Here is a 72,089-nt window from a genome sequence, read left to right as displayed (position 1 = left end):
TAATCAATCACTGACATGTGCTGTCAACAAAGTACAAAAGTTTTTTAAATGTACACTTTATTTTCTACTAGTTATCTAAAGTAAATATATATCATATTATTGTTTTGATTGCTCTATAAAATAATACACGATCACGATGAATCAAACTATCTGTTCTTATTATTGTTTCAACAATTTTTTTTTTACTAAAAGCAGAAAAGTAAAAAAACGTAATTGCTTTTAAAGTAAGAATTTACTTTTCATTATATAAAATGGACTAGCAAAAACCATTGACAACATCTATTGTAAACTGTACGTATTTTAGTGTTCATATAATGTCGTTGGTAGGCTTTTATTGATTTTAGAAAATCGAAGGCCTACAAAACAAGTTGTCAAGATAAATTATTAACAACTTTATGTAAATCTAGAACTAAAATTAAATTTTTTACAACACATTTTTATAAATATTTAAAAAGTTTTTTTACTTTTTGTATAAAATAAAATGAGATGTTAAATTGTTTAAATATTTTTTTTTTCAAACTAAAGTTTATCTAGGAAAAAAAGTATTAGCTATACAAAAATCAATTGAAATATTTTCAATAAACGTTGCATACAAAAAAAATCCTAAAATCAATAATCATATTTACTTTTTTTATTAAGTAGCCACTCTATATTTGGGTATTTATAGTCGTAACAAGGCGGCATTCTAAATAAAATATTCTTTAAGTTTATTTCTTAAGACTGAAAATCTTAACAACTAAAAGCTATTCTATTATTATTAAAACATTATTAAGTAAATTTAGTTTTTGTTTAGAATTTTTTCAAACATGTTAATTTTTTCAAAATACATTAAATTTTCTATTAAAATATCTAAAACTACTAGTTAATATAATAAATATTAGTAAAATTAGTTCTTTTAAAAACACGTCGGATGCTTACGTAGTGCATATTAACATCGCAAACAGTTAGCTGTACAAAACATTTATAATTACTTAAATCTTCATGGCAAAATCCATAATTTTGTGCCCCAAGTTTGTATCGGCCTTTAGTAGCCGTGTTATTTTTATGATTGTTGAAATAGTTATTTCAATTTAATTAGCAATCTTTATACCGTCTTGCGGAGAAATAGGCTTAAAATGTCACGTAAATATATTATATAAAAACATTATGATTAAAATTAGAAATTCTACAAGAAGTCATTACGATTTCTGATGAAATAAAATTTTAGATAATTTATGTCTACATAGAAATGATTTCGTTTAACTTAAAATGTTAATAGTAGCTATGTTTTTTAAGTCTGCTAATTTAGCTTATAAATTTGAAAATTATCTATAACTAGCTTATTACCGCTTTTGCTGTTTTCAAATTCAATTCACCTAAAATGACAGTTAACATTATGTATATGTTTAAATAATTTATTTTTCAAAAGCTTTTACTCATTAAACATTTTTGATGACTAAATGCTATTTGTAAACTAACAAAGATGTTATTGCTTTTTTTTTAATAAGTAACTTAAAATTTGTTAAAAATAATATTAATTTAGTTTATATTTTAAGCATTTAAGATAAAGTTTAAACTAGTTTTTCATTTTGAGTTTTAGAACTATAGTATTAAAACTTATTTGCTATTTATTTCTTACTACAATCAATTTTAAAAAATATAAACTTAGATTTCATCCTGTCAAGAAAAAAAAGTTCTAGATTAAATATATTTAAATCTTTTACCACTTAAGTTTTTAATTTGTGGTAATTTTTTTTTTTGAAAAAAATGCACGTTATAATTGATTTTTATCATTAAATTGAATTACGACGGCTTTTCAATGTGCATATTATGGTTATGTTTGTTTTTAAGACCTTTTTAGTTATAGTCAAAAAGCACTTTTAACAATCTCATATTTTAAATTATTTTAAGACCATCATTAAACTGCTAAATTCTTCAAAAAAGTCATTTACATTTTCAAATTTTATAGATTAAGTATAACTACTAGTAAAATTATGTCGACAGTTTACGTAATGCTTATACTACTATAAACTAATAACTGTACTAAAACTATAAATTGAATCAAATTACTTAAAGTTAAAACAAGTTCATGTATTTAGTTTGTAACAGCCTATAAGAGCTGTATAATTGATAGAATTCTTTAAGCTGTTGCTGCTTTTTTGGAAATAATTACACTACACTTACAAAACAGTAACACATCGAAAACAAAAGACAAACATTTATCTCAATAATTGACGATTTAGATATTTTATAAACAATTTAAACTATAATAACGCTTCAAATTATATTAAGTAAACGAAAAGTACTTGTTTTGGTTTAGTGTTTGGTCATTTTTAACTAGTTAAGCTCAAAAATATAAAAAAAGTCAGTTTTTATATAATATTGGTCTACCTACTCTACTAAAAATATGAACCAAAGGCTTTTTTAGTTTCCTTGACATTTTTGTCCTAATTATAATGCCCTAGACAAGACCTTAGAAGGTATCCGTGGTGTGTGACCTGACACCTGGACAGTTTTCGTGCAACACGTCCTAATACCAAGTATTTTGAGCGTTTTTTTTTATCGTTCAAAAGACTGTAGTTCTCTAATTAAAATTGTCATTAAGTAGAACAGGTTCATACACAAGTTAAAAAAAATCGTTAAAGAATATTATTCTGAATAAAAAAAATGTTGGATGCTTCGTTTAAAAAAAAAAATTGATTTTTGTATCAAATTAATCATAAAAATTAGCTCTTATTTGAACAAGTTCTTTAGATTGCAGTAAATTTAGCAATATTTTTAATTTAAAACAAACAACCATATAATTAAAACAAACAAATACTTTAGTTCATAAATTTAGTTATTTAAAATATTGAGTTATTGAACATCAGGTAATAAATTAATTCCAAGTATAAAGAAGATTCTTAGAAGTATCTTACGTTCAGTTTTATACGCGCAAAACGGTTAATTAGATGCAGTGACATCTGATAGTGTTCTGCTCATAAGCAGCCATCGTGACGAGCAGACTCTTTCAACAAGTTACAATAATGCTTTAAGCTTTGAAAACCACATAGTTCAGAATTATTTTATCAAATAATTGTTTCATTTCTTAAATTAAAACTACTAAAATGCAAGCTATTATGAAAATATAATATTAATCTAAACTTTTCTTTTTATATTTTCAAATACTTTCTTTGACACAACATTATAGATTCATGGGATTTACTTTAAAGTTTTCGTTAAAAATTATACAGCATAACCTACTTGCAAGAGTTTCACCATTAAAAAAGACGAATTTCAAAGACTATAATTTTGAAATGTAAGTAAAATTTTTACATATCTCGCATACGTAAGTTTAAACTTAAAACAAACTTAAACTTCTTTTATAAACATAAAAATTATTTATTGTTATAAAAATTGCGCTTCTGGAGTTTGAAATTTGTAACAGCTTTACGACAGTTGTAATATATACTTGTTAAAATTATTAAAAAGTTTTTGAATGAATTAAAAACGTTTTAAACAAAGCAAGGATAAATTAATAGTTGTTAACTTAATAAACTTGTTACTAAATATACAGAATTTAAAAAAAAAAGTTTGAGAAAAACATAGTTTTGTTGATTAGTATTAACGATAGTTTATATAAATTTTTAATTAAATAGAATTAAGTTATTTGTTTTATTGATGTAGCTTGTTTCGTTGACACCTCTGAAAATGGAATTAAATAAATAACATATGCTTTGCTTTTCAAAAATTACTGTCATTTATTATAAAATATTGCAATTATTTTAAAGCAACTACAAACAATTTTTTTGTCATGATTTTCGCTTAACTAAGAAACTAATTCAATATTTTGTTGTATGCTAATATTTTTTTTTCTAAAATCGTTAAAATATTTTAATTTAAAAATAGGTTAAGAGTTTGAATTGTAAAGGAATAAATTTGTACCATTATAGTTACCTAGTTACTTTAATGTATAACGCTTACTATTATCAATCTACAGAACATAAACTCAGCATTTCTTAAAACCATAGGTACTTTTTACGAGTCAGTTTGTAATAGCTTTCTAGAAGCTGTGTAATTCTACAACTGTAAATTATCACTGTGTTATATTATTAAAACGAATCGATACATTATAAATAAGTTTAATTGTATTATAAAACTTTTATATATTTTTTTAAGCCAATCGTTATCAACTAGTTTAAAATCATTTAATACCTAAGAACAATTGAGCTCGAATATTATTAAATTTTTAATTTTATTCATCTTTTAGGCGCGAAGTGACGTCATATTTTATTGAATTTTGATTATTGAACTATTGATTCACATTTATTTGTATTTATATTAATTTTTCTTTTGTCCTCAGTGCAAAACTTACGTTTAATTTTTAGCGAGATATTGATAACTATTATCATTGTTGTTAGAGTTGAAACATTTTTACTTTTAAACTAAACTTAATTGTTCTTACTTTTAAACTGAAAAGACAATAAATACGCAATCGAATGGAAAATACTTAGACAGATCAACCGCAGATTCTAACTGTGCTCAATGAGTTGTACGGCTCATTATTTAACCTATAAAGACTAAACATATTAAATGCCAACAGAAGAAAAATCTTAAACAAGTGAAATAAAATGGTTACACACTGTAATCATTACCCTAGGTAAAATTTTAAGTTTATTTTTAATCGCATTTACTTAAATTATTTTGTTTAGTTTAACATTTTGTTATATTTATGTTTGTATAAAGTGTATACTTTAGTTTTTAGTTGCAACCTTTTCATAAAAAGAACAATTTTGTTTTCTTAAAATCTTTTATTGATCCTAATATTTACATTTTTCTAAGCTTAATATGAAAAATTTTGTTTCAACCTCGTAGAATATCAATTTTATTTTTCTTTATTATAATTGACTAATATAATGTATAGTTAACAGAATACTAAAAATAAAAATATGTATATTTTTTTTATTCAAATTTTATTATTAACATGTCAATGGTAAGTCATATTTTAAATTTAATTTTATTTATGAGTATTTGTAGTTTCAAACTCATCGCTTTGTATTAGTATTTGCGTCTGATGAACTTGTATGCAGGAAAACGGTGTAACGCAATGAAAATTAAACAATAAATTAGTATAAATGAATATTACACCACGATATTACTTTATTTAAGATTTATTAACGAGCAATTATTTATGGTAAGTAGATGCTCGAAATTAATAACTAATTATAAAGATACAATGTTCAGAAAATACTACTTTGTTTTGTTTTAAGTTTGTATTAAAATTTAATGCATATTGATGCTAGATTACTTGATATTTTTAGCTCGTTTTTTATGTGACATATAAATAAGTTATAAGAAAACGATTACAAATTGTTTTAAAAACTTTGTTCTCTAACATTTTGTTCCCGTGTACCTATTAAAAAATATTTTGTAAACTATCTTGCCTACAAAAAGTGTTTAGACTGATCAGTTTTAAACAATTATTAACCCACACTTACCGAAGTTTGTAACAGCTTTCTAGTATTTTAATTACTTATAAAAAGTAAGATATATCCAAAATATAATAAATATTAAGTAATTAGTGTTAAGTTTAAAATAAAGAGTATTACGACTTTAAGAAAGGATTTTTTCAATAGAACTAAGTTAGTTTTCTCTTAAACTTTAAATTTAACTATCACTTACAGTTCGAACTCGCATCTAATCAAAGATTTATTAAGCGATATAGCAACTAATGAGTAAAAATTTTTGAATTTTGATGTAGATTAATTTCAAAACATTTTCTTAAATTTGCGGTGTAAATTTGTGTTAGCTGCATTTATAAAATTCTTATTTAAGTTAAAAAAAAAGTACTGTGTATATTTTTTAGTACGGGTTAAGTTTTTACAAGACTTATATTTTTAACAATGAAGTTTACAGACAAGTTGGACTAGTTGTTACAAACGATGTTAGTACCTTTTTATTCCCTTTGTTATAAATTTTATATCTGCGAAAAGGATATAACAGTTATGTTCAACACATTATCGAAACAAAAATTTATTTCTGTTAAAATCGAAAGGCAAATCTTAAGTTTGTTGGAATTAATAGTGACGTCATTTAAAGATTTAAATTTATTGAAACACCTCAAAACACAAAGAAAAAAAGCTATTTTATTATTTAATGAAATTTTGCTTAAATAACTAATTAAAATTTGTACTCAAACTTATCTAATAAATTAAACTAAAACAAAATCATTAACCTAATTAAAGAAAAAAAAAAAAATAATTTATTTTTAACTAAAAAACACTTTTAGAAATTAATTGTAAGGTTGCTTGTTATGTGTAAACTAGTAACTTTTTGTACATATTATTTTACTTTTTATTTGCATTTTATAACTTGAAAATCTAATAAACGGTGAATAATGCAAAGTATAAGTTGATAGGTATAAAAGTAATTATACAAATAATTGCAATATGAAAACTTTGTAGTCTTTTTACGCATATCCTTCAATTTTCATTTAAATTGTTTTTAAAAAATTTGACTGTTATTTCACAACCTAATCTACAAGGTTTGTTGCGTATAGATTAGGTTGCGTTAATCTTTTCTTGATCAACTAACTAATTAAAACAAGAAAAATATAAAGTATTACAAGGAAAAATTAGTTTGTCGTAAACACGAAATTTCGTCGAAAACATATAATAAAAATGAGCCTTATTTTTTATACAAGTATTTCTAAAAGTTCTTAACATTTACTTGTTTTGCGACAACTTAAATGTTATTATTATTTTAGTTAACTAAATAAAAGTAAAACTTTACTATTTTTACTATAAAGTTCTCAAAATATTTATTTTACAAATATATACTAAATAGTTAACGGTTAATTAATGTATTGTTTAAACTTTTTATTATTTATAATAAAATATATTATTTAATTTAACAGTTGCTTGAATCTAATTTAAATAAATAGATAACTAAAATTACTATGTTAAAAGAGGATAGTGGTACAACAAGACGTGATGATACTCAAACAAAATATGTTTAAAGTGAATGAAATAAAGTCATAAATAATTAATACAGCTACTAGGAAGCTGTTTGAAATTGAGAAAAAACATTTGGTGAAAAAATTACAAATAGGTTAACATTAAAGGCTTCTGTTCTTTAAATAATTTGTGTTAATTAACATTCATACGTAAACATTATTATGGAGTGTTACATGTTTTTAGAAATAAATTTTTACAAGCTAAATATTTTAATTCTCTCTTTTAGCTTTGATTAGTCCGTTTTTTTTAGATTTTGTTGTTAAAATGAATATTGGAATATATTAATTTTTTTTTACTAATGTCGTTACAAAAGTTTAGAAGCAAAAAGTATACCAATGATTATATTTTTTTGATAAAACTATACTATTTAATAGTATAGACTAGAGTCAATAAAACGATGTCATTACAGAAATTAAAATATTTCTTAATCTTAAAGTGCTTTCAACAAAGTTTATTACGGAAGGCATTGTACATAGAAAATTAAAGGCTAATCAGGTACAGCTATGAAAAGAAAAATGTTTCCAACCTTTTTAGTGAAGTTCATAATTTATGTGGTTGTAAACGATTCTTATTTAGTTATAATAAATAATTTTGATATTATTACTAGATTATACTCAGTTGAAAAAAACTTGTTTTATGAAGTTAACAAATACTAAAAATATAACAAATTTTAAGTTTTAATTAATATTAAACTAATTATTTACATAACAGCAAGTTATTTTAATCTAAATTGAGTTTTATCTAACAATAAAATAATTAGTCACTCAACAGCAAGTTATTTTTATTTAATCTGAGTGTATGATCTTATTATAACACATATACGTTTTGCTAGTTTAAATTAACTACTTCTATCAAGTAAAAGTATATAAACTAATATTTCTAGAAGCTTTGTTGTTTCTTTATTCGATCATAATTTTTTTTTTTTTGAAAACAAACATTGTTGAATTTTATTTATTTTAATTAAAAAATATAGTTTATGATGACCATTAACTTTAGTTAAAAAAAATTAAAAAATTTTGCAAGATATTTTATGTAAAACGCTGTTAGAAAATGTTATACTAAATGAGTACTCCTAAAATTAAGCACTATGTTTAAGTAATTTTACATTATTAAAAGTTAAATCTACTATATATTCTTACCTTATAATTACTTTACTTAAACTTCGCGTACTTTTAGTTTAACTATTGAAAACTTTTGAGCAATTTGTCCATTCGTGCAAGATAGTCCCCTCCTATAATTTAGTAACCTCGTTCAATTTTCTCTTCAAAAATTTTGACCGATTCTCTATTAAATTCGTTAAAAAAGTCGAATTGTTCTCTCAATAACACCAATTTCCTATAAAACTTGTTTTTTTTCTTATATAATTTGTTAGTAAAAAAATCAATTTACAAGCAGAAGTGCAAGAATTGTAATATTTCAATAAATTACTTTAATAGATTCTATTTAGTTTGCTCCAACTACACATTAGCTGCATTATGGATTTGATTGATTAAATTTAATCATATGTTTACTTTTACTTAAGTTTATCAAGGAAAGTGAATTAATTGTTATTAAATTAAAACAATTTAAAAAGAATGAAAAGAGAACACGTTATATAAATAGTTATACATAAATTCTAAACAAAAACTAATCTTAGTAGTTTACATGTTACTGCGTCCTAGTTAAAGAAGTTTTAAATATAATTATCACACATACAACAAAATTAATTTTATTATGGATTTATAACTAGTTATTTTTTATAAGTTTATTTTATTTTAGATTTCTCAACTTGGTATTAAGGTACATTTAATAGTATTGTTTATTGTACAACAAAAAAGTTTATCAAGATAAGTGAATTAATTGTTATTTAATTAATCAGATTAAAGCAAATTATAAAGAATTAAAAGAGTACATGTTATATAAATAGAATAAATATATTAAATTCTAAAAAAAATATTAATCTTAGTGGTTGAAATGTTACTGCGTCCTAGTTGTAGAAGTTTTAAATATAATTATCACACATACAACAAAATTAAAATTATTATGGATTTTTAACTTGTTATTTTTAGTAAGTTTATTTTATTTTAGATTTCTAAACTAGATATTAAGGTACATTAAATAGTATTGTTTATTGTACAACAAAAAAGCGCTCTAAAAATTTGGTCTAACAATCTAGAGTACGTAAAAGCTTTTTAGTTATCAATGTTTTCTATCAAATTTTTTTATTGTTGTTAGATGTTAACTGATTTTACTTTTGAAATAAGCTAAAGAACTAATACACTTTAATACCTTTTTTCTATCCTATATAAACGAACTAGTTTTTAACTACTTTTTCTTCCGTGTTTCATTTAGCTGTTTTTCTGTTGAGTATAACAATTTTCGTATATAAAATTAAGTTCTTAAGTTTTAATATATATATAATTATATAAATAAGCCCAACGAAATAGTGTATAAATGTTTATTTACAAGGAAAATTGTAAACATAGTATTAAGTTTAAACGAAATGTAACACGTACACAACTCAAAATAGAGCGTAAATATCTTATTAAAAGAAAAAAAACTATAATAAGAGTTGCAACTTAAATATGGTTAGTTTTAAGTAGTGATATTACAACCGATACCGTTTAGTTCAATTGTGTTCTGATATAGATGAAATGTGTGATAAAAAGGATACAAATATATAAATTAAAAATAAAAAATGAACTATTGCTGTAATAACGTCAAAGATGAATAGTATGATTTCTTCATAGTTCACTTGCTGGGGTAAATCTGGAAAAAAGTTTTATAACAATGTTTTTCAGTATAGTACATGCATGTTTTTATCAAAAACTTAATAACTTATTTAGTATAGTGTTAGAGTATAAAATAATAAAAATTTAAAATCAATGAAATTGAATTGTAAATATTTTTATAATATTTAGTATACGATTTTTTAATACTTTAACTAACATTTACGCATAGATAGTTAGTCAGTGTACACTGAATTAAAATTTTATGATAGTTTTTAAACTTTTAATTTAACTTAGTACTATTAATTTAGAAAAAAAAACATTCTCTTTTAAAAACTCGAACAAATTAAGCAAATAAATACCTATTTGTATAGAATCAGTGGTGCTGGCACTCTTAACAGTGAGAGGAGTAACATCTATAACTAAATCAGTATACTTTGCAGGAGTTGTAACTGAACTTTCAGGACTTGTTGCAGAAATTTTGTTGCTTTCAGGACTTGTAGCAGAAGTTATGTTACTTTCAGGACTTGTAGCAGAAGTTATGTTGCTTTCAGGACTTGTAGCATACGTTGTGTTGCTTTCAGGACTTGTTGCAGAAATTTTGTTGCTTTCAGGACTTGTAGCAGAAATTTTATTGCTTTCAGGAAACGTATTAGAAGTTGTGTTACTTTCAGGACTTGTATCAGAAATTGTGTAGTTTTCAGGACTTTTTACAGAAGTAGTACTGCTTGCAGAGATAGTATCACCTTCAACTGAATTCATCATCAGTAAGTAGACTGTAACAAGAAACTTTAAGAAATTTATACTTTGATGAAGAACTAGAATATCACATATTACTTTAATTATGTGTTTTTATTTTCATACCAACTAATGCTGACTAGTTGTTGGTTTGAAGTTAAAACCATTTTTTAAAATGAAACATTATGTAGTGTTTGTATTCATATAAAATATAGAGTGTAATTAATATGTTTATTTGTTATTTTATTTTTGTTATAACAAATTTAAACTGCGTTAATATATTTTAGTTTTGTATATAAAACAAAATTTATTATTATTATTTATTATTCGCTTGTCTTATACAGTTTTCTAAAATATGGTTCATAAAAAAGTTTTTTTTAATTTTTAACTTTTAAATTTGATTAGTTTAAAACTAGTATAAACCTTTTGGTATCAATATATAGCGTTAATCCCATATATCGTATTTTACAACTAAAATAAAAACTACTTCTACTTCTGTATTTAAAGTTTGGCTTATTTAAAGTCAATAAAAAAATAAAGTTAAATTACAGTAGTTAAATGAATTTTACTAAATTGATATCAATCTACTTTGTACAAAAACAGTTTACAACACATTTTGGAGTTTTATGACAAAAACGCTTTATTTACCAAAATGTTTTAATAAAGTAACGAAAACCAAATATAGTTTTAAAAATTTTACTTTTTGATAACAGTTTTTCTAACAAACTTTTTATAAACATAGAAAAAAACATTTAGTAACATTAATTTAATTTTTTAAAGCTTTTAAACAGAACTAGTTTTTAACTTGTAGAATGTTTTCATATTCCATATGAGGCCTGGACAAGACGTTAAAAGGTAACCGTGGTGTGCGACTCGATTACCAAAAGATTCTTCGTGTACCAGGTCGTAGGAGCCAACATTTTGAACGCTTTTTTGTCGTTCAGAAAACTGTAAACTCCTTTTTTTATCTCTTTTTTAACTTTACTCATATTTTATTTTTTTTTTGATTCCGTACCAAACATATTGAATTAAGATATAAATGATTATTTAAATTTGTACACAAAAAAAATTATAACTATAATATTTTTAAAAATAATAAACTTATTTTTATGTTCTGTTCAGTTATTTTACATAAAATTTGTTCATTTTAAGTTCATTTCATTAAAATTTTGGAGTTAGCTCGTTTAGATAATAACTATGGGTGGGTGTCACTTTGCACGAGCGTCACTTTTGTACAAAAGGTCACTTTGACACGGCGTAACTTTTGCACGAGCGTCACTTAGCACGCAGGGACACTTTTGCAGGGCGAATCTTTTGCACAGAAGTTAACTTTTGCACGAGCGGACATTTTCGCACGGAGGGTCACTTTTGCACGCTGAGTCATTTTCGCACGAGCGTCACTTTTGAACGGCGACATTTTACACGTCAAAACTTTCACACGACGTTACATTTGCATAGCGACATTTAATAACTTAATAATAAACTTAATAACCACCTTACTTATATAATAAATCACCATACCTACGCCTAAAATTGTACAGTTTGTTTTCTAATAGCAACAAAGCTAACAAAATAAAGATACAAACTAAATTATATTATTTCATAAGTTAATAAGTATAAACTGATAAGTTGTATATGTTTAACGTGGCATAGCCCCGTTCAAACAATCAAGATATTACAGTATGAGCAGTTTAATTGTGAGATTTTTCTTACTTGTATATAGGTTAATGTTATGCGAACGTTTGTGGTTGTCATTTAAACGCATTTAATTTTTAAAATTTTATAAACATTTGTAACGCATGTTGAAACTGTTTACAAATATAAAATAAAAGTATTTGTTTAGTTTTAAAAAACATTATATTAGCTTTATATAAGTTAACTTATTTTTATTAATTCATATCGAAGGCTGTTATTAGTTTTTAGCAGCTTACTAGCTGCATATTTTTATCTATGAACTATTTTTAAACGTTTGTATTTTTTTTTTGCAATAAAAACAAAAAAAAATCATTTTTTATGTTTTCTAACTTAAAAAAATTGATACTTCGTTAATTAGTGACGTACATTTTTTATACATAATTTTAAATTAAGTATATATTTACGAATTGTTTCTAAAAGGTATATTCTAAATATCTATTTAAAAATTTTACTAGAAACAAAATCTACATCACTTAAGGCAGCTAAAAGTCCCAGTCGTATCAAAAGTCCTTTATTTTTTAAATTACTTATCGAAGATTAAAATCTAAACTTTAAACACCTGAATTAGTTGTAAACTACGAAATTATTTTTTAGTAGTTGTGTTATATTTTTTAATATATATCTTAACAAAAATATATTTAAGTCTAGAAGATTTACTTAACTATTAATAATGACAAAACTAGTTTTATTTGGTAATAAATTTAAATTTAACTTTTATATTATTTTAGAGTATTGAATAAATATAAAAATAATAATTAAACAAGCCTTGATATAAAAAATAATGACATATATTATCGATTAACTCAAACAAAAATACCGGTCAGCGCTATATAAAAACAAAATATTAATACATTAAAAATCTCAAATATACTACTATAGTTTGCAATAGCTAAATAGCTGCATAAATTTTTACTTTATAATTACACAAGTGTTTAAAAAAAACTTAGTATAAACTATAACTAAAAATAAATATATTATGTATCTAAACTTTAAAAAAACTACTAATTGAAGCGTTAATGGTAATGATTATTAAAGTAGTTTTAGTGTTTATAATGGTTTTGCCCGTCATTCAATTTGTTTCATATTTAATTTCTTAATAATATTTCAGTCAGTTCTTGTGCTCAAAATAATTTCGTTGCGGTACAAACCTATTTTAAAGTTACATTTTACAAACATTTGTATACAGTTTACTTTTACAAAACAAATCACATATGAGTAAGTTATAATTACAGATTAGTTTTAGTCAATAAGCAAATCAACAGCTGTAATTTTTTAAATTTGGTAATTTTTTTTTTGCTATTCTTATTAACATAAGCCTAAGAGAAATTTCTTAGCACAACTGAGATTTATATTTTGATAACTGCAACAAACTTTATACATTTGTGCTAACGTATGATTTAGTAAATAATACTTTAGTAAAGTTCATTTTTAAAATATATATAAATAACTATATAACTTTAAAAACGCAATAATAAGTGATATATATAAACTTGTAAAGCTTGTTTTAAGCTGCAATATTTTTCCATCAATGTCATTGTACTTTTGAGCGTCTGTAAAAATATTGCTTATAAAATCATTTTAAAATAATAAACCAAAAAAAAAAATTTAATTGTTTTCTTTCGTCGGTAAAATAATTAGTATCAAATTCTCAATTCTGATTGTCGAAAAATTGTAAAATCGGTTGTCTTATTTTTCTCTGCTTTTTTAGATTAAGTAAATTCGAAAATCTTTTACTTTTACTACTGACAAACTTTAGATATATTATTTCATAACTATTGTTTATAAATCAATTTAGAACTATTTTATTAGAAAATGAGAAAAAACAGTAAATATTTTTTTGTATTTTTTTTCTAAATTTTTAGGCACAAAAAGACGTCATTTAAATACACACAAGTTAAAGCTTAAGTTTTTTAAATATTCTAAAACAATTATCAACGCTTTAAGAATAATTAAGAAGTTATACTTTATAAATTAAGTAGCTAATTATGTAGTTATGTTAGCTTCTTACTAAAGTATTAGTATGTAATTAAGTTCGAAGTTTTATTAAGTTAACAACAGTAAGTTTCTGATGGTAAACGAAGTAATTTTTTTTGTGTTAATTTAGTTTTATTGTTTATAAAATATCAAATATTTTTTTTAAGTATTAAAACTATTTTTTCAATGCATAAAAAGTTATAACAGTTATATGTTTTTACTTAAAAGTTAATACCTTGTAATTTACTATTTATAATTATGATAAAATAAAATAAACGGCTACCACAGCTACTGGAAAGCTTTTACAAAATAGAGAAACAGGCGAAGAACATGATATAATGGTTTATTAACTTTATTTCTTTCTATGGTACTTTAGTTTGTTGCTTTTTATTTCAATTTAATTTCAACACAAATAATAAGGTTAGAAAAGGAATAAAATAGAGATTTTGCAACCTATATTCCCCTTCAAATATAAACTTTATGAAAATCAAACATATAGATTATATTAGACATTTTTTTTAATAATATTTTAAGATTTTGAACAACTGCGTGTAAAAATTAAAAAAAATTAACATATACATTTTATATATTTTTCTTTTGATTAGGAGGAATGATTGCTTCAGTGATTCTCCCAAAGCGTTGCCCCTGTTTGATTCTATACAAAACATTAACTCTTTAAAACGTTTTTTTTATGATAAAAATGTGTTTAGAATGTGTTAATATTAGTAAAAATTTAATTAAAGTTTATCACAGAGATGCATGAGTTTAAAACGAGCATTGTCTTATAGTTGTAATGATAGTGCAAAATTCCTTACATTGTCATTGTTTTGGAGAATATTTAGAGTTAGATACGCTTCAATGCACGAGCCAATGAGAATCATCTAATGTAATGTTGAAACTAAATACTGATGCAACGGGGCGTCAAGGGTGATAGGCAGTTTCATGTAAGCAGTGAGTTTGTTTTGGTAAGCAGCTTGAAACAACTACAGATATCTTGAACTTTTTATGATATAAGTATTGTTTTGTTTTAAAAGTGAGTATTTCAACTGGTATTTAAGTGTTTAAGAGCTAGGTTTATAGTTTTTTAAACTTTTTACAGTATCTTGTTTTCTAAAAGTTTTATTTAATTTAAGTTTATTGTTTTAAGTCTTTTGAAATAGATTTAAATAACTTTCAGATTTTAAAGTGTTTTTATAGTAATTTATATTTTTAATACTTTGTTCGTATTGTTTTGTGGTTCTTTATATAATAGATTTCTCACTTCAAAATGTTTTGTCTGATTTGTATAAAGTAATCTTAATTAGTATTTAGTATTTATTAGATAGTAATTTAATAAGATAGGATTTAATTATGATTTAGAATTTAGTTTAAAGTGTATTATATTTGTTTCTTAAAAATTTATCATAATTTGTGTACATTAAGAGATTCCTTCTACTTTTTATATTATCTTTTTTATTATGAATCATCATGAACATTACTTTTGGACGTAAAAATTTTTTTTAAACTTATTTTTATAGTATACGTAAAAATTTTGAGTTTGAATTACTGTAATTTTAATTTTTTAGCAGCCTTAACGTGAGATCTGAAAAAGTCAATAAAAGTACAAAATGTTTACAAAATATGTGAATACCATTTTAAAGAAAGTGGTATACAGCGCTCACGATCTGAAAATAGATAACAGTACGGTTATTTTTGTCTGTGTTTTGAAGTTCAAGTGGAATAATCAATTTAAACAAGTCAATGGTTTAATTAAAGTTTAAAACTAAAATAGTTGTATATATAGATTAGTTTGAAACCTATAAGATATAATATTTGATAGATATTTAATCTATATTGCTTATTTCTTACTTTATATTCTAAAAGCTACTTAGTACAACTTATATTCAAAAAGTATAATTTTATGAGGTAAAATGTTCAAAGTAAACTTATATATCTAATAAAAAAAAACTTTATTTATTTTTTAGCTGTTCAACAAAATATAACAAATTAAAATTGAAAATATTGATATATATAGCTGTGATAACTTATAAAAAGTGCGAGCAGTACTTCATCTTATTTTGTAGCAGCTTGCAAGTAGCTGCATTTATGTATATTTTTTAGCTATTCTACTTAAATGTGGTCTTTATTTGGTAAAATATTTTAGAAGAGAACAACCAGCTGCCATTTTTAAATATATTAATAGTAAAAGATAAAACAAGCTTCTTAACGAATGTCTATAGAAAAAACAAACTTTCACTGGGCAATACTTACACTACCAATCGTTTTGTGGTAAGAAACGAAAAGTAAACCTAATCAAAACACTGTACCATAGAGCATACAGAATCTGTTCGAAATAATTACTTCATTCAGAGGTTGAGAGAATAAAAGAAATTTTAATAAAAAATGGTTACCCACCAGATTTAATTAAGAAGGTGATAAAATCACACAACAATAACATAAATCAACCTAGGCTATTTGGACCGGAGAAGTTCCCAGCAATTATAAAACTACCTTATATTGGAGAAAAATCACGAGTATTTGAGAGCAAAGTAAAAGACTTAACAAAAACATCTTACAATCAAGTGCTTCCAAGAGTTATATTTCTTTCAAAATCTTTATTAAAAGTGCAGTTGAAGGACCCGATACTAGACCAAGACAAAAGTTGTATAGTGTACAAGTTTAATTGCTTTTGCGAAAAGAGCTATATCGGTCAGACCTCTAGGCACTTAAAAACCAGGATAAAAGAACATCTACTTGCTTGTGTATTGAAATTCATTGAACAAGAACCTAAAATTAAGACAATAGCAACAAAAACGCAGCAAAAAGATCTTCAGTTGCAAACATCTAATAAATAATAGAGATTGTGCTAGAAATTTGACATACCCAGCTTTAGAATAATTCATCATTGCAATAGTATGTTTGATCTCGTGAAGTTGGATGCTATCTCTATATTTTTGGAGAAACCAGAACTGTGTAAACAGAAGGAATTTGATTACAAAGTGTCTTTATTAAGTTAAATTATTTATTTTTTATCCGTTAGTAGTATTTGAGTTTAATTATTTATTACTTTATACTAATTATTTATAGTGCTTATTACTTTGTTAGTTTTAACTTTTTGTGTTTTTGTTTAAAAACTTTTAATAACTTTAAATTTGTTCTACTATTAAGTTCTGACGAAAAGTAGTGTAATACGTATAAACTATCACAGAAAAAAACTTGAGAGAGTGTTTTATTTATTTCTTTTGCATTAAATATGAATTAACTAATTACTTAATATTTATTATATTTTGATTATTTTTTACTTTTTATAAGTAAATAAAATACTAACAATAAATATTTTCAGCTACTAGAAAGCTGTTACAAACTTCGGTAAGTTTGGTTCAATAATTGTTTCAAAACTAATCAGTTTAGATACTTTTTGTAGGCAAGATAGTTTACGAAATATTTTTTAATAGGTAAACGGGAACAAATGTTAGAGAAGAACGTTTTTAAAACAGTTTGTAATCGTTTTCTTAAAACTTATTTATATGTCACAGAAAAAATGAGCTCAAAATATCAAATAATCTAGCAACAATATGCATTAAATTTTAATACAAACTTAAAACAAAACAAGTAGTATTTTCTGAACATTGTTTCTATATAGTTAAATATTAATTTCGATCATCAACTTACTATAAAACAATTGCTTGTTAATACAACCTAAATACAATAGTATTGTAGTGTAATAATCATTTAAAATATATTTTTTATTGCGTTACGCCGTTTTCCTACATACAAGTTCATCAGACGCAAACACAAATCAAAGCGATGAGTTAGAAACTACAAATACACATAAAAATAAAATCAAATTTAAAACATGACTTACCATTGACATGTTAATGTTAAATTTTGAATTGAAATAAAAAATAGATATTTTTATTTTTAATATTCTTTTAACTATACATTATATTTGTCAACTATAATAAAGAAAAATAAAATTGGTATTCTATGAGGTTGAAAAAATATTTTTTATATTAAGCTTAGAAATCTGTCTAAGATCTGTTGATCTCTCTAAGTATTTTCCATTTGATTGCGTATTTTTTGTCTTTTCAGTTTAAAAGTAAGAACATTTAAGTTTAGTTTAAAAGTTAAAATATTTCAACTCTAACAACAATGATAATAGCTATCAATATCTCGCTAAAAATTAAACGTAAGTTTTGCACATAGGTCAAATAAAAATTAATCTAAATTCAAATAAGTGTGACGTCACTTCTCGCCTAAAAGATCAATAAATTTCAAAACAATAAAATTTTATAATATTCCAGCTCAAATGCTCTTAGATATTAAATGATTTTGAGCAAGTTGATAACGATTGGCTTAAAAAATATATAATAGTTATATAATACGATTAAACTAATTTATACTGTATCGATTCGTTTTAATAATAAAACACAGTTATAGTTTACAGAGAATGACATAGCTTCTAGAAAGCTATTACAAACTGATTCATAAAAAATGCCTATGGTTTTTAGAAATGCTAAGTTTATGTACTGTAGATTGATAATAGTATTTGTTGTACTTTAAAATAACTAGTTAAGTATAATGGTACAAATTTTTCTTCTAGAATTTAAGCTTTGAACCTTTTATTTTTAACACTTATAGAATAAAGAGTATTATCAAACAATAAAATCTTGAATTAGTTTCATAGTTAAGCGATAATTGTTACAAAAAAAATCGTTTGTAGTTGCTTTCTAAAATTAGCAATATTTTATGATAAATTACAGTACTTTTTAAATAGCCAAGCATATGTTATTTAATTATATTAAAACACTGATGTTAATAAACAACTATACAACCTTAATACTATATTTTATTAAAAAGTTAACAAACTCTATGTATAAATTTTTTTATGTATAAAACTTAATTGAAACTTACATGTTTTTTTTTTAAATGTTTAAAATATCGTTTCAGACTTATTTTAATTATAATGCGTTAATTACTTAAAAGATTATTTAATAAATATAAACAATGAACTTCACCGCACGATCAGTACTTCGTACTTAAGCGACCGTTTGTGGGTAAAGTCCAAAAAATTGACGCAGGCAAATCATCACAGCCCAACGTCTTAGACATTGTCAGCTTAATGTGAGATTTTACTCTCCACGCTCGTTTTATCAGTTTTAGCCAGTATTTATTTCGGCCATCGTCAACAAGTTGAGATGTTTTATGCCATCGAATATAAACAATGAACTTCACCGCACGATCTACAACAACAGCATCCGAGACAATCCTACGACCGGTTTCGTCCTAATTATTAAACAGCTTACTAGTAGCTGTGATATGAATAGATTACGTCTAAGTAATTAGTAAAAAATATTTTCAAAACTAAAAAACTAATGTATGAAGAATTTTTTTTTATTATTTTAGACTAAAATGCACTTAGTTTTATTTACAATTATAATAACTATAATTTCGGTTTCTAAAAATTACTTAAGCAAAGTTTAAAATGTTTATACTCTAGCTAACCGCTTGCTTGTTTTTTTTTTTGATATTATATTTTTGTAACTTTTGATAAGAAACTCTGAAAGTATGAAATTTCTAATGGGAGGTACCAATAGAAATTTGAAATTTAAGAAATTGCTTATTTAAGTTTGGTTTTTATTAATTATTATATACTAAGGATTATATTAAAAAATGCTCTTTATTCAATTAGTTGACTTATTATAAGTCGGCTAGCTTATCACGATTAAACTTACTAACAGTTTGTATAAAACAAAGGTACATCAGTGTTTTGTTTCTTACATATTATTGATTTTTTAACAATTAAGAGTACTAAAATTGTTATAAAATCTGTTAAATTTGTATAAAAGAAAATAAACACTGCGATGTAATTTTATAGCAGCTTTTTAGTAGCTGTAATTTAAGTTGAATATATTTTTTTATACTCTTTCAACGTACATCTAACATGATTAATTTAATTGAAATGAAAGTGCAAGGTATCAGTCTAAAAATATAAATACCAATACAAATAAAGAAAAAACTCCATTTGTAATTGTTGTTAATGTGGTTCGTAAATTCCTACTATTGATTCACCTTTATCACACGTGTACTAATTATTACAAAAACATTTGTTTGCTTAACATTATTAGTTTCTGTATATGTATTATATCATTTCTTAATACTTAAAGATTAAGTTATTTTGACTTGCATAATAGCATTTTTATTTAAAGCAACAAACCATTTGGTTTTTGTTAGAAGCTTGATAACATTTTTGTATTTATGAGTTAAATTAGGTAGCTTCTATCAAGAAATACATATTTTTAAGCTTATCTTGAAATTCGCAAATAATTTTAATCATGACTTAGCAGTATCACAGGATTTTTTCATGCAGTTTTAAGTTCAAGAAAGTTTTTATTAAAAAATTGTTTTTAAAAATATTTGATTGTATTAATAAATAGTAGATTTTATTTTTATCTTTGTTTATATGTGACTTATTTGATGCTAAAAATTTATATTCTATTCTACTAAAAAAGTTCAATTTATATTTAAACATTTATATACAATTAAGAAATGATGTGGTGTCTATATTAAAGTTTGTTTATTTTTTTACATCACTATACTTTCATTAGTTAACACAGTCATATTTCTTTCAGAGCTTTATTTTAATCTTTTATTGTTAATTTCTGATATACTGAGGTATAGCTAAATGTTTACCAATTAGTCAAGGAACATAAAATTACAGAGTCTAAAGATATAGAGGATATTAGAAATATACAATAAACCTAATTAGTGCAATATTAAGAAAAAAATTGAAAAATTTTTCTTTTTTGAATTTTTTAGAGTTCTTAAATGCGTAACTAAACGAGAGTGCGTAACGTCACGAGTACGTAAAGATGCGAGAGGTTACTGTACTTAATAACGCTCAATATATAATATAGACAATGTCTAAAACAAGCCTTAAACATTACAAAAAATACGTATACTTTCGATTTACTACCTTATGTATTATAAAAAGTTAGTATATAGTCTGATCAATCTTAACAATAATCCTTCTAACTAAATTTGCATTTTGTTACAGCTTTGCCTAAGCTGTAGTAATATTGAGTCCTACTTAGCGTTTTTTGCGAATAAACTAGTTTAAATTGTTAAGAGTGAAACTAAAAGAGGTAGGTAAGTGTACTTGTGCAAGCGACATTTATCGACTCGATATTCTACTACTAATCTACCAAGTAGTCATGACCGGTACTGTTTGTATTAACAAATTGTTTAAATGTATAAGGTTTGCATTTGTTTATTTTTAAAAAGGTATAGCTTTGTAAATAAAAATATATATTATTATCACAGGAATTATTTAAATAAAGATTATATTTTTTGTTTAGCTTTTTCTTATATTGATTTCTAGCAACAAAGTGCTTTGTTAAAAGTTTTTTTGCGGCTTAAGTGAAGCTGTGTTTTTATATAAAAATAATTTTTTACTGTATAAATTGAGTATAAAAACAATTTTAAGGGAAGTAAAAACTTATATATATATTTTAAATTTTAAAGAAATCGCAGTATATATAAAATTCGTAAAAATAAGTTCTTAAAGTTAAATTATTTACACTAGTTCAAGCAATACCTTATCACAAGTATGGTTGGTAATACAAAAACCATTATTTCTAGAAAAACTATTTATACTTCTTTTTTAGCATATTAGTCTAAGTATTGACTTAAGCTTTTAGTGATCAAGTTTATTTTTGTTTTTTTGATTAATAAATATAAATCTAATTTCTTGTTCGTTTGAAAAACTTATGGTAGTTAAAACTAAAACTTGTTCTCTTATAACTAAAACATTGTTAAGTTCTCTACATAACTAATTATTGGCATTCATTGACGTCATAATTATAAACAAAAACATTACATCAAATGCATATAAATAAATAAAATTTTGATAACATTTTGTAGCTTAAACAATAAAATATTTAAATTTTTTGTTTGAAAACGTTGTAAACACTGTAATAAACATTCATGACGAGATGCATTTAAACAAAATGCAAAAAACTGTCTACGCTGAGTAAAAGTTTAAATGTTTTTAAGCATCTTCTTTTATACAACCAAAACTAAAATTTAGTTTAACTAATTTTTATAACTTTAAATTTATATATTAATAGTTTAAATAGTTTAACTTTTTTTTGCATATACAACAGCAGTTTGTGTTAGAATATAACTGAAATTAGAAGTTTTTATGCTTTATGTACTTTAACTATAAACAAATTTTATAAAGTTGTAAAAACACCTACCATTTTAAGCTTAAAAACTACAAGTTATTTAAATATGTATGAACCAAGTTTTTGTACGCCCATTTTCTGCAGTTGGTTAAACTTGTTTTTTTTTTCTAGCATAACAACTACTATACAAAAAAATATAAAATTTGACTAAATTGTTTGTAATCGGAAAAATTGTTGACTTAAATATAAAAACCTACTTTAGATTCAAAAAGTGTTGACTTTTTTCTTAATTTTGTTAAAAAAAGTTAACCTTTTTTAACTTGTCGTTAAAATGGTAATATAAGTTAATTAATAATTTAAGTTGAGCATTTTTATCCGTTTTCTAAAATTAGTATCCAGACATTTCCCTAAATCAGGCTTTTAAGGCTCTATATTTAATAGATATACAATAAAGATTTCATATTCTTGCATACCCAATTTAGAAAAAGGATTGTCCAATCACAACCAGAAATTACTTCAAAACTCAAATGAAACAACTGAAGAAAACTGCAAATTATGCAATAGTAGTTAAAAAACAATTTTCCAGTTAAAGGTGAATGTCTCTCTAAAGGAATCATTTATAAAGCAACAGTTTTGCATAACAAAAAAGAGCATATTTACATTGGTTCAACTGGAAGACAATTCAAAAGTAGATTTTACGAACGTACGCAATCCTTTGAAAATGTAATAAAGAAAGAAAGCACATGATTAATTAGTTTCATTCACAAAATCAAAAATTGCAAGCCTGATTGGAGAAAAATGATTAGATGGGAAATTGTTCATCGCAGTAACCAAAATAAGCCTAGTAAAATTTGCACCTTATGTAATTTGGAGAGACTCGAAATCGCATTTGCAGACAACAACAAACTTTTACACTAGAGATCAGAATTGGTGGGAAAATGTAGACATTTTGTAAAATTTTCTTTAAAGTCTTAATTTACTAAAATTAAGTTTAATTTTACCTTTGTTTTCATTAAGTAGTTGTGTTTTGTCGTGTGATTTTTGTTATAATTGTATTTACGTTAATTATAATTTATCTTGCTGAGTATTACTAAAATTTAATTAATTAACCAATTACCTAATCAACTAATTACTTGTCTAAAACTATATAAAATGTTTGTCCGTTGCAACTTGTTAGTTTGTTTACTTTTTTACTTGTGATCATCGCACTAGCGCAGGGGTGGGCAGGCAGTTGGTGGTCGCGGGCCAAATTTCAAGTTTCCAAAGTCTTCGCGGGCAACAGTTTTAGTTTTAGAGACATTTGAAAATCTTATGGTTTTAGTTTTAGTTACACTAGAGTAAAGTTTTACTTTTATTCACCTTATTATCTAAAATGACTTTTAGCTATACATAGAATCCCTATTCAAATTAATATTCATTAGATTACGATTTACATTGACTAAATACTATAATAAGTATAAACTGTTATTGTTAATGAAATATATACTTTCATAAGGACTTAATAAATTAATCTTAATACTTTTTTAATTTTACTTACAACCTAACTCTCTATAAAAAACTAACTTGAAAGACAATTTTTGGGTTACTTTTATACATTTGTTATATCATCAACACTTTTATCATATTTCTAAGAATATTTACTTCGAAAAAAGTTTTTTCGAGCTAAATAATTTACACTCATTAAGAAATTTAGTAATTAGTTAACATAATAAAATTAGTACCTGTTTCTATTCCAGAAACCTAAAACAAATGATTTAACATAATTAATTCTCAAATACTTTAATAAAGTATTTTATTAGTAATTAGAATTTTACATGGTTGCCACTAAAAAGCAAAAATGTCTGATATGTATCAAACCAGATTAAATTTATTAAAATTTGAAAAAGCTAATAAATAGTTTTTAATCAAGCTTAAATACCTAGTTAAAATATCATCATTATCAAAAGGTACACAAAGTGCAAGAAAACAAGAAAAAAATGCAATTAGTAAACTACACAGCAGTCATAAAAACTATTCTGAGAATCGGAAGATTTCTTTAAAGTGTTTGAAACAAAAGCTTCACACACACCTGAGTTTTCAAGCTTTTAAAATAGCCTGTTTGTGTAGCAATCCAGTTAATATAAAGTTCACTACATAAAGAAATAACAAAGGTTATTAACAGTAAACAAATTACATGCCAAAATATATAAGTCAGCTGGAATAGACAATTGAGTTTCGTAAACAAGTTTAACAAAAGTATAAAATTTTATTGAGTCATTAGCAAAGTAGAAATTTATATTCTATTAACCATGATAGCTATTCTTTATTTGCAATAAGAATATTGCATTTAAAAATATTAATTGTAAAATATAAGACGAGCTACAAGAATATAAAAAGGGTTAGTTAGGAGTTATTGCGAGAAACAATAAAAAAAAATCACCAAATTCATTTCCGACAAAGCACATTATTATCTTCAGTAACTACAGAATAATCAGAAAAAATTTTTAAGGCAAGTAATAAAGTAGCAAAATTTATTACCTAAAATGAGTTACCGTTTACAATTGAAAACTTTTATAGAGAATTAATGTTGACGGTAATAAAAAACTTTTCTTTATGCCTTCAATGACAACATAAAGTCGTGTTTAGGAAATGCATTAAGGTTATAAAGTCGCATATATCAAATTAGGACTTTAATCAAACTGTTAACATGAGAGCACTGATAGAAAAACTATTGCTCATCTGAGAATTTTTATTAGAGATGTTTTTACTAACTTTGACATTTTAGTATAATTTCTTGGTTTAGTTCCAACGCAAAGCACAACAATCGGTGAAATTTTTCAAGTAAAGGTGCAATGTACCAATACGGAGTTTTTGGAAGTACAACTCCTTCTTTTATTTTTAGTATAAAGTTTAATTAAAGTTTAAAAAAATGTCTTAAAACATTTATCAATATTAAGAAATACTGTTAAGCTACTATAATATATCTTTTAATAAAAAAACATTTATTTGGTAATTTATTTTAAGTCAAATCGAGATTTAATTTCTTTAAATATAAAAACTGTTTGAAATTCCAGGTTTTTTCAAAAATTCTCAAATTCAAGTTTTTTTCTAGAATTTTTAACTTAAGTTCACAAATTCAAAGCTTTTTCGGGATTCAACTTTTTTGGCAACAATGATTGTTCATTTTTTAATGTACACACTAATATAAATAATATTTTGAATTATATCAGCTGCAAGACTTAAAATTTAACATATATTAAAACTCAAACTAACACTGTTGATTGAGCAAAATATACATCATAAGTTTAATTTGCCACTCTTTCAAGCAAAAAAGCCAGCCTTAGTCAACAAAAACGTTCCTGATATTTTTGTATACAAAAAGCAATTCTAGCCAAAAACTTTAAAAATGGCTTTGTTGGCCTGAGTTTTGAAGTCTTCAAATAGTTATAGTCTGAGTGTCTGGCAATGTTTAGTTGTTTATTTGCTAGAATTTGAACTGTTTTGATTAACAATGTACAAAAATTATAAATTTATCATACCTATATCTAGTTTATATTAAATAGGTAGCTCGAAAAAACAGCAATTGTGTGTATTGATATGCAAGGCATAAAAATTAACTTAGCTTGAAAAAATCAATGTTTGAAAAATGGAATGTATACCTATCAAAAACTATATTAACTTATGTCATATATATTGTTTTAAATGTGTCTGTACAAATTTAGATATGACATGCATAAATAACAATGTTAGAAAAGTATGCATAAACTAAACTTAAACTAACTAAAGTATTAAATAAAAAGTGGTTTAAATATGAGCATTTTTTAAGTTATATGCATAGAAAACTTATAAAAAATTGAAATGTGCCAAAACAAAAATCAAATGAATCTTATTTCTTATTACTATGTTATTTTAAGTGTATTCACACTAAAATATAACATTTACAAATAAAAAAATTATAAAAGAAACTGAGGTATAAAAAATATTGAAAAATAATATCTAGATATAAAGAAATGACACTTTAGTTAATTACTGTGCATTACTTTTGTACAAAATGGAAAGTATTTGCATTTAGTTTACTTAATAAATAGGTATTATATAACCAGCTTATTAAATCCAAGAACTCTTTACACTCTTTTTTCAGATAATTACTTGCTATTGTAAAAAAGAAGTAATTATGAAACTGAGAAACATATCCTGTTAGAACGCTAATCTGTCTTTTTCACATTATTAAACTAAAGCAGTAATTACTTGAAATTATTTTAAAATGTTATCGAGAGACTTAAAATCAAACTAATCAAATTTAGTCGAATTACCGAAAAAATTTTAACTAGAAATATAATTTTGCTCAGCGGGCCACATTTATATGCTCGCGGGCCACAAAATTTTCTTTCGCGGGCCGCATTCCATTCAAAAAAATAACATGCTTGCGGGCCGCAGATTTACCCTTTGCGGGCCGCAATTGGCCCGCGGGCCGCAGTTTGCCGACCCCTGCACTAGCGTAAAACAATTGTTAAGTAATAAGCTTTTAAACAATTTAACTTTTGTCATAATTGTATTACTATAACTGTCTTATTTTAGTGATACAAGTTTTTATATTTTATATGACTATTGCTTTGTTGTTGTAAAAAAAAATCTTCAAAATTAGATAAATTAACCAACACACATATAAATAATAGTAAGATTATTTTAAAAAGGATTAATGTTTTTCTTTGAGGTACATATGAAGTTTATAAAAATAATGATTTATTACAGTTAGTAGTTTTCGCAGGAGACGATTTTAGAAAAAGTTATTTCTCTATCAAACACAAAAGTCAAATTATATATAATAACACTCAGGTTAAAAAAATTCATTTAAAATAGCATACCAGTAGCAAAAACTGTTTTTAACATTTAAAAAGTACTTTTTTATAATTTATTTGGCAAACTAAACTTCGCTAAAATACCTCTTCAATCTTTGTAACAAACTAAACATAATTAAGTAATTTTAAACAATTAAACCTATAAAATTTCTAAACTACTTCAAGTTAGGAAGTCTCGTTATTAAAGTGTAAGTAAAGTAATTTGTGTTTTTTTAATACAAAATGTTTAAGTTTACTTTGGAAATTAAAAACGGTTTATTGTTTTCTAGACTTTTTAGATGTATTTTTTTGTACCTTATACTGAGTTAAATACAGAAACGTCTGGGCTTTAAAGTAGATTCTTTCTGATCTTATCAAAATCAAATAAATGTTACAGCTGCCTAAGAAAAAGTTGTTTAAGGAAAATTAGTCTGACGTCACTTTCAAACGATAGCTTTGTGGTATAACGGAATAAATGTTTGTAAAATGCAGAATACAGCAATTCTCCTTAGCACTGACTGGCATGTATCAAAATTAACAATATTTGGGTCTCAGTCTAACAAGAAATTGTGGTTCTAATAGATATGCTCAAAAATTAATAAGAAAAGATACTGAAGACTTCAAAAATCTGGGAAATTTTGTTAAAACTTTAATTTTCAAAAGTCATTATTTTACATTTGTAAAACTATTTTCATAATTTCAATAACTATTTTTAAAAACATAACTAAAACAAAAACGATAGAAAACAACTAATATATTTGAAATTAGCAAAAACACGATAGTCGTTTTCAGAGTTAGTTTTATAAATATTGTTTAAATTAATTTTGTCTTCATTTCATAGTAGAATTTAAAAAAACTTTTTTTTTTTAAGTGTATCACAGATATATTTAAATGTTAACAAATAGTTTTGTAACAAAGTTACTATTGAAGCCTTATTTTGTTCTTTTATTTAGTAAAATTTTTAAACTAAACGATAACTTTAAAACTAGAAAAATAAACCTCATCATTTGTAAGGATTGAAAACGTCTATAATATAAAATATAACACGTATATTTTACCGGAAACTAACTTGGTTATTTAAAATAAAAACTTTTTTTTTAAATTGTTTTGAGTTTTGGTTAATCATGGATTTAAACTTTACGAAACACTAGTCTATTTTTACTTTCTACTTATCTGACTGATTTTAATAATGATATATGCTATTTTAAGTTGCGATAAAAGTTTTTTTTTATAATTTAATCGGAAACTTGTAACCTTATTATGTTATGAAGATTAAGTAGATAATTATCAATATTATTTTTGAGATTGTATTATTATCATGACGGTGCTTTTATAAACTTTTTTTATAATATGTTATAATTGAAAGAACTTTATAGTTAAAAATATAACATATATAAAATATTTTAAAGTTGGTAACAAACCTATTTTATAGTAGTTTTAATAAAAACTTAATACTAAAAAGGCCTTATTTGTCCTAAACTATAGAAAATTTACTTAAGAAATATACTATTTTGTAAACCAAAAGCAAATTTTAACATTTTTCTTTATAGACACTTTCACACTTGTTTTAAAATTTATTTCAAAACAAGTTAGTTAACTAAATAACGATTAAAAAAAGTTAAAACTGCTATCAACAACTGTTAATAAATGCATTTCTTTACATTTTACTAATGTTCTAAGGTTTTTTACTATAAAATTTCTAATACACGTTTAAAATTTATATGCTCTCCGTTTGTATTTGGAAACTTGTGAGTTCTTTTGACGTAAGTGATCTCTTTTAAAATTTTTATCTCGGTCACTGTGAATTTCATGTTTCATTTTTTTATTTTGATAACGCATAATATTATCTGTTTTCTTTCTTTTTAGACCTTGCCGTTTCTTTTTTTTACTTATTTCTTCTACAGTAATAGTTACATCTCCTAAAGTGTGGTGCTTTTCATTCATCGCTTTTATCACTGACTCTCTGTCCTTGTACCTTATAAGAACTTCGGATTTAGGTATGAAAAAATCTATATCAACAGTTTTTCCTAATTTTCCAAAGTACGTTGTTATTTTATCTTTACTGATTTTTACCCTTGAGGGTAGCTGCGCCTTAATCTTACAAATACTCGGCATGTTTGCCTTCTTTACATTAATTTTACGACCATTTAGATAATGATTGTTTTCTTGAAGACAATTTTCATACGAGTTAAAATTTTCATAAACCACAAATCCACAATTTTTCATGTTTACTTCGTCATTTACTACGTTTAAGCTACTAATAACACCGAACTTTTTAAAATACTTTGACAATTGTAGTACATCTACAGCATGTGCAAGATTATCAACATAAATTTTACGATTTTCTTCATCATCTGTTAAATTTTTTTTTTTAATAAATAGTTAATAGTTTTTATTACTTTTATAAATCTTAAAATCTAATTTGTTTTTGCTTCATTAAAATCACTTCGCACGTCATAATTATTGCTCATTTTGACATTCGTTTTAGAAAATTACTTTTATGTCGTTTTCAATGAAACGAGCACAACTTGTGATTGTTCCTTTTAAACAACTATTAAAACTAAAAATATAAACTTACTTTCATTTTCTGACAAAGTTAAATAAGGTTCTTTTTAATTTTATCAATCAAAATATTAACAATTACTTATTTATAATGTATGGTACTTATTAGAGTACCCTATGTTTTTTAATGCATGATAAAATCATGCAAAAGATTAAACAGAACAACATCTTACCTTTTCTATTTTCAATTTTAAACTTTTTAATAGCTTGTTGTTCTAAAACGTCGTTTATTGGTTTGATTGAAATTAGTTTTTGGTCTGTTTTGTACAAACAACTACATCCTCCTACATCACACTTTATCGGCCTATCTCCATATACATTGTAATAGAAAAACAAATCGTTTTTACCTGTAATTTTATATTTAAATTAATAACTTTATTTAGGATTCTGAAATTTTCAAAGTTTATTTTTAAAGTTAACTATTAGACAAGTTATATTATTTCGTAAACAAGCTATTTTAATTAAGTTTTAGATTTTAGAAAGAAGTAAAATAGCTGTTCAAGAAAATTCAAGACAATTATAAACTTAAGAACATAAAGATAATGAAGGACTATTCTAAAACTTCTATAATAATCTTGCATATTTCTCAATAAAAAAAAGAAAGTTTGAAACAAAAATATTACTTGCAAACTACTGTTTTTATTTTAATGTTTTTTTATTTTATACTTCTGCTGTTAAATAACGAACAGTGTTTATAGCTTTATTTTTAATGTAAAAGAAAATAAAACAACACTAAGTGAAGTTAAACTCGATAATCAATTGTTAAAACCGAGTCCTAAATACAAGTTTATTAGACATTATCTTATAACATTAGTATAAAGTTTTATTGCAAAGATAATTTCCGTTTGCAAAAATATTAAAAACTTCAGTTCATTACATCTAAGTAATGAAATTTAGTTGACTAATTATAACAAATACCTTTAATGGTATGGTATCTAGTGTAAACAATTCAAAGAGATAAAAAAGTTTAACTGCATTTTAAAATTCTTACTTAATTCTTCTCGATCAATTACATATTCGCACAACGGGTGCCATCCGAAAATCTTGTTAACAACTTCTTCTGATTTCATATCTAATTTATACTTTTGTTTGATTAATTTTACCAGTTCTGAGGTCTGCAAACTGTCAAATTTCGCGTTGTGAAATTCGCTACGCTTAATAGTCGGCATGCCTTTCTGCTTGAAAACTTCGGCGATTTGTTCCAATGTGCGACCCTGAAATGTTTATTACTTTAATTAAAACACAATTGAAGTTTTTCAAAGCTGTATCTCTTTTCTTAATAAAATTCACTACTTTAGACGCAAGTAATCTTTATTTAAAATCAAACAGTTTACTACACGACTTTCGAATATTAACAGTAGCTTCAAGACAACCAGTAACGGTCGTCCTAGACTTAACAGGCAGGCATACGAACCAAGTACCATTGTTTAGATCTGAACTAGCGGGCTAAAGTATAAGCACTATTTCAAGACGAAACGAAAAACTCATTTCATTTTATTCTTATAAATGTATATATTAAAAAACTATCATGTAAAAAAATAACATATATATCTTCCAAATCCGTTCTCCCTTTTAATAATTCACGGTCTACTGCAAACTTTAAGTCTAAAACTGTCGGAAATACATCTTTGATGAGTTGGTTTATGTCATCAAAATTCATTGTAGTCAACCACTGAAGACTTTTCAAAAGTTTCACCAAGTGTAAAATGTCGTATATTCTAAAAAAAGTTTATTTGTGAGTCATTTAAATTTGTTTTTAAATATATATTTGATGAAGAATTTTATAGTTAACTATAAAAGTCAGACTTTACAACAAACGTGGATTTTACATTTCGTAAATTAATTTTATTTTATTGAAATTCACTTTCAGTACAGTTGATTTAAATAAACCTCTCAGTAAAGTTAAATCAAAATTTAATTAAAAGAATTATAGTTTTTTTTGACATGGCATAGTTTATATGAAAACTTATTATCAGTTAAAACAATGCATTATCAAATAATAAAGTTTCACGAAAATGTAGGTATATATGAAATATAGAAATTTAGACGTTATTTTTTGTTTTTAAGCTTTATTTCAAATTTTATTCGATTGTAACAATGAAACAATAGTTGAATTTTCGAAAACAAAAAATTAAAAATTTAAGTTTAACTTGTATAGGTTAATAACGTTCATAAAAAGACTTATTTCTTAAACAAACTTGTTAAATAAAGTATTGACATAATTTAAAAAAAACATTGTATAAAATTTAATGAACACTTTATTAGAACTAACCCGTGAAAGAACTCAAAACGTATGTCAGTTTTGTGTCTTTCCAGTGACGAATCGTTCCACATTCTAACAAAATCCGTATAACTAGTTTGACGTAAGCGTTTGTTTGGTGATTCTTCCAAATAAAACAGAAAGCATTGAGAATCTTGACCAATATACTAAAAATAATTAATCGGTTTAGTAACAGTATACTAAATAGTTATTTATTTACAATTTTTTTAACTACAGTTACAACTTGATTTTTAAAAACTAAATTAGAAGTGACATCTAAAGTATTATTAAATAAATTTATGTAACTCTTGTATTTATAAAGTAACAAAAAAGTATTAAAAAGACGTAAAATAAAATAAATTTGTGTAGATATTTTTTCTACTAATATCAAACCTTCTGTGATGAGATCTGTTTCTTACTTTTGCTCAAAGTAATTCCAACCTGTTTGATCTTTCTTATTTCAAGGTTATTACAAATAATTGATGCATTATCCTCAATAGTATTGGATGACTTTTCTTTGACCAACACTTCTTTAGTCTTTTGTGTTGATGATTTTTTAAACTCGCAGTCCTGTAAAATAACCGTCAGTTTAATCAATAAACTAATTATAGAAATCTATTACAGCAAAACTAGTAAATTTATATTGATTTTAAAAATTGCAAAATATAAACAGCTACGTTTGTTAATATTTGCCAAAATAACAAACAACTTATTTTAGATTAGTTATTGTAAAATTTAAATTACACACAATATTTTTAAACTAAGAATTAATGGCAATGTGAACTCACAATAGAAGCGCTATTGTACCCCTTATTTTGAATTAGATCTGACAATTTGTTGAACTTTTCTTGGTCAGAAAGGTGGTCATTTGTATTAATGTTAATAGCATCCATAGCGTATTTTTACATTTAGTTACTTTACTTATTGTACTGCAATAAAATAAAAATTAAAACTTGTGATTTTAGTAAAAAAATATTTTTTTTTGTAATTGTAAATGATTTATTTTGAACACCAATAAAACTGAAAAAAAAACTAGTTTACAGTTAATACTATTAGCTTTATAATAAAACACTTTTTATATGAGATAATTTTTTTATGTGATTTTAGTAGATTAAGAGATAAAACTGCTAAAGGAGAACAAGGTATAACCTACAGTGGTGCTTGGCTTACTTAAGGTAGGTGTATAGTTATATTGTACTTTAAACTTACATTATACACTATAACAAATGAATAATAACTATAATCTAACTAATACTGATTTTAAATAATACTTACTCTAAATAAAGTTAGGCATGATTTTAACGGGTATATTTTATATTAAAATACATATCAACCAAAAAAAAAAAATCATAATCTTAAAACTTCAATAAATGTAATGAAAACTTTTGCACATGTTTAACCTAGCAGAAATAAACTTTAAGATTGTATAAAACAAAATAAAAGTTAACTTCTTACAATTTTAATAAAAAGATACTTATATAAAGTATCATAACTAAAAAAAAACTTTATATAACACGAGAAAACAATATAGATGTCTATTCTAAAATATCATGTTTACTGCAGCAGAATGTGGCTAGAATGATTTTCTGTTATAACTGATTAGAATTTATATATGGCTTCAGTGTGTTTCACAGAAACTTCTTGCAAAATTAGTTATATTTACTAAGGACTTTATTTTCTTTAACCTGTAAAAACAGTTTTTATTTTTTTACAATACATGAACGAAGTCAGAAAATAACTATCATTGTAAAAATATGATTTATCTAAATTTTCACCTGATAAAAATTAAACAGAATGGTATTTATAGATCTTAAACAAAACATTTAAACCATATTTAAGCTAATTAGGGTTACAAAACTAAATTACCATGCTTTATAAAGCATGGTTGAAAGTTTTATGAACTGTTAACAATAAAACCTGAACATAAAAAAATTAAAACAAAAATATTTTTTTAACCTAAAACAAGATTTAGATTCGAGAATACATATGCATAAGAAAAGAGTTTAATTTTTCAATTACATTTTTTTTGGGAAATGCCTCACTTCTACTTAAAACAGTAATTTTAATGACCTATCATAAAACAACAATATTATCAAAATTTATTTAAGTACGAGTATTAACAAAGTATAATACTTGATAAGATATAAGTATGTACATTTAATTTTTTTTTTTGGGATCTTTTAGATAAATATAAGTCAAAAAAAAACACAAAATGTTTAAACTAAATAGAACTCTATTTGTAAAGAGACAGAATAATAAATTAGGAATGTCTAAGATATCAATCTTAAATAAATTATAAAACAAAACAACTACATCAATAACATATTAAACAATCAAAAAATTTAAATCTATTTCTAATGTAGAATGATGATAAATAAACTCATTCCACATATCCTGGTTATGAATTGTCTTTTTAACAATTTAAAAACGCTCAATAGGTTCGGTCTAAGGTAACATAACTAGGCATGACAATAAATGAACATATAGTAGAAAACAAAAGTTGCAAAACCTAATAAATATAAGAACCATGTACAATAAAAAAAACATGTTTTAGAAACTATTTGCATATTATTAAAACCTTCGAGCACTGATTAAATAAATTTTACTTTGAGAATGTTTAAACTAGAAAATAAAAAATAACTGCTTAAACTTAAAACTATAAATAATGCTTATGAGAAGAAAATAATCTTAAACAAAAAACCCCAAAAATTATAATGAAATATAAATACCTATTCTGTAACTACATGTTTACTGCAGCAAGCTGTGGCTAGAATGATCTCCTTTCTAGCTGATGAGTATTTACATATGGCGCGAGCTATCTCTTAAACGCTTGGATGAACAAAAATTTAACTCAAGTGTTTAAATTTAATGAAATATTTTGAGTCAAAATTCTCATTCATCCAAGCGTTTAAAAGAAAGAACACAAGGTCACGTGTTCAGTTTGATAAGCTGCCTTCCATCTATTATTTAGTACCTCTATCACAAAAAAAAAAAGTAAATATTCTGAAGATAACTCGAAATAGTTACCTTAGAAAATAATGAAAAAAATGACAGTATAGAAAATGCTACAACTTATACTTAACTACTTTTATTGTAACCAAACAAATCAGATTGTGAACCAAAGTTTTTGAGTATTAAATGACAAATACTATTTAATCCTTAACCAAAAGTAAATAGATGAGTTGCAATGATTACTTATGACCATAATAATCATTATTTAATTAATAATATTTAAGTTCATCCTGGTACTTTTCAAAATGGCTTTGATGTTTTAAAAATAATGGTAGCCCGGTCATTAATTTACTACCTTGGTCGGCGAGCAATTTGTGACCAAAGTTGTTGTTGAACCGAGGTAGGAAAAAATCTGTTTTTAAAAATGTTGTATGATAATTATAGTTTAAATAATGTTGTGTTTAACTCTTATTTTGATATATGTTTGAGATCTTAAGAACCATTAGTCTCATAACAGAAAATAATACTACTAGTGTTATTACTTTATGAATATTTTACTACTGTTTTTCTGTGAATAGAAACAGGTATTTTTTAAAGACTTACTTAAGTTTTTGAATACTTTTGTAAAATTGAATTTATTTAAACTTAAAAACATTTTTGGCATAGAAAACTTAAAAAAGTTACCATTAAAAATCTGTAATATATAATAGGTTTCTTACAAGTTTCATTGGATTATTAAACACATCGAAAACCATACCATTCTTTTTCGCTGATATTAATTAATATTTATAACGAGACATGTTTTCAGTATTTTTAGTTTAGAAAAATTTTTTGTTGTAAATAATGAAAGATGTACACTTTATACAATATATAAAATAAATAAACGTTAATAAAGGAAAAAATTTTTTAATGAGTTAAGTTGTCATTGAAAAAAATTAAAATATGTTTTTCAATATTATATTGTTTTAAAAGTTTAATATTTAATATGTTTTAAATTGTTTAAACACAGCAAATTTAGTTTTAATCAAAAAGTATTCAAAATATGAATTTTTTTTTTATTAAGAAACTTAGTTGACGTTTATAAAAAATGGTTTTTGTAGAAAATAAATTGCTTTTTTTCAACAACTTTTTATTTTTAATAGTTAAGTAAAGCACAATACTTTTAAAACAAATTGTTCAAATGGTTTCTAAGATTTTCAAACTGCGAAGACAAGTTATAAATAAAAAATTAAAGCTACAACGCTGTATTAAGGTTTAAAAACAAAAACATAGCAAAAAAATTTTAACAAAAATTAAAAATACTTCAATACTTTTTGTGATAAACTTAGAAATAGTACTAAAGTAAACGTACTGCTCTATCCACTGACTTTTCAAAAATAATCAAAAACTCTGGTACCTAACTTATATAGAATTATTTTGACCCAAAAGTGACCTAAAAAAGTAATATTAATTAATGTTAATACATCTTATTTAATAAGAATATTTTTGACCGAAAAATGACCTAAAAAAGTAGTTTTAATATAAATACACAATTTTGTGAAGATAATTTGATTAAAGTAATATCTGTAAAGATAAAAACTATTTGAAACATATTTATTTTGACTGAAGTTTAGCCTAGTATCATCAAAGAAAAACAATTTCTAAGTATAACTTTATAATGAGCGAAATACTTAACATTTATACTAATTTCAACCTGATCCGTAAAACTGATCATCACTAAATTTCAAGCAGTTTTTAAAAGTTATGTTTAAAAAAACACATAAGGTTTATCTAAATGTATTTATGTATAGAATATTTCGAAAACTCGTTAAAATATTCAACCTAATATTTTTGAGGTATGAGGAGGTAGTATACAGCTGGAACAATTGAAAAATATTGAGAATAGTATTTCTAACTGATCAATTGCAAATGTGACAGTAGTTGTCGAGTTAAGGGGACTGATATTCCATGACAGTTATCATCAGAAATGTCATGTGGCTGAAATATACGTCATAAACCCAAAAAGTTGTGCAGCAAATACTGCCAAAATACCAACGCTGAAAAGAAAACAGCGAAAGGTCTTTAATAACGTTTCTAAAAATACTCGATGTACCCTAAAGCTCATTTTGAACTTTTATTTTTAGCATTAGTAAAACAAAGAGTTTTAGACTCAGGCTTGGAGTATATGATTGGTAATTATAAAGTTTAAATTACACACATTAATTTTATACTAAGAATTAATTGCATTGTGAACATACAATAGAAGCGCTATTGTACCCCTTATTTTTAATTAGATCTGACATTTTGTTAAACTTTTCTTGTTCAGAAAGCTTGTCATTTGTATTATTGTAAACAGCTTCCATATTTTTACATTCAGAATTAAAATGTACTTTACTTATTGTACTGCTATAAAAAAAAAAAAAAAAAACTTGTGATTTTGTTAAAAAAATATACTTTTATGTAATTGTAAATGATTTAGTTAAAAACTAGTTTACCGTTAAAACTATAAGCTTGATAATAAAACACTTTTTATATCAGATTATTTTTTTATGTTTTTTTAGTACATTAAGAGATAAAACTGCTAAGGAAAACGAGGTATTACCTACAGTGGTGTTTGGCTTACTTAAGGTAGTTGTTTAGTTATAGTGTACTTTAAACTTCATTATAAACTATAACAAATGAATAGTAACTATAATCTAACTCAGGGTTTCCCAAAGTGGGCGATATCGCCCCCCTTGGGGCGATTTTGGTATGTCGGGGGGCGATTAATAGTAAAGGGGCGAAAGGGTGGGCGAAAACTAGTGAGGGGGCGAAAAGAGGGCGATTTTTAAATTTTTTGCAGATATTTAGTTTTTACTCTTTAGCTTGCCTTTTTACTTATTTTAGCCTGCTATCAAATATTTGACCCTGAGGTAAAACTTAAACAAAATAAGTTCATTTCGTTTACGTGAAATTTAGAGAAAAATCAAAAAGTTTAGGACTCCTCTTTTCAAGTATATCACATATTTTTATTCATATCTTTTCTAATTTAACAATTACCTAGGTCATAGACGAATAGAAATCCTCTCACCATTTCATAACCTGACATATATGCCATTTGTGATCATAACTGCTTTGTAAAAATCTATGTTATTGATTATAAACAATCACCCTGTGATATTTCCAATTGTTTCTTGAACAGTCAAAAAGTTGTAATAATTTAAGATAAATTTTGTAAGTTTTGTTTATGAGCTTGCACTACTAAATTTAAAAAAAGTAACTTTTGATTATCATGTATTCACATATTACTTATTTATGTTTGATATTTCTTAAATAAGTGAGATGGTTATAAAAAGGAAACTGTCTAGAAAGGTTTTTGGCTGCTTTTAATTCAGTTATTAATTATTTTCTTAAAATGATAAGGCATTGGCAGACAATCTTAATAAAAAAAAAATTAAAGAAAAAAAAATGCTTATATGTCAGACTTATATGGTAAGTTCTACCATATGAACAAAAATTTACAAGGTAAAAACTTGAACCTTGTAAAAGTCATAAGTAAGATAACCAGTTTTAGAAACCAACTTGAACTGTATGGAAAAAATTTCAAAAATAATCAGTTTGCAAGTTTGGAAAACTGAAAACTTAAAATAAGTGAAGGTGATGTAGAAGTGCTATCATCTCATCTGAAACAGTTTTGAGGTGACATTGATTAACGATTTAATTAAATTTTTTGATTAAATGTCACGAAGCGAATTATGGATCCCTTCGAAGCAGATCTTTTTGAAGTAAACGTTTACTTATAGGAAAGCTTCTCAGACTTACAAACTGACCTTGAACTTGAAGTAAATTTTTCGAAAAACGATAGAAAAGCTTTTTGACTCAACAAAAACTAAGGCAAAAGTTTCCATCATTTGGGAGGGAGTCATATTGTTGTTTATAGCTTTTTCTTCTAGATTGTTGAGAAACCTTACAGTTCAGTTATCAACATCTTTAGCAAAAGATCTTATTTAGATATTTGTAATTTGTGATTTTTTGGGATAGTTTTTATTTAACCTGATTTGTATTGTATTTAAGTATGCTTTTTTTAATAAAAAATCTATTACGTTATTTATTCTACAACAGGTTTGCTTAATGCCTAATGAATATAAATAATGGTAGACTTCCTCTTGAGTTCGCACTTTTTACCAAAAAAAAATTACTTTTTTAAATTTGAGTTAATTAAAGTCTATTACTAATTTATTATTAATAAAACAACAATATTTTATAGTTTATACAGTTCTATTGTATTAAATGAATAAATATTTTATGTTTTAATTGTTTTTATGTTTATTCATAATACTATTGCATTATAATATATTGAAATCTTCCACTTGTATAAAAAATTATCATGTTTTCTTGAATTCGCACTTTTTGGTTTTGTTTAAAGTGTGAACTCAAGCGGAAGTCTACTGTATAAATTAAGTGGTTTATGATTTTAAAGTTAGTACTAGTTTTGTTTTGACCTGGTTAAATTTGTAGTTTATATTTCTTGTTTTACATCACACAAAAAATTTAATAAAATAGTGATTTTAAAATTTATTTGAAAGATATTTATTTGACAGATTTTTGTTATTACTTGTTGAATCTGCATAAATAAAAAAAAATTTGATAACCATTTAAGTTTTTATTTCAAAAAAATTTATTTTGGCTTTAAAAGAGTATAGATTTAAGGTCTCTATTTGAAATGACTTCAATTTTTAACTTAAAAGATTTTAAATTAGTTTTACTTTCTAAGCTGAGTTATTATTCTAAAAAATGTATATTTTAAGGAAATTTAAACAATTAGTAGAACTATTTGTTTGTTTTATCTTAGTTCATGTGTTGTTTATTTTAACAGTTTAATCCTAGCTTTAAATTTTTCACTATTTTCCTTTGTTAAATTATTAGAGGCTGATAGCTAGATTAAAAATTCATTTCTGAACTGAATTAAATAAGCGATCAAAAAGACTGCTACAGTTACAAAACAAATTTTTACCTAATAAAAAGTTTTTTTAATTGATTATTTTCTATTCACAGAAATAACTGTAAAACCTTTAGTTCGTTTTTTAGTTAGTTTTCTTTAGTTATAAAATAAAATTGTTAGAGTTAAGGTTTAATTTTTTAAAGGTTATTTCAAATAAAGCACTATTTAATGGTATTCTACTATAAAACATATACAGGGTTGCCACTTTACCTGGAAACCTGGAAAAATCTTGAAAAACCTGGAATTTGACAATTTATGCAAAAAAAAACCTGGAAAAACCTGGAATTTGAGAAATTTTGAAAAAAACCTGGAAAAACCTTGAATTTTTTATAATTTTAACATTTTCAGTACTAAAATTTCAATCTGACACAAAAAATCTATCATATTAATAAATTTTTTTTGTCATCATCAAATATTTTTTTTATTAAAAAACACATTTAAAGTAACTTTAAAGCATCTTTAAAATGTTTCAGTACTTTTTAACACAGTTTCTTTTATAGAAATTTTTATAAACTTAAGAATAGACCCAAAAATATTTACTTTTAAAAACCTGGAAGAAATTTGGAAAATCTGGAAAAGATTTAGAAAAAAGTTCTATTATTTCAAGCTTATTAAATTTTTAAATAGTTATCAACTACAGTTAAGAGATGCCAAAAAACAAAGAGTTCTGTATACTGAATAAGCTTTATTTATTATCATTTTGAATTTTCTTCCTTAAGTAGTTTGTGGCGATTCACTGATGGAAATCTGGCAATAATGCTATTAATTTGCTACTCTCTAAGAAACAAAGCATGACAATTACTGACCATACTATATTAGAGAACTACTAAAAAACATTCAAATATGTAAAAAGACAAAAAAAAAATTTTTTGTTCACGTTTATTAAATCTATGGTGATAATAAAAGGTAACTGTTGCATACATCATATTCAAAAAAGTTATTTTTCTACCGGTTTTAAAATAACAGTTATCTTTTTTAATAATGTCTGTCAAAATACAATTAAACAAAACATAAAAAAAAGCAAATAAAAGATATTTCTCAAGTGAAATTTAGAATTTTTTTGTGGACTATACCAATTTATAGTGATTTTACAAAACATTTTAATTGCCAAAGTAAATAGGCTATTATCAGTATACACAGCTTTACTATATTAAAATAAGACAAAATATTGACTCTCTAGAGTTATTTTGAGAAAGTTTATTTTAAAACCGGTTGTAAAAAAATTCTTTTTAACCTACTGTATACAACATCTTTATACCAAAGATTTAACAAACGTTAACAAAAGTTATTTTTTTTTTTGTCGTATATCATTTGTTAATGTATTTAGTAGTTTTTATATTTAAACTCAACTTGTAAAGTTTTCTTTTTTTCAACTCAAACATATGAAACTGTTTTTACTGTCCTAAAGTAAAAAAAAGTAAAATAAAAGAAATTTTATTAAAAACATTAAATTTTAAGCAAGCTTTAAGAAGATAATAAAAAAAACTTATAATAAGTTTGTTCTTAGTAAAAACAACAAATATCTTAAAATTCTTTTGCATCTGACATTTATGTCTGACTTAGTAAACTGTTATTAGTGGTTTTGTAAATTCACAAAATTAATCATTTAACTAAAAAGAGTATTTTAATTTATAAAAATAGCAATATTTTTATTAAAAGTAGGAATAATTTAAGAAGGCAACTATCTATATGATAGATTTTTGTGTTCCATCAAGTTTTATTGCTTCAAATGAGAACTTAATTTAAATTCTAGATTTTTGGTAAAAATATTTTTTAAATTTTCATGTTACAGATTTTTTTAGCCTAAATTGTCAAGTTCAAGATATTTGTCAACCCTAAACAAAGTTAAAACATAACATATCTCACTAGGTTGAAAAATATGCATAAAATTTTATCCAAAACTGGTTTTGGTTTTTGACAAAATATAGTACTAGTCTTATAAAGTAACTAAAGTATATGTATATAAATTTAAAAGAAAGTTTAAACTATACTTCTTAGGTTAATAAACATTAGTGAGTGACCAACTTGCAAGGTTAAGCATATAAAATTATTTAATGGTATCACAATTGCAAAAACTTTTTAGTCTAAAATTATTTTACATATTATAAGGTAAAATTCTGATTAAAAGTTTTGATTTTTCATTAAGTCAAATTGAAATTAAGTCAAATTGAAATTTTTTTTAATCTTTTTTTACATGTAAAACTATTCTCACTGTCTTAAAATTACACAAAGTAGAAATTAATATAATTTTTTTTTATAAACATTAAAGTTTTCAGCAAACTAAAACAAAATCTTAAAAAATTAAATAAAAAGTTTATGAGTTGTAAGATCAAGTATTTTTAAAAGTTATTTTGCTTCTGACTAATTCTCTAGCTTGTCAACTGTTAATAGTAGTTTTGAAACTAAATAATAAAAAATATTTAACCAAAATGGCTTTTGTTAATCTGAAAAAACCCAAAATGTCTTTCAATAGCAGGGATATGTGAACTTGGTTTAATTTCCAGATTTTTGGTGAAAATATTTTAAACGTTTCAACATACTGATTTTTCATCCTTAATTGTCAAGTTCAAGATATTTGTCAACCCTAAAAGAACTTAAAATAAAACATGTATCACATAATTAAACAATCAGCATAAAATTTTATCAAAACTTATTTTGATCCTTGACAAATAACTAGCAAAATTTTTATAAAGTAACTATAGTATATGTATATAAGTTAAAAAGAACTAGTTAAATGATAACTATGCAAAACTGTTATACAAAAAAATGTTTGACCTTTATGTAACTGAATAAAAGTGCTTATTGACTGTCTAAAACATAATTTTGAGATTTACAAGAGATTTTGGTTTTAATTATAGCTTTTAGTTTAGGCTTTTAATTAAATTATGAAATTACTATATCTTAACCAAATTCTAATTCTAATTCGAGGTGTTTCTAGGTTTTGTAGCCTAAACTATCAAATTCTAGGCTTTTTCCAAGCAATTCAGATTTTGTGACAATCCTTTCAAAAAACACAAGTTTTTAAGAAAACCATATTTTAAAGCAAAATAATCTAGCTTTAATTTTATGAAAAAATACCAAACTTGCTTAAATATTCAAAACAAAATTGCCTATCTGAACTTTTTAAATATCAACATTTTAAAGTTCAAACTAGCCTAAGGATGTGACAACTAATAATTAAATTATTTCTAGCCTAATTACCCAATTTTTGTCAATAATTATCAAAATTAGAATAAACAAAATAATAATAAATTAAAAATAAAACAATTATTTATGATATTTTCTTATAAAAAATAACTAATTTAAAACAATAACAAATACAATAAATGTGAAGTTTTTTACACTTTAAAACATATGCTTGAAAGTATTTACAAGGATACTGTTATTGTAATTTAAATAAAATTAAAATTCACAAGTGCACTTTAATTTTAACATGAAGTATAAGAACTTAACTTTTATTTATAACTATCATTGAAACTAAGTATTAGTTTACTATTTATTTTTAACTATGATACCATAATAATCTATATAAAACAGTTTTAAAATTTATAAATTTTTAGTAGTTGGACTTTTCTTCTCTGGCATATTATTTTATTAAGATAAATATTATATTGTTGCCATTTTTTTAGTGAAAAAAATTACACTGAACGACCTTAAGATGTCCTAAGTAATTATTTTTTTTTCAATATCTTGAAATAATATTTAAATAATAACTGTTAAAATTATAAACATTTTAAGTTTAAAGCTTCAAATATATTTTTTTAATTTAGAATCGGTTACAATAATCTAAATCTAACTGAAACAACTAACTTTTGTTCAATTATTGAAAAAAAACAAGTTAGTAATTTTTAAACATTTTTTAATTGTTCTGTTTTAAATTTAAAATAACCAAGCTGGCCCGAGTAATCTCTGATTTTTTTCTAGTTTCAAACTGTCATGAGTTATCCTTAGTCATTATTTGGTTTTTTAAATTTCAAACTCTCATGAGTTATTCTGAGTGATGGCAGCCTTAATGTCATTAGATACTATACATTTCTAACATTGTATTTTTTTTTCCATTTAAAACTAGTTTAACTGTTTAAAGAAAAAAAAAATAACTTCTATGAAATACTATCAAAATCAATAAAAAAGGTTATTAACTACTATTTTAGAGACCCTTTAGGTTTTTTTTTGTTTAGTTAATTTTTGCTGCTAAAAACTGAGATTTTACTTAGTATCAGTCTATTTCATTTACCTTGGAAAATAATACTCATACTAAAGCCTTAAATATTTTGAGAAGAGTACCAAAATGGTCAAATGATGAGATTTTCTATTAAACTAAATGGGAAATAAAGCACCAGGGAAGGTTTTAATAAAATGTTTATCTATATCGTTTAAATTAAACACTAAAACACATTATAAAAATATAGTACATAATGGATACAGACGAAAAAGTTATGATCTGTTTATACCTTACAAACATTCAAAAATATTTACTTACCATATTTAACAGTGTGTATTTTTAATCAAATGTGTTATTTTTTGTAAATATTAAAAAAAGCTTTGTTTTATAATCAATTCGTAATAATTAGATGTCAAACTTTTGTTTTTTTATAGTTTATATCTTTACATAATTTTTTTCATAACTAAAAAATTGCACTTAACAGTATTTTAGCATCCTATTATATTTGTGATTGTTTAAAAAAAAAAATATTTATCTTTTTAACATTTTTCTTAATTTAACTAGCAACAACTTTTTAATTCTAATGTTTTAAAAGTCTTTTTTTTTGTGTTTAAGTAAAGTAATATTACCTGTTTATAAGGACAATAATAATGTGGAGATAGAGCAAAACTAAAATGAATGTTATATGAAAAAATATATAATTAGTTGATAAGAGAAGTTCTCAAGAATAAAATTTCTACTTTTTTTAACTAATTGAAATCAAATGTGAATTTTTTTTGATTCTATGGTTAATAAGTTTTCTAGGTTTTGTAGCCTAAACTATGAATTTCCAGGATTTTCACAAGGATTCCAGGTTTTGTGACAATCCTGTAAAAAAACCAAAGTTTTTAAAGAAAACCAGGTTTCAAAACTACATAATCTATATGAAACTTATAAAAAAACACAAAACTAGCTTGAATGTTAATAAAAAAAATTGCCTATCTGAACTTTTCAAATTTTAACATTTAAAATTTCAAACTAGCCTAAGATTGTAACAACTTAGATTGTACAGTTACAAAACAAATTTTTACCTAATAAAAAGTTTTTTTAATTGATTATTTTCTATTCACAGAAATAACTGTAAAACCTTTAGTTCGTTTTTTAGTTAGTTTTCTTTAGTTAGAAAATATAATTGTAAGAGTTAAGGTTTAATTTTTTAAAGGTTATTTCAAATAAAACACTATTTAATGGTATTCTACTATAAAACATATACAGGGTTAACACTTTACCTGGAAACCTAGAAAAACCTGGAATTTGACAATTTAGGCAAAAATAACCTGGAATTTGAGAAATTTTAAAAAAACCTGGAAAAACCTGGAATTTTTAATAATTTTAATATTTTCAGTACTAAAATTTCAATCTAGCACAAAAAATCTATCATATAAATAAGATTTTTTTGTCATCATCAAATTTTTTTTTATTAAAAAACACATTTAAAGTAACTTTAAAGCATCTTATAAATATTTTTGTACTATTAAACGCAGTATCTTTTCTAGAAATTAACATAAACTAAAAAATAGACAAACTTTTTCGTAATAAAAACAAAAAAATATCTTTAAAATTCTTTTGCATCTCAGATTTATGTCTGACTTAGTAAACTGTTATTAGTGGTTTTTTAATTTTCATAAACTAATCATTTGACCAAATTGAGTATTTTAATTCATAAAAATAACAATATTTTTTTTTAAAAGCAGGAATAATTTAAGTAGCCAACTATGTATTAGATAGATTATTGTGTTTCATCAAAATTTATTGCTTCAAATGTGAACTTGGTTTAATTTCCAGATTTTTGTTAAAAACATTTTTAAACGTTTCAACATACTGATTTTTTCTTCCTTAGTTGTCAAGTTCAAGGTATTTGTCAACCCTAAGCGGACTCACATAATTAAATAATCAGCATAAAATTTTATCAAAACTGATTTTGGTCTTTGACAAAAAGCTAGCAAAATTTTTATAAAGTAACTAAAGTATATGTATATAAGTTGAATAGAACTTTTAAATTATACTTTTTAGATTTATAAATTTTAATAAGTGACAAACATGCACATGTTTAGCATATAAAATTAGTTAATGATGTCAAAAATGCAAAAACTTTTAGTTAAAAACTATTTTACTCTTTATAAGCTTAAATTTTAATGACAAGTTCTAATTTTTAGAGTCAAAGTGAGAAACTTTATTTTAATCTTTTTACACATATAAAACTTTTCTTACTGTCTTTAAATTACACAAAGTAGAAATTATATAAATTTTGTTATAAACATTAAAATTTCAAACAAACTAAAACAAAATCTTTAAAAATTAAAATTATAAATTTATGATTTATAAAAATCAATTAACTTAAAAGTTATTTTGCTTCTGACCTACTCTCTAGCTAGCTCAACTGTTAATAGTAGTTTTAAAACTAAATGATAGAAAATATTTAACAATAATGGCTTTTGTTATCTAAAAAACCTATAATGTTTTTCAAAAGCAGGGATGATTTAAGTAGGCAACTATGCATTAGATAGATTATTGTGTTTCATCAAAATTTATTGCTTCAAATGTGAACTTGGTTTAATTTCCAGATTTTTGTTGAAAATATTTTTAAACGTTTTAAGATACTGATTTTTTCATCCTTAGTTGTCAAGTTCAAGATATTTGTCAATCCTAAACGGACTTAAAATAAAACTTGTATCACATAATTAAATAATCAGCATAAAATTTTATCAAAACTGATTTTGGTCTGTGACAAAAAACTAGCAAAATTTTTATACAGTAACTAAAGTATATGTGTATAAGTTGAATAGAACTTTCAAATTATACTTTTTAGATATATAAATATTAATAAGTGACAAACATGCACATGTTAAGCATATAAAATTATTTAATGATGTCAAAAATGCAAAAACTTTTAGTTAAAAACTATTTTACTCTTTATAAGCTTAAATTTTAATAACAAGTTCTGATTTTTAGAGTCAAATTGAAAAACTTTATTTTAATCTTCTTACACATATAAAACTTTTCTTACTGTGTTAAAATTACACAAAGTAGAAATTATATAAATTTTGTTATAAACTTTAAAGTTTAAAGCAAACTTATACAAAATTTTTCAATATTTCAATTATAGATTTATGAGTTATAAAAATCAAGTATTTTTAAAAGTTATTTTGCTTCTGACCTACTCTCTAGCTGGCTCAAATGTTAATAGTGGTTTTGAAACTAAATATTAAAAAATATTCAAACAAAATGACTTTTGTTAATCTAAAAAACCCAAAATGTTTTTCAAAAGCAGGGATAACTTAAGTAGGCAACTATATATTAGATAGATTGTTGTGTTTCATCAAATTTTATTGCTTCAAATGTGAACTTGGTTTAATTTCAAGATTTTTGGTGAAAATATTTTTAAACGTTTTAAGATACTGATTTTTTCATCCTTAATTGTCAACTTCAAGATATTTGTCAACCCTAAACGGACTTAAAAAAAAACATGTATCACATAATTCATAAATAAGCATAACATTTTATCAAAAAAGATTTCGGTCATTGACAAAAAACTGGCAAAATTTTTATAAAGTATTTAAACTTTATGTATATAAGTTAAATAGAAATTTCAAATTATACTTATTAGATTAATAAAGATTAGTAAGTGACAAACTTGCACAAGTTAATCATATAAATTATCTAATGATGTCAAAAATGCAAAACTTTTTAGTTAAAAAACTATTTTATTCCTTATCAGGTTAAATTTTGATGACATGTTTTTAATTTTATAGTCTAATTGAAAAATGTTATTTCAATCTTCTTATACATATATAACTATTCTTACTGCCTTAAAATAACACAAAGTAGAAATGATATAAATTTTGTTATAAACTTTAAAGTTTAAAGCAAACTTTAACAAAATCTTTAAAAAATTGAATTATAAATTTATGAGTTATAAAAATTTAGTATTATTAGAAGTTATTTTGCTTTTGACCTACTCTCTAGCTGGCTCAAATGTTAATAGTGGTTTTAAAACTAAATATTAGAAAAAATTTAACCAAAATGGCTTTTGTTAATTTAAAAAAAAACCAAAAATGTTTTTGAAAATCAGGGATAACTTAAGTAGGCAAACTATGTATTAGATAGGTTATTGTGTTCCATCAAATTTGATTTCTTTAAATGTGAACTTGGTTTAATTTCCAGATTTTTGGTGAAAACATTTTTAAACGTTTTAAGATACTGATTTTTTAATCCTTAATTGTCAAGTTCAAGATATTCGTCAACCCTAAACGGATTTAAAATAAAACATGTATTACAAAATTAATAAATCAGCATAAAATTTTATCAAAACAGATTTCGGTCATTGACAAAAAACTGGCAAAATTTTTATAAAGTATTTAAACTTTATGTATATAAGTTAAATAGCAATTTTAAAATATACTTATCAGATTAATAAAAATTAGTAAGTGACAAACTTGCACAAGTTAAGCATATAAAATTATTAAAGATGTCAAAATGCAAAAACTTTTTAGTTAAAAATTATTTTACTCTTTATCAGGTTAAATTTTAATGACAAGTTTATATTTTATACTTAAATTGAAAAATTTTATTTCAATCTTCTTTTACATATAAAACTATTCTTACTGTCTTAAAATTACACAAAGTAGAAATTATATAATTTTTGTTATAAACATTAAAGTTTTAAGCAAAATAAACAAAATCTTTCAAAATTAAATTATAAATTCATGAGTTATAAAAATCAAGTATTTTTAGAAGTTATTTTGCTTCTGACCTACTCTGTAGCTGGCTCAACTGTTAATAGTGGTTTTGAAACTATATATTAGAAAAAATTTAACCAAAATGGCTTTTGTTAATCTAAAATACCCAAAATGTCTTTCAAAAGCAGGGATAACTTAAGTAGGCAACTATGTATTAGATAGGTTATTGTGTTCGATCAAATTTTATTGCTTCAAATGTGAACTTGGTTTAATTTCCAAATTTTTGGTGAAAATATTTTTAAACGTTTTAAGATACTGATTTTTCATCCTTAATTGACAAGTTCAAGATATTTGTCAACCCTAAACGGACTTAAAATAAAACATGTATTACATAATTAATAAATTAGCATAAAATTTTATCAAAACAGATTTCGGTCATTGACAAAAAACTGGCAAAATTTTTATAAAGTATTTAAACTTAATGTATATAAGTTAAGTGCAATTTTAAAATATACTTATCAGATTAATAAAGATTAGTAAGTGACAAACTTGCACAAGTTAAGCATATAAAATTATTAAAGATGTCAAAATGCAAAAACTTTTTATTTAAAAATTATTTTATTCTTTATCAGTTTAATTTTTAATGACATGTTATGAATTTTATAGTCAAATTGAATAATTTTATTTTAATCTTCTTTTACATATAAAACTATTTTTACTGTCTTAAAATTACACAAAGTAGAAATTTTATAAATTTTGTTATTAAGTTTAAAGTTTAAAGCGAACTAAACAAAATCTTTAAAAATTTGAATTATAAATTTATGAGTTATAAAAATCAAGTATTTTTAGAAGTTGTTTTGCTTCTGACCTATTCTCTAGCTGGTTCAAATGTTAATAGTGGTTTTGAAACTAAATATTATAAAATATTTAAACAATGGGCTTTTATTAATTTAAAAAAACCCAAAATGTTTTTCAAAAGCAGGGATAACTTAAGTAGGCAACTATGTATTAGATAGGTTATTGTGTTCCATCAAATTTGATTGTTTCAAATGTGAACTAGGTTTAATTTCCAGATTTTTGGTAAAAATATTTTTAAACGTTTTAAGATACTGATTTTTTCATCTTTTAATGTCAAATTCAAGATATTTGTCAACCCTAAACGGACTTAAAATAAAACATGTATTACATAATTAAAAAAATAGCATAAAATTTTATCAAAGAAGATTTCGGTCATTGACAAAAAACTGGCAAAATTTTTATGAAGTATTTAAACTTTATGTATATAAGTTAAATAGCAATTTTTAAATATACTTATTAGATTAATAAAGTTTAGTAAGTGACAAACTTGCACAAGTTAAGCATATAAAATTATTTAATGAAGTCAAAAATGCAAAAACTTTTTAGTTAAAAGTTATTTTACTCTTTATCAGGTTAAATTTTAATGACAAGTTTATATTTTATACTTAAATTGAAAAATTTTATTTCAATCTTCTTTTACATATAAAACTATTCTTATTGTCTTAAAATTACATAAAGTAGAAATTATATAAATTTTGTTATAAACATTAAAGTTTTAAGCAAAATAAACAAAATCTTTTAAAATTAAATTATAAATTCATGAGTTATAAAAATCAAGTATTTTTAGAAGTTATTTTGCTTCTGACCTACTATGTAGCTGGCTCAACTGTTAATAGTGGTTTTAAAACTAAATATTAGAAAAAATTTAACCAAAATGGCTTTTGTTAATCTAAAATACCCAAAATGTCTTTCAAAAGCAGGGATAACTCAAGTAGGCAACTACGTATTAGATAGGTTATTGTGTTCGATCAAATTTTATTGCTTCAAATGTGATTTTGGTTTAAATTTTAGATTTTTTGTGAAAATATTTTTAAACGTTTTACGATACTGATTTTTCATCCTTAATTGACAATATTTGTCAACCCTAAACGGACTTAAAATAAAACTTGTATTACATAATTAATAAATCAGCATAAAATTTTATCAAAACAGATTTCGGTCATTGACAAAAAACTGGCAAAATTTTTATAAAGTATTTAAACTTTATGCATATAAGTTAATAGCAATTTTAAAAAATACTTATTAGATTAATAAAGATAAGTAAGTGACAAACTTGCACAAGTTAAGCATATAAAATTATTTAATGAAGTCAAAAATGCAAAAACTTTTTAGTTAAAAATTATTTTACTCTTTATCAGGTTAAATTTTATGACATGTTATGAATTTATAGTCAAATTAATAAATTTTGTTTCAATCTTCTAATACATATATAACTATTCTTACTGTCTTAAAATTACACAAAGTAGAAATTATATAAATATTTTTATAAACTTTAAAATTTAAAGCAAACTTAAACAAAATTTTTTAAAAATTTGAATTATAAATTTATGAGTTATAAAAATAAAGTATTTTTAGAAGTTATTTTGCTTTTGACCTACTCTCTAGCTGGTTCAAATGTTAATAGTGGTTTTGAAACTAAATATAAGAAAATATTTAAACAAAATGGCTTTTATTAATTTAAAAAAACCCAATATTGAATTAAAAAGCAGGGATAACTTAAGTAGGCAACTATGTATTAGATAGATTATTGTGTTTTATCAAATTTTATTGCTTCAAATGTGAACTTGGTTTAATTTCCAGACTTTTGGTGAAAATATTTTTAAACGTTTTAAGATACTGATTTTTTCATCCTTAATTGTCAAGATCAAGATATTTGTCAATTCTAAACGGACTTAAAATAAAACATGTATCACATAATAAATAATTCAGCATAAAATTTTATCAAAACAGATTTCGGTAATTGACAAAAAACTGGCATAATTTTTATAAAGTATTTAAACTTTATGTATATAAGTTAAATATAAATTTCAAATTATGCTTACTAGATTATTAAAGATTAGTAAGTGAGAAACTTGCAAAAGTTAAGCATATAAAATTATTTAATGATGTCATAAATGCAAAAACTTTTTAGTTAAAAATTATTTTACTTTTAATCAGGTTAAATTTTAATGACATGTTTTAAATTTTATAGTCAAATTGAAAAATTTTATTTCAATCTTCTTATACATATAAAAATTTTCTTACTGCCTTAAAATAACACAAAGTAGAAATTATATAAGTTTTGCTATAAACATTAAAGTTTTAAGCAAACTTAAACAAAATCTTTAAAAATTTGAATTATAAATTTATGAGTTATAAAAATTAAGTATTTTTAGAAGTTATTATGCTTCTGACCTACTCTCTAGCAGGTTTAATTGTTATTAGTCGTTCTGAATCTAAATATTAGAAGACATTTAAACAAAATGGCTTTTGTTAATCTAAAAAAACCCAAAATGTTTTTCAAAAGCAGGGATAACTTAAGTAGGCAACTCTGTTTTAGATAGATTATTATGTTCGATCAAATTTTATTGCTTCAAATGTGAATTTGTTTTAATTTCCAGATTTTTGGTGAAAATATTCTAAACGTTTTAAGATACTGATATTTTCATCCTTAATTGTCAAGTTTAAGATATTTGTCAACCCTAAACGGACTTAAAATAAAACATATATCAAATAATTAAATAATCAACATAAAATTTTATCAAAACTAATTTTGGTCTTTGACAAAAAACTAGCAAAATTTTTAAAACGTAACTAAACTATTTGTATTTTAGTTAATTAGAACTTTCAAATTATACTTTTTAGATTAATAAAGATTAGTAAGCGACAAACTTGCACAAGTTAAGCATATAAAATTATTTAATAATATAGAAAGTGCAAAAACTTTTTAGTTAAAAATTATTTTACTCTTTATTAGATTAAATGTTAATGACAAGTTTTGATTTTTGTAGTCTAATTGATAAATTTTATTTTAATCTCTTTATACATATAAAACTGTTATATGTCTTTAATTACACAAAGTAGAAATTATATGAATTTTGTTATAAACATTAAAGTTTAAAGCAAATTAAACAAAATCTTTAAAAATTTGATTTAAAAATTTAAGAGTTATAAAAATCAAGTATTTTTAAAAGTTATTATGCTTCTGACCTACTATCTAGATGGCTCAACTGTTAGTAGTGGTTTTGAAACTAAATATTAGAAAACATTTAAACAAATTGGCCTTTGTTAATCTAAAAAAACCCAAAATGTTTTTCAAAAGCAGAGATAACTTAAGTAGGCAACTGTGTATTAGATATATTATTATGTTCGATACAATTTTATTGCTTCAAATTTGAACTTGGTTTAATTTCCAGATTTTTGGTGAAAATATTCTAAACGTTTCAAGATACTGATTTTTTCATCCTTACTTGTAAATTTCAAGATACTTGTCAACCCTAAACGTACTTAAAATAAAACATGTATAACATAATTAAATGATCAGCATAAAATTTTATCAAAACTGATTTTGGTCTTTGACAAAAAACTAGCAAAATTTCATAAAGTAATTAAAATATATGTATATAAGTTAAATAGAACTTTCGAATTATACTTATTAGATTTATAAATATTAGTTTGTGACAAACATGCACATGTTTAGCATATAAAATTATTTAATGATTTCAAAAATGCAAAAATTTTTAGTTAAGTTTATTTTACTCTTTATTAGATTAAATTTTAATGACATGTTTTGAATTTTATAGTCAAATTGAAAAATTTTCTTTTAATCTTCTTATACATATAAAACTTTTTTTACTGTCTTAAAATCACACAAAGTAGAAACTATATAAATTTTGTTATAAACATTACAATTTAAAGTAGACTTAAAAAATATCTTTAAAAATTTAAACTATAAATTTATGAGTTATAAAAATCAAGTATTTTTAGAAGTTATTTTGCTTTTGACCTACTCTCTAGCTTGCTAAACTGTTAATAGTGGTTTTGAAACTAAATATTAGAAAACATTTAAACAAAATGTCTTTCGTTAATCTAAAAAACCCAAGTTGTTTTTCAAAAGCAGGGATAACTTAAGTAGGCAACTGTGTATTAGATAGATTATTGTGTTCCATCAAATTTTATTGCTTCAAATGTGAACTTGGTTTAATTTCCAGATTTCTGGTGACAATATTTTTAAACGTTTCAGATACTGATTTTTTCATCCTTAATTGGCAAGTTCAAGATATTTGTCAACTCAAACGGACATAAAATAAAACAAGTATAACATAATTAAATAATGAGCATAAAATTTTATCAAAACTGATTTTGGTCTTTGACAAAAAGCTAGCAAAATTTTTATAAAGTAACTAAAGTATATGTATATAAGTTGAATAGAACTTTTAAATTATACTTTTTAGATTTATAAATTTTAATAAGTGACAAACATGCACATGTTTAGCATATAAAATTAGTTAATGATGTCAAAAATGCAAAAACTTTTAGTTAAAAACTATTTTACTCTTTATAAGCTTAAATTTTAATGACAAGTTTTAATATTTATAGTCAAATTGAAAAGTTATCTTTTAATTTTCTTAACATATAAAACTATTCTTACTGTCTTAAAATTACACAAAGAAGAAATTATATAAATTTTGTTATAAACATTAAAGTTTCAAGCTAGCTTCAACGAAATCTTTAAATATTTAAATTATAAATTTATGAGTTATAAAAATCAAGTATTTTTAAAAGTTATTTTGTTTCTGACTTACACTCTAGCTTGCTAAACTGTTAATAGTGGTTTTGAAACTAAATAATAAAAATATTTAACCAAAATGGCTTTTGTTAATCTAAAAAAACCCAAAATGTTTTTCAAAAGCAGGGATAACTTAAGTAGGCAACTATGTATTAGATCAGGGGTCGGCAAACTGCGGCCCGCGGGCCAATTGCGGCCCGCGAAGGGTAAATCTGCGGCCCGCGAGCACGTTATTTTTTTGAATGAATGCGGCCCTCGAAAGAAAATTTTGTGGCCCGCTTGCATGCAAAAGTGGCCCACTGAATAAAAACATATTTCAAGTATATTTTTTTTTGGTAATTCGATTTAATTTGTTTAGTTTGGTTTAAAGTCTCTGTATAACATTTAAAAATAATTAGAAGAAGTTGCTACTTTAATTTAAAAATGTAAAAAAGACAGATTAGCATTCTAACAGGATATTTTCATGAGTTTCATAATAACTTCTATTTTACAACAGCAAGTAACTACCTGAAAAAAGAGTGCTTGAATTTAATAAGTTAGTTATATTATACCTATTTATCAAATAAACTAAATGCTAATTGTTTTCCATTTTGTACAAAAGTAATGCACAGAAATTAACTAAACTGTCACTTCTTTATAGCTTAGATATTCTTTTTAATATTTTTTATACCTAATTTTCTTTTATATATTTTTTATTTGTAAATATTATGTTTTAGTGTAAAAACATTTAAAATAACATAGTAATAAGAAAAAAAGGTTTATTTAAGTTTTGTTTTGGCACATTTTAATTTTTTATAAGTTTTCTTTGCACTTGAACTAATTTATATGCACATATGCTCATATTTCAAACCACTTTTTATAAAATACTTTAGTTAGTTTAAGTTTAGTTTATGCATAATTTTCTAAGTTTGTTTTTTTTACATGTAATATCTAAATTTGTACAAACACAGCTAAAACAATATTTATGACATAAACTTATATAGTTTTTGTTAGGTATACACTTTCATTTTTCAAACATTGATTTTGTCAAACTAAGTTAACTTTTATGCTTTGCATATCAATACACACATTTGCTGTTTTTTGGAGCTACCTATTTAATATAAACTAGACTTAGGGATAGTTTATAAACATTGACACACACTCAGACTATCACTATTTGAAGACTTCAAATCTCAGGCCAACTAAGTCATTTTATAAGTTTTTGGCTAGAATTGTTTTTTGTATACAAAAGTATCAGGAATGTTTTTGTTTATTCAGGCTGGCTTTTTTGCTTAAAAGAGTGGCAAATTAAACTTATGATGTAAGATTTGCTCAACCCAAAGTATTAGTTTCAGTTATAATATATGTTATAATATATCAAGTTCAAGCTTTGAACTTAAAAATTTTGGAAAAAAAATTGAATTTGAGAATTTTTTAAACAGCCTGGAGTTTCAAACAATTTTTACATGTAAAGTACTGAAATTTCGATTTGGCACAAAAAATTTAGCAAACAAACATTTCTTTATTAAAAAATATACTAAAGTAGCTTAACAGTGTTTTTTAATATTGATATACTTTATAAGACACTTTTTAAACTTTAATTAAACTTGATATTAAAAATAAAAGAAGGAATTGTACTTCTAAAAACTTTTGGTGCATTGCACCTTTATTTGTAAAATTTCACTGATTGTTGTGCTTCGTGTTTGAACTAAACCAAGAAATTATACTAAAGTGTCAAAGTTAAAAAAACATCTCTATGAAAAATTCTCAGATGAGCAATAGTTTTTCTATCAGTGATCTCATCTTAACATATTGATTAAAGTCATAATTTGATTTATGCGACTTTATAACCTTAATGCATTTCCTAAATAGGACTTTTTGTTGTGATTGAAGAAATAAACAAAATTTTTTCATTACTGCTAACAAAAATTCTTTAAAAAATTTTTCAATTATAAACGGTATCTCATTATTAATAATAAATTTCGCTACTTTATAACTTGCCTTAACAACTTTTTTCTGATAATTCTGTAGTTACTGAAGATAATCATGTGCTTTGTTGGAACTGACTTTGGTGATTTGTTTTTTTATCGTTTCTCGCAATAACTCCTAACTAACGTTTTTTTTTTTTTGTTGTTGCTCGTCTTTTATTTTACAACTAATATTTTTAATTTCTTATTGCAGATAAAGAATTGCTGTAATGCTTAACAAAAAAGAGGTTTTTCTCTTCGCTAATGACTCAATTAAGTTTTATACTTTTGTTAAAAATGTTTAAGAAAGTTAATTGTCCATTCCATCTGACTTATATTTTTTTGGCATGTAATTTGTTTACTGTTAATAAGTTTCGTTATTTCTTTATGCTGTGAACTTTGTTTTAACTGGGTTGCTACACAAACAGGCTATTTTAAAAGCTTGAAAACTCAGATATGTGTGAAACTTTTATTTCAAACACTTTAAATAAATCTTAGAATTCCCAGAATAGTTTTTATGACTGTAGTGTAGTTTACTAATTGTAGTTTTTTCTTGTTTTTTTTTACACTTTGTGTACTTTTTAATGATGATTATATTTTTACTAGGTACTTAAGCTTGATTTACAACGATTTACTAGCTTTTTAAACTTTTAATGAACTTAGGCTGGTTTAATACGACTCAGACATTTTTGCTTTTTAAGTGACAACCATGTAAAAGACTAGTTACTAAAAAGATATTTCATTTAAGTATTCGAGAATTAATTATGTTAAAGAATTTGTTCTAGCTTTCTATAATACAAACAGGTATTAATTATATTAAATTAACTAATTACTAAATTTTTTAATGAATGTAAACTTTTTAACACGCAAAAACTTTTTTTTTTGAAGTTAATATTCTTAGAAATATGAAAAAAGGGGTTGATAATATAACAAATATATAAAAGTAACTAATAAATTGTCTTTCAAGTTTGGTTTTTATAGAGAGTAAAATTGTATGTAAAATTACAAAAGTATTAAATTTAACTTAGTAAGTGCTTATGAAAGTACATAGTTTATTAACTTTTAAGTATATTAGTCAATGTAAATTTTATTCTATTTTATTTAATTTAAATAGTCATTCTATGTAAAGCTAAATGTTATTTAAAATGATAAGGTGAATAAAAGTAAAACTTTTCTTTAGTGTGACTAAAACTAAAACCAAGAGATTATTCAAATGTAACTAAAACTAAAACTGCGGCCCGCGAAGACTTTGTAAACTTGAAATTTGGCCCGCGACCACCAACTGCCTGCCGACCCCTGCATTAGATAGATTATTGTGTTTCATCAAAATTTATTGCTTCAAATGTGAACTTGGTTTAATTTCCAGATTTTTGTTGAAAATATTTTTAAACGTTTCAAGATACTGATTTTTTCATCCTTAGTTGTCAAGTTCAAGATATTTGTCAATCCTAAACGGACTTAAAATAAAACTTGTATCACATAATTAAATAATCAGCATAAAATTTTATCAAAACTGATTTTGGTCTGTGACAAAAAACTAGCAAAATTTTTATAAAGTAACTAAAGTTTATGTATATAAGTTGAATAGAACTTTCAAATTATACTTTTTAGATTTATAAATATTAGTAAGTGACAAACATGCACATGTTTAGCATATAAAATTATTTAATGATGTCAAAAATGCAAAAACTTTTAGTTAAAAACTATTTTACTCTTTATAAGCTTAAATTTTAATGACAAGTTCTGATTTTTAGAGTCAAATTGAAAAACTTTATTTTAATCTTCTTACACATATAAAACTTTTCTTACTGTCTTAAAATTACACAAAGTAGAAATTATATAAATATTGTTATAAACATTAAAATTTCAAGCAAACTTAAACAAAATCTTTAAAAATTTAAATTATAAATTTATGAGTTATAAAAATCAATTATTTTTAAAAGTTATTTTGCTTCTGACTTTTTCTATAGTTAACTCAACTGTTAATAGTGGTTCGAAACTTACTTATAGAAAATTTTTAACCAAAATGGCTTTTGTTTATCTAAAAATCCTAAAATGTTTTTCAAAAGCAGGGATAACTTAAGTTGGCATCTATGTATTAGATAGATCATTGTGTTCCATCAAATTTGATTGCTTCAAATGTGAACTTGGTTTAATTTCCAGATTTTTGTTAAAAATATTTTTAAACCTTTCAAGATACTGATTTTTTCATCCTTAGTTGTCAAGTTCAAGATATTTGTCAACCCTAAACGGACTCACATAATTAAATAATCAGCATAAAATTTTATCAAAACTGATTTTGGTCTTTGACAAAAAGCTAGCAAAATTTTTATAAAGTAACTAAAGTATATGTATATAAGTTGAATAGAACTTTTAAATTATACTTTTTAGATTTATAAATTTTAATAAGTGACAAACATGCACATGTTTAGCATATAAAATTAGTTAATGATGTCAAAAATGCAAAAACTTTTAGTTAAAAACTATTTTACTCTTTATAAGCTTAAATTTTAATGACAAGTTCTGATTTTTAGAGTCAAATTGAGAAACTTTATTTTAATCTTCTTACACATATAAAACTTTTCTTACTGTCTTAAAATTACACAAAGTAGAAATTATATAAACTTTGTTATAAACATTAAAACTTTAAGGAAACTAAAACAAAATCTTTAAAAATTAAAAGTATAAATTTATGAGTTATAAAAATCAATTATTTTTAAAAGTTATTTTGCTTCTGACCTACTCTCTAGCTAGCTCAACTGTTAAAAGTAGTTTTGAAACTAAGTGATAGAAAATATTTAACCATAATTGCTTTTGTTATCTAAAAAACCTAAAATGTTTTTCAAAAGCAGGGATAATTTAAGTAGGCAACTATGCATTAGATCAGGGGTCGGCAAACTGCGGCCCGCGGGCCAATTGCGGCCCGCGAAGGGTAAATCTGCGGCCTGCGAGCACGTTATTTTTTTGAATGGAATGCGGCCCGCGAAAGAAAATTTTGTGGCCCGCGAGCATGTAAAAGTGGCCCGCTGAGCAAAAATATATTTCAAGTAGAAATTTTTTCGGTAATTTGATTTAATTTGTTTAGTTTGGTTTTAAGTCTCTGTATAATATTTAAAAATAATTAGAAGAAGTTACTACTATAATTTAAAAATGTGAAAAAGACAGATTAGCATTCTAACAGGATACTTTTCTGAGTTTCATAATAACTTCTTATTTACAACAGCAAGTAATTATCTGAAAAAAGAGTGCTTGAATTTAATAAGTTAGTTATATTGTAGCTATTTATCAAATAAACTAAATGCAAATGTTTTTTATTTTGTACAAAAGTAATGCACAGTAATTAACTAAAGTGTCATTTCTTTATAGCTTAGATATTCTTTCCAATATTTTAATACCTTAGTTTCTTTTATATATTTTTTATTTGTAAATGTTATGTTTTAGTGTAAAAACATTTAAAATAACATAGTAATAAGAAAAAAAGGTTTATTTAAGTTTTGTTTTGACACATTTTAATTTTTTAGAAGTTTTCTTTACACTTGAACTAACTTACATGAACACCAACTTAAAAAAATGCTCATATTTTAAACCACTTTTTATAAAATACTTTAGTTAGTTTAAGTTTAGTTTATGCATAATTTTCTAAGTTTGTTTTTTCTACATGTAATATCTAAATTTGTACAGACACAATTAAAACAATATATATGACATAAACTAATATAGTTTTTGTTAAGTATACATTTTTATTTTTCAAACATTGATTTTGTCAAACTAAGTTAACTTTTATGCTTTGCATATCAAAACACACATTTGCTGTTTTTTGGAGCTACCTATTTAATATAAACTAGACTTAGGGATAGTTTATAAACATTGACACACACTCAGACTATCACTATTTGAAGACTTCAAATCTCAGGCCAACTAAGTCATTTTATAAGTTTTTGGCTAGAATTGTTTTTTGTATAGAAAAATATCAGGAATGTTTTTGTTAATTCAGGCTGGCTTTTTTGCTTAAAAGAGTGGCAAATTAAACTTATGATGTAAGTTTTGCTCAACCAAAAGTGTTAGTTTCAGTTATAATATATGTTATAATATATCAAGTTCAAGCTTTGAACTTAAAAATTTATGCTTAAAAATTTTGGAATAAAACTTGAATTTGAGAATTTTTGAAAAAGCCTGGAGTTTCAAACAATTTTTACATGTAAAGTAGTGAAATTTCGATTTGACACAAAAAATTTAGCAAATATGTAAACATTTCTTTATCAAAAAATATACTAAAGTAGCTTAACAGTGTTTTTTAATATTTATATACTTTATAAGACACTTTTTAAACTTTAATTAAACTTTATACTAAAAATAAAAGAAGGAATTGTACTTCTAAAACTTTTGGTGCATTGCACCTTTACTTGTAAAATTTCACCGATTGTTGTGCTTCGTGTTTGAACTAAACCAAGAAATTATACTAAAGTGTCAAAGTTATAAAGCATCTCTAATAAAAATTCTCAGATGAGCAATAGTTTTTCTATCAGTGCTCTCATCTTAACATATTGATTAAAGTCATAATTTGATTTATGCGACTTTATAACCTTATTGCATTTCCTAAATTTGACTTTTTGTCGTCATTTAAGAAATAAACAAAAGTTTTTCATTACTGCCAACAAAAATTCTTTAAATAAGTTTTCAATTATAAACGGTATCTCATTATTAATAATAAATTTTGCTACTCTATAACTTGCCCTAACAACTTTTTTCTGATAATTCTGTAGTTGCTGAAGATAATCATGTGTTTTTTTGGAACTGACTTTGGTGATTTGTTTTTTTATCGTTTCTCGCAATAACTCCTAACTAACGTTGTTTTTTTTTTGTTGTTGCTCGTCTTTTATTTTACAACTAATATTTTTAAATTCTTGTTGCAGATAAAGAATTGCTGTAATGCTTAATAAAAAAGAGGTTTTTCACTTCGCTAATGACTCAATTAAGTTTTATACTTTAATTAAATATGTTTAAAAAAGTACATTGTCCATTCCAGCTGACTTACATTTTTTTGGCATGTAATTTGTTTACTTTTAATAAGTTTCGTTATTTCTTTATGTTGTAAACTTTATTTTAACTGGGTTGCTACACAAACAGGCTATTTTAAAAGCTTAAAACTCAGATGTGTGTGAAACTTTTATTTAAAACACTTTAAATAAATCTTAGAATTCCAAGAATAGTTTTTATGACTGTAATGTAGTTTACTAATTGTAGTTTTTTCTATTTTTGTTTATACTTTGTGTACTTTTTAATGATGATGATACTTTTACTAGGTACTTGAGTTTGATTTACAACGATTTACTATCTTTTTAAACTTTTAATAGACTTAGGCTGGTTTGATACAATTCAAAAATTTTTGCTTTTTAAGTGACAACTATGTAAAAGACTAGTTACTAATAAGGTATTTTATTTAAGTATTTGAGAATTAATTATGTTAAAGAATTTGTTCTAGCTTTCTATTATACAAACAGGTATTAATTTTATTAAATTAACTAATTACTAAATTTTTTAATAATGTAAACTATTTAACACGCAAAAACTTTTTTTTGAAGTTAATATTCTTAGAAATATGAAAAAAGGGGTTGATAATATAACAAATATATAAAAGTAACTAATAAATTGTCTTTTAAGTTTGGTTTTTATAGAGAGTTAAATTGTATGTAAAATTACAAAAGTATTAAATTTAACTTAGTAAGTGCTTATGAAAGTACATAGTTTATTAACACTTAAGTATATTAGTCATTGTAAATTTTATTCTAATTTTATTTAACTTAATTTAAATAGTCTTTCTATGTATAGCTAAAAGTTATTTAAAATGATAAGGTGAATAAAAGTAAAACTTTTCTCTAGTGTGACTAAAAATAAAACCAAAAGATTATTCAAATGTCACTAAAACTAAAACTGTGGCCCGCGAAGACTTTGTCAACTTGAAATTTGGCCCGCGACCACCAACTGCCTGCCGACTCCTGGTATAAAGTTTCAAAAAAAAATTTTAATAATAGCTTAATTAAATAAATTAGTCAAGTTTTTTTCTAAAGCCAGTTGTAAACTTTTAGATAAGAATTAAAATAAAAACTAATAAAAAATGTTATAATAGAGTACATTGTCAAAAAAAATTTAACTTAAAGCAAACTAGTTGCGATAATAACCTTTAATGAAAAACTAATGAACGATTTGGTTCGCAAGTTTTTAAAACCACTATATTAAAAGCCATATTGATCGGACTATTGAGGGTGAAATCACGAAGCGTCACACGAGTTAAGGATTTAGATTTATTTAAAGTAATAAAACTTGTAGAATAATTTTACTGATTTTTATAATAAGTAGATTTTATCTTTATCTTTATTTAAATGTGACCTACTTGATACTTAACATTTATATTCTATACCACTTAGCAAATTCAATTTATAATTAAGCATTTGTTTACAGTTAAGAAATGTTGTGGTGTCTAATGTCTATATTAAAATTTGTGTTGCTTTGTTCATATATAGGACATAAGTACTGTATTTTTTATTTGTGTTTAAAACTCTCATCAGTTCATATACTTTCATCATTTAACACAGTCTTATTTCTTTAAGAATTTTAATTTAATCTCTTATTGTTAACATAATTTTTGTTATACTGAGGTATAACTAAATTTTTATCAACTAGTCAAGGAACATAAGTTTAAAAAGTCTTAAGATATAGAGAGGTGAGATAGCATTAAAAAAAAAATTAAAACAAAAATATACAGTAAACCTAATTTGTGGACTATTAAAAAAAAACTAAAGTTTTTAATTTTTTAATTTTTTTGAATTCTAAAATGCGTAACTAAACGAGAGTTCGTAACTTTCACGAGTGCGTAAAGATACGAGAGGTTACTGTAAATCATTTTTGAATTAAAAGTTTGTTTGTTTGACTTTAAGCAATTTATAAAAAAAATATCAGATTTTATGACAATTCAAATGACCTTTTGTAAAAAAAATTAAAATATGGTGTCAAGTACTTTTCAAATTTTATTTTATTTTTTTTAGAATTTATAAAAAAAATCCTTCGTACTAATCAAAAAGTTAAGCTTGTTGGTAAATAAGATAAAATTAAATTGGGTCAAACTAACTAATCATGTTTCTTAAAAAAATGATGTTTTAAGCTGACTAATAGTGTTTCTTTAATTCTTTTTTTTGTGATAGCACTTTTAATGTTCCGTATTCTGACGTAAACATTAAAATACAACAATCTAAACTAAGAAATATCGCTATGTATAGTTACGATGATTCTAAATTACTGTAATATCTTTCCACACTATTTTGTAGCAGCTTTCAAGTAGCTGCATTAGTTGTTTAGTTATCATTAGTTACTGATATGCCTTTAGTCTCTACTTAAAATTATTTTTTTTTTTAAATCATTACACGTGTACATTCACGTGTACATAAAAAAATATCAAACTAAAGTTAGATAGATCGGTATGTATATTTACGATAACTCATAACAAGCTAGGTCATAATTAACTTAATTCTGTATCAGCTTGTTATTTTAACAGTTTTCTAGCAGCTGCATAAGTTGCTTAATAGTTTTATAATTGATTACATTTCTTTGTCTTTACGTAAATAAACTACAACTGTTAAAAGGTCATTATTATAACTGTAAACAGGTATAATTGAAAGAAACAAAATATAGATATAACGTTTTGAGAAAGGTCTGTACTACATGTCATCAGTTTCATTCCTACTCATCTATAAATGAAAAAATTAAATAAAAACAAAGTTAATGAAACACTAGTACAAAAAAAGGTTTTAAAAACAAAGCATTATTTATATGGGTTTATAAGCTTATAGATGCTGAGTGGGTTTTTTTTTGAACTATTAAGCTATAAGTATTTTATATAAAAGAAATTTAAAGTTACATGCAATTAATCTAATATTTTTTTTTATCAACATTCAAAAATTAAATACTACTTTGCTAAGTTTTACTTGATAATATTTTCACAAATTAACTATGCTTGTTGATTAAATTAAATTAGCTGCAACATTTATTAGGCATTACTAATTATGCAGTTTCTTAGTATTCCAACTTTTTTTCTTTTAAAAATCTTAAAATATCTAATAAACCTTGAATTGAAGAAACTTTCTGTTTAAGTAAATAAAAATTGTCTCCTAAAATTATAGACTAGTCTTTAAAATAAATAATTCTTTACGCTTAGATTTTAAATACGATACGAAAATTCTAAACAACATTCTAATGTCATTATAACGACCATATATCCTATAGATGTATAAGTTAATAACTATGTAAAATATGTTTTATTTGAAAACAAATTTATTGTAAAAAATGAAATATTTGTTCTACTCTTTTGAAAATGAACAAATAACACGCTTTTGTTTCACTAGTACTTTCATTTATTAAAACATTATCAAGCGATAAACGGCTGTAATTGTTTACACAATTAATAGTAAATAGTTTATAGAGTATATGAAACTAAAATAAAAGTCAAAATTTAAATTTTTAGGCTACATAAGTTAATAAAATATTTTATAATAAAAAAACAATTAACTGTCATACAAATTTTCAAAACTAAGATTTTACCTACTAACAACTCATAAATGTTCGTAAACAAGCTTAAACACAAACCACGCAAATGCTCTTTTCCTAAAAATCCTAAAATACTAAGCCCTAAAATATTAAATCGTCGTAACTTTTTTTATAAGTTGATATTTGAATTTGAACTCATTATCCGTAAACTTTCATTTATATAGTCTTAATTTTGATAGAGTAGTTGCAGACTTTGTTTAAATTAAAACTTTTTTGATTTTTTTCCGCAGTTAACCGCAGTTAACTGATCCCTAGATAGCTCAGCATCTAAAAGGGTAATTAAGATATTCAGTATTATTTAGATATATATATTTGTTTGTAATATTGTCAGTCAAGCAGCAAAAATTTTTAATATACATCACTTATATTAACAGCGAGTTCTTTTAGTTATATGTAACAAATTTTATACTCTAATAATTATTTATAATTTTTTCAATTTTTGTTACGAATAAAAAATGCTATTTTATTTTTTTTTATAGCAGTATTTTGATTAAAATATCAGTTATGTTAATTAGTATTGTAACTATGAGAGGTGTATTTTTCTAATTATCTACTTATGTACTTTTAATTTTTTAATTGTTCAAGTTTTAACAGTTTGGTGTTATAAAAATGGTTATAAAAACTAGTGAAAAAAACCTAAAGGCACTTATCATACTTTATTGCTACTTTAAAATAGTGAAATTAATTTTTTTTTTGTTTACAATTAGGTCTTTGAAAAATTTTTTTGTAACATTTAGAAAATAAAAGATTTATTAACTTACCAGCTTGTAGAACTTGAAAATATTTAGTTTAATTGAAATGAAATTAAAATATAAAACAACATAAAACACTAGTAGTAGCGTTATTAAGTTTTGATAAAAGTAAAATGCACATTTACAATCATAATTTTTAGTTTATTGACTAACTTGAAATAGAAGTAAAGATCTAAAAGATAGAATTTTCAATCATTTATAAAGTAAAAACCATTAAACTTTATATCGTTTAAAGCAAAGTTGAAAAAAAAACTTATGCAAAATAAAAGTAGAAAATCGTCAGAGATAAAATTGCAATTTTTTTTGCTGTCGTTTAAAAAATATTTGTAGTTTACATAGTTGTTTACCACTTGTGCTAGCACTTGTCGTAGTATTCATAATACGCTCGCTTAACATTAATTAGAAGCAGTAATACATTAATACTTTTTAATATTAGTATTTGTCGATTTAATTGTTCGTTTGTATATACTCCAGGGAATTCAGGTTTGAACTTTTTTAGTCTTAGATCTTAGACTTAGATGTCCAGCTTAGATGTCACTGATATAAACAATCAGATTCTATTAGTATTGAAAACTTGTTGTTGTTTTCATTTTTCTTATACGTTTCTTATCATACATTCTGAGACGTGAAATTGGCTTTTGTATAAACTTGAATTTGACTGCAGTCCTACGAGTCGTCGCTTAAAAATTTCTTTGTATAAAGATATCTATAATAAATTAATAGTATAAAAGTATCAAACATTATTAAATACTAATGTAACTTAAACTTGTTTTTAATTATAAATGTAACAACGACTTTTTGTTGGTCTGATGTAAAACTGATGTTTAAAAAGTTATTATATTCGGTTTGAAAAGTACAACTTAAATTAAAATCATAACAAAAGTGTTATTTTAAAACACCCTGCAAAATTTCTCTGCATCCTTAAAAAGATCTTTTTCTAAGTCTTGATAAAGAATCTATAAAACTATAAACAAAAATAAAAAAATCTGTAATGTTTAAAAAGAGGCTTTTCAACATTGTCTTGTATTCAGAGAGCATAAAAATGGTGGTGTTCCTTATTCAGGTTAAGCGATAGCTATAACTTGATTATCGATAAAAGTCACAATGAATCTTAATGAAAGACAGCAGTTAATTTTCTTGCATTTTTTGTTATCTCTCGTTTTAGATCGTATTCAAGTTTATGAAAGTATTTACGCTACACCGAATCAGTTTATGAAAGTATAAAAATATTATTTGTAATTGAATTTAAAAACTTTTATATTGAAGGAATAAATATTCATATTGATGATTTAAAATATCTGTTTCCTTTGATTTATACAAAAAGAAATTACTGACGGTACATGAAACAGCAAGCCAACAAATCCATGTGTTAGTGTAAAACTATAAAAAAAAGATAAGTTTTTAGAAGTATAAGTACTGTAAGTTTTTTATTTAAAAGAATTTAGTTAGTATGTATGTGAAGTATAACGTAATTAACCACTAAATAGTGATTTAGCACAATAAATTTTCATTTAAATACAGCTCAGTATAAATAGTTTTTCTATCGTTTTAAATATATAATTTAAATTGAGTATTGACAATTTACACTTAGCTGTCAGAATACTTACAAAAATTATTATTGTGTTCATAATGCTAAGTATTATAGTTTTATGTTTTGCAGGTCTATAGAGTTTCAACTTTGAAAATTTTACCACGGCTTTGTAATTAAGTAACGAACTTCAGTACAGATTAAGATATTGTAACGAGTTCTTTTATTTAATATGTTAAAACTATACTTACATGTTAAAATTAAATAATAAATCTGCATATATGATTGAATTTTTTAGTATAATCTTTCATTTTTCCATGCTTCTTTGGCATTATTCTCTGTATCTACTACTAGTTGTAGTAAAAAGTCTAACTTAAATAGACGAAAAAAAAATCTTTTAATACTTCAAACACATACTTTTTCAAACTTTTAGTTTAAACTTTATACCAAGACTTCTTAACTATGCATTTTTTACAGACTATGTAGCTTTAATTGGTAAATTTTCTAAAATCAAGATTACTATAGTTTGCTTTCGTATTTTTTTAATTCACACAAACTATAGTATTTGTAAGTATTATATATACAGATAAATCAATAAGTAAATGTTATGATATTACGTTGCTAGTTTGTAGCAGCTTTTTAGTAGCTGTATAATAACATCCATTTTCAAAAATATATTAATGAATCGTAAAGGTATTAATAAAAATCTTAAAAAAGCTTAACTTAAATAACAATAACCTTCATTTGTAAAATACACTAGCTAAACGTATAGGTTAAGTATTTATTAAAAAAGAGTGCAAAGTAAACTAACTTTATCTACTCATACAAATTGTATAGAAATGTTATGTTAATTTACAGTTTTTAATGTAAAAAGATGATCGAATAAACATTACAAAACATGAAAACAAATAAATACAACAAACAGTAGTACTTAAAAAAAACTACACAAACTAATAAATTTTTACATTTTAAATGATTTTTACATACTCCGGAGTTTGTTATTTGTGACAGCCTTTTAGTAGCTGTGTTATCTGCTATCATTATTTTATTTATTCAATTATGTAATGAATATCTATTAGTAACTAAATACTTACAAAGCTCTAAAATATAAGTAAAGCACTAATTTTTTTGTAAACAGTAGACAGTTTAAGTGTTGAGAATTCCTTGTTGAATAATCTTGTGATTATATCTACTTTTATTACAAAATTCAAATTTTATAAATAAGGTAACATAATCATTTTAAGGAAAAATACACACTTTAAAAATATTCTTCATTTTTAGGATTTAACATTTTCAATGACTGCTTTGCACTGTTTAAGAAAAGTAGTTAATTTTTGGATATCTTAAAGTAATTTTACTCAAATGTTAATAACTGTTAACCACCTTTTGTTTATAAAAATTTAAGAAATTTATATTATAGATATATCTATTCTAGTTTTTAAATTTAATTCAATTAAACTTTTAATACAAATAAATCTAATATTTTATCAAACACTTATTAGATATAAGCAATTTTTATTTCAAATTTATTGTAAATGAAATCATATTTATAACTAAAAAAAGTTAAATCATAGGTGGTAAATGATTTTAAGGTAACTTATCATATTATTTTTAAATTAACAGTTTTCTACTTAGCTCTTTTAATATTTGTATATTTACGTGTACGTTACTGAAGTTGGACATACCGGAATTTATAGTTCTAATGACTGATAACAAAAGGTTGTTTTTTTATTTTTAGTTTGTAGCAGCTTTTTAGTAGCTGCATTGTCGTATAACTGTTATTGAATTACTGATATGTCTATTGTTATTACTTAAACTATACTATAACTTTTTATAAACGACCTATAGTAAGATAAAATCAAAATATTGTTATTATAAAAATTAAAAGTTTTGATGCAGATTTATACTACCTATGTAATTTAGGCTTTGTAGATAATGAATATGTTTACATTACTAATATAAAGACTTATACCAAGTTCAGTAATTTATCATCACCCCATTATGAAAATAACATGCATCGTCACTTCTCTAAACCATATTATTGTATCAAGGGATAAAGTTACTAGTATTATAAGTTGCAACAAACTGTCGTAACAATTTTTTTTTTGTAAACTATCTTCTATTTAACCTTATGAATCAAACGTCTCAGCATATAGTTAATAATTTTCCTTAAATAAAAAAGAACATGCTTAAAATAAGTGAATAATCATAAAACATGAATAACACAGTTTAATTAATCAATAAATTTGATAATATTTAAAAAAAAACTAAACTTTGTATCTATTCTTTAATATCATAGATTTTTATATACAATCTGTTCTAAATTTTATTTACCATAAACAGCAGCATTATTTTTTTTAATATTGTCTTAATAAAATATTGAGAACATGATTATTAAAAATCTATCTTTAACTATCGTCAAAAACTATCGTATAACCATCGTCAAAAAAAAAAAATATTTATTTAATTTTTTCAGTAAAAAAAATGATTATGTAAGCTTTAATATTGAAACAACCGAGTCTATAAATTCGTAAAATATATAACTAACGTGTTTATAAAATCGGATTTTATGACCAATTTCTAGTTCGTAGCAGCTTTCCAGTAGCTATGTGGCTTTAAAACTAATCATAAAACATCTGTAAAAATTTTTATTATACAAACAAGGCTAGAGTTTTTTAAAAAAAATTAAAAAGTGTGTCATATTTGTGTCATCTTGCGAAAACAAAGACTTTGAAAAAAGTGTTTTGAAACAACCTTCTTTAAGCGTCTCTGATATTTTTCAAAGATCTGGGCATACCAACTAGCTTTAAGTTTGATTCGCTATACAAATTACTAAAGATAGTTTAACGTGATAAGCTAGTTAATTTACACTAACTTAAATACTAGTGAGCATTATGTATATACAATTTTTTTTTGCCAAAATGCACTTTATTGGTCAATCCTAGTTTGTAGTAGCTTTTAGTAGCTGTAATACTTTTATTTTAATTTTTTTTCATTATTTCCTAACATATAAATGCGAAAAAACCTTAGTATTATAATTTTGATTATATAAATTAGTCTGTACCAGCACAAAATGTTCATTTGAAGATAGATTTTATAAAAAATATATTGTCTTAAATCAGAAAACTAATTGATAGTTTTTTTTTTTTTGACATACTCTAAGAAATCACTGATTAATTAACTTTTATACTAAATGTCTTAATCTGTTATACATACTGTTCTTAAAGATTACAGTATATTTTACATATATACAAACCTTCACGTTTAATATGATTTGTACGTAAAACATAAAAAAAAAATTTGTAAAGTTTAAGTAGGAATTTTTGGATACTCTGGGGTAATTATGCGTTGACAGTTAAAGTTAAGGTCTTGATCGGTCTGAAGAAAAATTAAATTATTACAGCAATTAGACATACAAATTCAAGAAACCAGCATATATAAGCAAAAAGTAATTTACTTTAAAGAAAAAAGCAAAAACAACTCAAATAATTTTTTCAATTTATTTTAATTGCGAATTTTTAATCTTAAAAACAAGTTAATTTTTTTTTTAGTTTTGTTTTTATACTTTATCGATAAAATAAATAAATAGATATATTATTACTATTTCTCATAAAACTAAAAAAACAATGTTAAAAAAATATTCAATATGTGTTCTTCCAAGTAAAATTTGATGGACTACTTGTGGCACGTATATACGTTGTGAGTATTTAGTTACTTGAAGGAAAAAGCATTTTATTAAAATTTGTAAAGTTTCATATTAAGTTGACTTACATTTTTTAACTTTAGTTTCAGTATAATTAGAGAATGATAAATAAGTAATACAGCTACTAAAAAGCTGTTACAAATATCAGATACATGGGACTACGAATTATTAGATACCAGTTGGTTTATGTAATTTATGTTCATACGGCTGTTTGTTGTATTTGAAAAATGACTCATGTAAAATATCGAAGTACTTTAAACTTTAAAGTTATTCTTTTCTATTTTGCATTTATTCTAATTTTATGGATCATCGATGACTGATAATTAAATTACTATGTTTTGAAAGTATAAAATTATAAATTTAGAAAACGTTGCTAAAATCTTTGTACATGGCAATGTATTCAATCCGTTTGGTATTTTTTTATCTAATGTTTCTTAATTAAAAAAAAATGAACACTAAGTTTTTGTTTTTAAGTTTAATTAGCATATTTTCACTAATTAAAATCATTGACAGATAAAGTAAGCTTTTGTAAGATTATCTTTTCTTTCTGTTTCGAAAACTGATAACGTTATACAGCTTTTAAACTGCTGCAAATTACAATGAAGTAAATATAATACTTTTATTAGTATTGATCAAATTTTATACCTCTCAAAAATACTGTAGTTTTTGTGCATTAAAAGTATAAGAAAGCAAATTATAGTAGTCTTCATTCTATAATACAGATATCATACAGAAACCAAGATCGTTATCTTAGTAAACGCGTATTTTAGAAGTCCTGATCTCAAGTTTAAACTAAAAGTTTTTAAAAGATCAATATTTCAGTTTTACAGAAAAAAAATAGTTTAAATAGACTTACTAGTATTAAACAAAGTAGCTAATAATGCCAAAGAAGCATCGGTATAAGTGACATATTGTATTAAAAAAATCTAATTATAACGACATATTTTAAACAACATTTTTACAATAAACTTAAGTGTATGACATTAGAAAAGTTTTTGTTTATTAAAACTATGTCATCAGTAACGAAACTCGTTTTTAAATTACAAAAATTTTGAAGCCGAGAAATTACAGGCCTTAAAACATAAAACTATGATACTTAGCATTATTAATACAATACTATTTTTTGTAAGTGGTCAGTCATTTGAAAAATTATGTAATTTCTATGTTTAATAAAAACGATAGAAACATCAATTATACCAAGTTATATTAAAACAAAACTTCGAAGTACTAAACAACTATTTACTAATTAGA

This window comes from Thalia democratica, chromosome 5, assembly GCF_965202585.1.
Source record: "Thalia democratica chromosome 5, ktThaDemo2.hap1.1, whole genome shotgun sequence".
NCBI lineage: Eukaryota > Metazoa > Chordata > Thaliacea > Salpida > Salpidae > Thalia > Thalia democratica.
Note: the sequence above shows the minus strand (reverse complement) of the source record.